General features: G+C 45.9%; 2 protein-coding genes across 4 annotated transcripts in view; one reads left to right on the top strand and one right to left on the bottom strand.

Annotated features, from left to right (window-relative positions):
- Window positions 1-15380: 15380 nt before the first annotated feature.
- Slc25a28 (solute carrier family 25 member 28) lies at window positions 15381-26776 on the bottom strand. 3 transcript variants are annotated; one of them, XM_059257770.1, is made up of 4 exons: window positions 26556-26776; window positions 18439-18667; window positions 17348-17404; window positions 15381-16225 (listed from the first exon to the last, which is right to left on the bottom strand). In XM_059257770.1, exons 2-4 carry the CDS (start codon window positions 18659-18661, stop codon window positions 15708-15710), a joined length of 798 nt encoding a protein of 265 aa, XP_059113753.1. In that variant the 5' UTR covers window positions 18662-18667; window positions 26556-26776; the 3' UTR covers window positions 15381-15707. The 3 variants fall into 3 exon arrangements, with proteins under 3 accessions (XP_059113753.1, XP_059113744.1, XP_059113760.1); XM_059257761.1 differs by lacking the exon at window positions 26556-26776 and adding an exon at window positions 25910-26469; XM_059257777.1 differs by lacking the exon at window positions 26556-26776 and adding an exon at window positions 21829-21939.
- Window positions 26777-53896: 27120 nt separating this feature from the next.
- Entpd7 (ectonucleoside triphosphate diphosphohydrolase 7) overlaps window positions 53897-71170 on the top strand; it is a 46767-nt gene continuing 29493 nt past the window's right edge. Inside the window, exons 1-5 of the mRNA XM_059257750.1 lie at window positions 53897-54091; window positions 54379-54481; window positions 55199-55381; window positions 67556-67761; window positions 68138-68288. Coding sequence (XP_059113733.1) covers window positions 54474-54481; window positions 55199-55381; window positions 67556-67761; window positions 68138-68288 — 548 coding nt within the window. The 5' untranslated portion in view covers window positions 53897-54091; window positions 54379-54473. The remainder of the gene's footprint in view (window positions 54092-54378; window positions 54482-55198; window positions 55382-67555; window positions 67762-68137; window positions 68289-71170) is intronic.

The raw sequence follows: 71170 nt of genomic DNA, 5'->3' as shown, positions 1-71170 counted from the left end.
TGCCTCAGCCTCCCGAAGAGCTGGGGTTACAGGCAGGCACCACTATGCCCAGTTGTACATGTTTCCCTCTGCACTGGACCTCTGGAGACAGAAGCACTGGCTGCTGCTCCCAGGGAAAGGCCAGGATGAAAGGATGAAGGAGGCAGGTGTCTCTTGAGAGGTGAATGATGCTAAACACATCTACTGGTGGATGTCAAGGGCAGTCCCTTTAGAATGGGTGACACAGGTCCTGTGCTATGCTCCTCAGAGGACATGACCCTGCCCTGCCCCAGGATTAAAAAGAGCTCTCCCGGGTATTGTTGGATTTCTTTCCTTTCCACAAGGAAGAACCACCTCTGGGCCACAAGACTGTAGAACATCTGAGTCAGAAGAGAAGGGTGCTGTGGGAAAGACAGGCCTGGTGTGTATGCGGACTCATATATGTGCATTTGGGACCTGGACCTGCCAGAGACTTCTCTGAGCCCAGTTCCTTATTTCTAAAACAGTAACATGCCTAATGCTTTCGTGATACTTAGCTTGCAAATTGCTGTAAAGTTTACACTGATTTTTCTCAACTAAATGCTCATTGAGTTTGTTTTCAGGCCTATTCTGTGCAGCAGACAGCAGAGGTTCTAGGCCTGGTGTTGGGGAAGAAGGCAGTGTCACAGACAATAACACACGAGAAGAAAGAGAAAGCCACATGCCCCGGACAGAGGGCAGGGAGGGCTGTGTTAAAGAGAGACTCCAGAGAGGTCCCTCTGGAGAGTTAGACCAGGAGGAAGTGAGAGGGACTTGGTGTCATCTGCAGGACAGCAAATTCAACAGGAGAAGAGCTCAGTGTGAAGAAAGACACGCGTCCCCGGCCTGTCCCCTTTGGGTACCACGTGAAAGCAGTTAGAACATCCTAGATGGCTGTCCTTTGTGGGCTCCTTGACTCTCGTGACAGTTACGGAAAGGCAAGAGTGACAGCCGACATTCCGAGAGACCCTGGGATCCCACTCCTGACAGCCAGCTCAGGAGCAGCCAGAAAGACGTTAGAACCCTCTTCACACATCCGCCAGAGCAAGGAGCTCCTGTCCTGCACGGCCTGTTTCCAGGCAGCTGCTTGCCTGTGTCCTGGCCTTCCAGCAACAGACATGCTTCCCACTGTGCAGGGGCCCCAGGGGCGAGCAGTGAGCCACACAGCCTTGGGAGTTCTTGGCTGGAATCCTGGGTCTCTGCCTGTGCTCTTTCGATGGTCACTCATGCACGTTTCTCAGTTTTCAGGTTTCTGGTTTTGTCTGTAGACAGATGTTTTCAAAGTGAATTATCAGGATGGTTGTAAGAATGAACAGGGCCCAGAATATAGTGTCTGCAAAAATTTAAGCTATAGACTTTGACCTGGGCATGGTGGTACATGCCTGTAATCCCAGCACTTGGGGAACTGAGGCAGGAGGATTGCTGTTCAAGGCTAGTCTGGACTATATAGTGAATTGTAGTCTAGACTGAGCTATACAATGAGATTCAGTCTCAGAACAAACAGACAAAACAAAAATGAAATTACATGCTTTATACGTGTGTGTGTGTGTGTGTGTGTGTGTGTGTGTGTGTGTGTTGCCATTGCCTACATTCCAGACGCCTGGAGGTAGTATGTGCTTAATACATTTTGTGTGGCAGACCTCTAGAAAATGGTCCAGAGAGCCTTTCATACTTAGAGGTACTGCTAAAACAAGGATATTCTTACCTGGAACATGCCTTGGAGGGCTAGAGCTGTCTGTCTCGGATCGCCTGTGAGACAAGCTAAATCCCTGATCTAACTCTTTGCTCCGAAGCTGTTTTAATGCCTTGTTCTCTGATGGAAGCCGTGTCAAGCCATTAACTTGATATGAACAGGTTGCCTCAAGCTAAGAAGCTTCACATCCAGCTTGGCCGCCTTCCAGCTCCTGGGAACAGGGTCTCTACAGCCCTGTGCGGCCTTTGGCTGGAAAGCCTTCTAAGAGCAAGCTGGTAGAAAGGAAAATAAGAGCCCAGTCTTCAGCCAGGTGTCAGCACGGACTGAGTGGCTGAGGAAAAGCTGTGAAAGCAGCAACTCAGAGCCCAAGAGAAGGAGGCCTCAAGAGGAAAGAGAAGAATGCGTCTGCCCGAAGAGCATGGTGGTTGTGGGGCCATTTGAGGATCCTAACAGCCAGCTTATGGCTGGAGTGGGTTGGTGAGGGGAGTCGCAGGAGTTGGCAGATGGCTACAGTGATGGGCAAGGACTAAGAAGGCTTCTCCCATTAGTCTCCTCTTTGCTTGCCCTGATTCCAAGTGCCACCAGCATTTTATCTGCTTTTCTGAGACTGGACCCCAGCATGTAGCAAAACTGTCACTATAGGTCTGCAGGATTGTTCCGCTGGGAAAGGCAAGCCTGAGGACCTGATTTGGATCCCTAGGACCCACATGGTGGAAAGAGAGAGCCAACTCCAGCAAGTTGTCCTCTGACCTCCATGTGTACACGGTGGCACATGCACTCCCAACACATACGAATAAATAAATAAATGAAATTAAATAAAAACATGAACTGTCACCTTAGAACTTGCTCTTACCGTCTCTCTGCATTTTGTATCATGGGACAAGACAAATCCTATATATCCAGAAGCTACCATCATCCTGGCTTTCTTTGAGTTGGTAGCTGAAAGGAGAGGGGTCCTGTCTTCCAAAAGGTGGAGAGCTGGCAGGAAATCAGAGCTAATGTCTACATGCCTACTTTCATTTCATGGGCACTTGGTCCAGACAGACCAGACTCAGCTGAGTGACCCTGAACAAGATGAGTTTTGAATTTTGGTGAAACATTCCCCAGAGCTCAGAGTGTAGCTGGAGTGAGCTGCAGATCAAGGCCAGGGCAGCACTGTCTGGAACCCCGAGGTCTTTGTTAGCCCTTCCCCAGTGAGAGTGAAAATCAGGGCCCCCATGTAAGGTCCAAGCTGCTGGCTGACAGCCTATGGCTATGTGACTGCCGGCGAAGGCCTTGCCTGTCTTAGTATCCAGTTTCTCACCCAGAACACGGTGATAATCACTCCTTAGCTCTCAGGAGACTCACACTGAGCAGCATTAAACTTCAGAATAATATAACATATAAAAACTCGCTGTGCTCTTGCTGGCAGGTGGGGTTAACACACAGTCCCACGTCCGTCTGTCCCAGTGTTGCAAAGTTCTTCCGACAGAACCTCAGAGATCCCCTGCGTTCCTCTTTGCCTTTGGCCACTTCCCAGTCCAGCCCTGAACAGCCTCTCCCCAAACACCGCTCCCCTCAGAGCAGGGCCCCTCTGAAGGAACACTGCATCCTGGGCACCCTGCCCTGCTCTCCGGTCTCTGCTCCTCTCCACATTTCTGTTTAATCCTGGAGTCGCCCCCACCTCCACACCCAGATGAGCATCACTGTCTCTTCCCTTTAGCCTCTCATATTTCTTATCCTTCCTTCCTTTTGGAAGTCCCTCTGACTACCCTACCCCCGAGATCGCTGGTGTTGTAGGGGCTCCCCTTGTGCTGTGTGGTCTTGCTTTGATATACAGATATCTTTCTAAACATTCTCTAAACTGTGTGGCATTGTCCTCCTGTACTTAGTAAGATGGGTTGTACAGAGGAGGTGCTCAGGGGACACGTGTGGTTGAGTGGGAGCCTCTCTTGTCTACCTGCATAGGTTGAGCAGCAGGAGTTTCCAGAGTGTACGCTGCCCTCTAACAATGGTGCCGAAGCCAAGATGGGTCCCTCCCGGATTCTGGGCAAAACTTTCAACTTGTACATGCTGGGGGCACTGCACTCCTGACTCACAGCCTCCCTGTTCAGGTATAATCTTGCCCTCCAGTTTGTCAGGGTCCTGGCAGGCGCGCGCACGCACACACACACACACACACACACACACACACACACACACACTGTAAGACAGACATGGTCAGTGTCTGCACTGTAAGCTACATATGTGTACTGTAAGCTGGACATTACCCTCTAGTGTGTGTGTGTGTGTGTGTGTGTGTGTGTGTGCGCACACACACGCTGTGGATTGGTCCTGGAGAAAGGTTTGACACTAAGTTTCTCTTTCCTCTTTTTCTAAAGATTTATTATGTATACAATGTTCTACCTGCATATATACCTGCAGGCCAGAAGAGGGCACCAGATCTCATTATAGATGGCTGTGAGCCACCCTGTGGGTACTGGGAATTGAACTCAGGACCTCTGGAAGAGCAGTCAACACTCTTAACCTCTGAGCCATGTCTCCAGCCCCTCTTCTTCTTCTTTCCTCTCCATACTAAAGCCTGTGCTGAGCCCAGCAGATACAGGCAAGATGGAGAGGCTGTTCCAGACTCTCGCTGCCCTGACTTCCCACCTCCCTGTCCTAGGGGCCCTGGATCCCGGACATCCCTCATCCTCTCAAGCTACCACTGTGAATCTTACAAAAGGTGGGAGTCTCTGCACCTCTCCCCCCACGCACTCACATCATGTCGTTTGTATGAAACTATAGGGAGGTTTACAAACCCTCAAAACCCACAGGGGAGGAACATTCCTTGTAAGGAAAGAGGCCGGTAAGGATGAGAAAACAGGGGAAACAGAAACACATGACAAATGAACCTAGCTCTGGCCCAAATAAATGATATCAGCACACTGTGGGTGGTGGTTAAAAACAAACCTAGCAAACATCGAATTCTAGCTACGAGTTTTTCTTGTGTGACATGGGCTAGCAATCTGACACACTTTCTGTGTGCTGTAGACTAAGCTAACAAATAAAAATGAGCAGGAATAGTGAGTTATAAATATGAAAAAAGGGAAAGATACGATGGAAGTATCTGAGTGTGTGTGTGTGTGTGTGTGTGTGTGTGTGTGTGTGTACAGATCAACAGATGGTGATATTCTTAGTTTTCTTTGCTGAAGGGCTTAGAAATAGACTCCATAGGAACACTAAACACACCCAGCACCCAGGTCTTATTTTTGTTTTTGTTTGCTTTTGTTTTGTTTTGATACAGGGTCTCACTGTGTAGCCTTGGCTGTCCTGGAACTCACTCTGTAGACCAGGCTGGCCTTGAACTCACAGAGATCCACCTGCCTCTGCCTTCCGAGTGCTGGGATTAAAGGTCTGTGCCACCACCCGGCCAGGCCTTGTTTTTTAAGTACCATCTCTACTAAAAGAAACCACAGTTCTTGTGAGAAATGTCCAGTCTAGGGATCAGGAGAAGGAAGTGGAGGAAACTCTCCAGCTAACAGGAAGGCAGAGTGGAAGGAGATGTCAGCCTGCCACCCAGGGAGCAGCATGTAAAGGCAACAGGTAAAGCCACGGAACATGTGGCGACGTATAGATTAACAGAAATGGGCTGAGTTTAAGTGTAAAAGCTAGTCAGTGGTAGGCCTGAGCTAATGGCCAAGCAGTTTAATTAATATAATAAGCTTCTGAGTGATTATTTTATAAGTGGTTGCAGGGTCCGTGGGACTGGGCAGGACTGGAGAAAACTTCAGCTACAAATGGTGCCCAATGGGTTGGCAAGAGTTTCCACCTAAAACCTGAGAAAAAAGATTCTAAAACGGAGCTAAAAACAGCTTCCTAGTTCTCTCTCTCAAGTTAGCGGCAGCCTACGGGTTTGAGCTACTATGGCAGGTTCCTAGCGTGTGCATTTGACTGACGGTATGGCAGGAATGAGGCGTCTACAAGTGGCACATTATGCTGCGTGGTGGATTTAGTCTTTGCTAGTACAGAGAGAGAGAGAGAGAGAGAGAGGTTTCTGGGCTACATGCTGCTTTGATAGAAGCAGAGAACCACTGTTTCTAAGAGTTGATAGCTCCCAGAGCTGGCGGTAAATGTACCACCGCCATGTTGGGAAGCTGAGGTGGGCAGAGCAACCAGCCAAAGCTGCTATTTTAGCCCTAGTAATGCTGCAGTTTAAAACAATAGATTCACAATAAAACAGATTCAGATGGAACAAGACTTTAAATGCTTTACGATGTGTGTAAAAATGTGTATAGGCTTGGAAGAGAGAGAAGAAGAAATATATAAAGTTATATAAAGAAATGATAGTTTTTAAAAATAAAGTTTTTAAAGAGACATTAAAGATAGTATAAAAAATAAGCCACGTAAAGATGGATATTACACAGAGAATCTGTGTTGTCTTTGGGATTTTTAACTGCAGAAAAACATTTGATCATAAAAGCTGTTGAATTAAGCCAATATGTATATTTTAAAGGTACCTTGACTTCAAAATTTGGATCTAAGGATATGTTGCTTTGGAAAGGAGGCTCTGTTTTTGTTTCCACAGAAATCAAGAGGCTATGGATTTTTTCCAGATTAAGATACATCAGGTTTGACCAGCCAAGACCCCCTGAAAGGTCTCCGATGACACCATGGCCCAGATGATCCAACATCTAGAATGGTTTCAAGGCAATTGGCTCAGACAATACAGCCTCACAGACTACTCCATAATCCTAAAATTTTCTTTATGTCCCCATAAGAATACAGTGCCCCCATCCAGCAGGAAGTAGTATGAGAAACTATGCCCAAAAATCCCAAATATACCAAGCTGGCTTTGGAGATGGAATTGGCTCACTCCTTCTCTAAACCCAAGAATACTGAAAAAAAAAGTTGAAAGATTCTTGTGTCCCATATCAGAAGAGCCCTTTGGTGTGGGACAGAGAAAAACCAATATTTTTATTTAAAACAGGTTAATTATAAATACAATATTTTTCTAAAAGAAGAAAGGGGGATATGATATAGATATATAGGATATAGATATGACAGGATAAAAGGGTAGATTGTTGAACCTACTTTTAAAGAGCAACAACTTGTTTAAAAATGTTTTACATTGCTATGGATTTTAGTTTATTGATACAAGTTTAAACTTAATTTTGTTATACTGTATATATATTTCTATTCTTGTTTGAGGTATTATGTGTATGTAACTCATTTAGATTGTAATGGATAATTAAGAAATACAGATTAATAATTAGTCTTCTATGATAGTCAAACTTATAGTCATGTTAAGTTTTCTAGGTATACATAGATATATTTCAGATAGATAGGTAATCTTCAAATACTTCAAAGACCTACAGATATGGCATTTAAAATGTTTAAAAAATTTTAGACTTTCTGGACAGTGAGACATGCCTGCTCCTGGCAGCACTGATTTACTTCAGAGAGGAGGATGGGCATCAAAGACACTCTGTATGGAGTTTATCTTCTTCTTGGCAAAAAAAAACCATTTGGGCAAGAAACTGTTCTTGCCTGGATTGCTTGATCCACTAGACATGCAGGACCCATAGGAAGGTGACCATTGAACTTTGCTTGGCAAAATGGTCCGTCAGGTTCCTGCTTCGCAGAGGAAACTGCCAGACATTCTACAGGACACAGAGAAAATTGACTGACAGATTCTAGACCTATGGGCTGAAGACAGATGCCCCAACTTTACAAGAGAACTTTGGATGACTGTCCAGGCTGCCAGGTGTCTCTCTCTACTCTTGCAAGACTCCCGAAAGTTGCTTGCATCCTTCTCCCATTTCTCAGGTAGTATTTATTATGTCCTTCTGAGGTCTTTGAAGTAGTTGAAGACTAGATAGTTATAATTTTCCTTAGTTATGATAAAAGATAAGTTAGATATGAAACCTTAGACTCACAAATATAGGCTAGATAGGATATCTTCTTTAATATTGTAACTGTAATTCTTGCTTGATAATTGTTTTGTTATATGTAATTTTACTATGTTAAAGTTAAAAACCTTCCTTTTTGAAAAAAAAGAAAAAGGGGAAGTGCTGTGGATGATTGATTAATAAATAAAACACTGATTGGCCAGTAGCCAGGCAGGAAGTATAGGCAAGACAAGCAGAGAAGAGAATTCTGTGAAGTGGAAGCTAAGTCAGAGAGACACTGCTAGCCGCCACCATGACAAGCAAGATGTAAGGTACCAGTAAGCCACGAGCCACGTAGCAACTTATAGACTAATAGAAATGGTTAATTTAAGATATAAGAATAGCTAGCAAGAAGCCTGCCATGGCCATACAGTTTGTAAATAATATAAGTCTCTGTGTGTTTACTTGGTTGGTTCCGAGTGACTGTGGGACTAGCGAGTAAAAGAGATTTGTCCTGACCGTGGGCCAGGGAGGACCAGAAAAACTCTAGCTACAAGGAAGGTACAAGATGAGTCTTTGTGGCAGAAAGCAAGGAACTTCTGCAAAAACCCCAAGGGTGTGTCAAAAGAATGAAAGAATTAGAGGGGTTCCCACAGGCCTAATCTGGATAATCTGAGCACCAAAATAAGTAACCATGGCAATAGTAGCACCAAATAAAATAGCCCAAGAGTGCATTTAATATAGATAAGCAAATTAAGGTCAGAGGGCCAGCTCTTCTATATCGTACACCAATGATAAGTACAAGAGCAATAGACCTGGAATATCAGCATTATGTAACCACTTCAGTAATGATTGATTTAGACAGAATAATCAATGGCGACTAACACTAGTAACTGGAAGTGCAGAGAACAGGGTGTTTGCACTCCTGGGGTCTGGAGAGATGGCTCAGTGGTTAAGAATCCACACTGTAGTTGGAGAGGATGAGAATTTGGTTCCCAGCATCTATCAAACTGCCTGAAACTCCAGCTCAATCAGGATCAATGACCTTGTCTGGCTTCCATGGGCACTTGCAGTCACGTTCACATACGTACGTGTATACACACACACACACACACACACACACACACACACACAATTTTTTTAATTAAAAAATGAGAATATGGTCAAAACACATTGCATAAATAAAAAAAATAAATAAATTTTAAAAGTTGGTCATGGTGGTGCACACCTTTAATTCCAATACTCAAGAAGCAGAGGTGGTGGATCTCTGAGCTTGAGGCCAGTCTGTTCTACATAGTGAGTTTCTGAACAGGTAGGGCTATGTAGAGAGACCCTGTCTCAACAAACAACAAACAAAAACTTATAAAAACAGTTCCTTACAATCAACTTATTAACTACAAAGGGATCAGCAGTAACTCCATAGTTGGTTACTTGGTGAAAACCATCATAACCATTAGATCAAAGTTAACAATGCTAACAAGCAGCCAGGTGTGGTGGTGTGGTGGTGTGGTGGCACATCCCTATAAACCAGCACTCAGAAGACTGACACACAATCTTGGCCTCAAGACCAACTTGTATTAAAGAACTAAACCATGTCTCGATAATAACAACAATAAAAAGAGACACACCAACCTCTTGTGTCTCTGATATGTTGCCCCTACAAGGATTCAATATCACTCCTTTGGCACACCTGCCGAAATCACACAAATGGAATCTAATTATGAAGAAATAGTAAAGAAACCAAACTGAAGAGTTTGTCCTGATACCTGGCCTGTGATCCCAAACAAACAAAAAAGGGCAAGTTTATGCAAACCAAGAGGAGGCCTAGACCTGGTTGAGATTAAAGGGGAATAAAGCAAGACAAACAGCAAGTGGAACATGTGACCCTGGAGTGGACACCGTATCAGGGGAAAGCGGTATAAAGGGCATTATTGGAGCAACTGGTAAAGTACAAATACGACCTCTGGATCAGATAAGAATTTAGTATCAAGTTTCCATTTTCTGATTTTGATAAGTATGTGTGGTTATGCAAGAGAAAGCTTTCGTTCTCAGGAAATACACACATGAAGATGTTTATGGATGGCGGGATAAATAGAGTGTGTGTGTGTGTGTGTGCGCACATACATGTATAGATGGATAAATATCAAATAACAGACTGGAGTTGGGCCTTAGTGGCATAGACCTGTAATCCCAATTACCCAAGAGCCTAAGGCAGAATCACAAATTCAATGCCTGTCTGGGCTATAGAGTGAGTTCAAAGCCAGCCTTAGCAACTTTAGTGAAAACACACACACACACACACACACACACACACACACACACACACACACACCTGCCTCCATACACACACTCTTAAAGCCTGGGGATGTAGCTTAGTGATGGAGTTACATTCCAGGTTCAATCCTGAGTTCAGAAAACAAAGACAAAAACTGGACCAAAAGGGGCAAAATAGAGGCGATTTGTTGGGAGGCTAAAAATGTGGCTTCTATGGCCCAGCAAGGAGCTTTTCTACACTCACCCAACTGAAAAGAATGCCTCTGTCCACTAAGGACAGATACAAAAGTGTTTATAGTAGTAAAAACTAGAACAATGAAAATACTGGGAGCAACTTGTGATAGTTAACTTTATGTTAACTTGGCTAAACGACCTGGTAGTCATTTGATTAAACATTGTCTAGATGCTGTTGTGAAAGGATTTTGTAGATACATTTATCATCAACATTTATCAATTTTAAATGAAGTTTACTGTATATAATGTAGAGGGCCTGTGCAATCACTTAAGGGCCTTAAAACCAAAACTCAGAGGTTTCCCAGAGGAGGAACCCACCCTGCCTAAGTTTCCAGGCTGCTCCCAGGCAGACTTCAGGCTCAAGACCCCAACAGCATCAGGAATGTCCTGTCCAGGACAGCCTGGCAAAACTTGAATGTGATAGACCCGAGATCATGTCAGTGACTTCCTTTCTAAAAATCTCTCTTAGAAGCTTAGATAAGGTGCTGGGACGTTGAGGGCCTTAAATAGGAAGGTCAGTCTTATTTTAAAGCCTGTCATAGTGGTGCACACCTTTAATCCCAGCACTTGGGAGGCAGAGGCAGGTGGATCTCTGTGAGTTCGAGGCCAGCCTGGTCTACAGAGTGAGTTCCAGGACAGCCAGGGCTACACAGAAAAACTCTATCTCAAAAAAAAAAAAAAAAAAAAAAAAATGCGGTCTCCAAAATTGGAAAGCTGTCTAGCAATCCCCCTTCTCTGTAACCTGAGTACACCAGCCGCCACACTCAGCTGAATCCTACAGTCCCAGTACTGTCCCTTTTTGCCGTCACTCTGTTCACTTAGGTGTTTATATTTCTACTTGGGCCGCATCATTTCCTGAGTGTTGTCACTTTGAATAACTGGAGCCCACAGCCTCACATGGTCACAACAGTGACACAGAGCATAGCCATCCCACAAGTCCAATGTCTGGTGCTGCACCCTTGTCTGCTCCGTCCTGGGCCGAAGGGGAAACGGCCCATCTTTAGGGCAAGAGCAGCACGTCGGCTCATAAATCTTGGTATCTGACCACAACTATTCCAGTCAAGTAGGTCTAGTCTGGGTGCAGAAAGTCAAAAGACTATGACACCATCTTGGGACCTGTCTATGTGAGACACAGAGTCAAGAGTACAAGACAACCCGGCACAGGTTCCCACCCGAGTGTCCAACCACAACCCTGTGACAATTTTCCTGTTGCATCTCTGTCGAGGTGATGGCCTAGACTCCCTCAGCCAGAGCCTCTGCTTCTGTGTTGTTCTGTGTCTGGCTTCACACACTTCTTCGGTCAAGTCCTATTAGCTGCTAAGTCCAAGCCCCTCGAACCGACGTCCAGACTCTGGGCTCCAACCCTCCCTGGATGACATGACAGCTATCTCAGTATTTTTGAAGGACTGTCAGAGAAGAGAGGGATCAGCGGCTTCTGTGCTGCCCCAGCAGGCAGAAGGAGCCAGCAGAGGTGGAAATTACAGGGAGACTTAAATGCCTCAATTTCTAAAGAAATTGTCTAGAGTGTATGAAGCCAATGTGGGTGGTAAGGGTGCTGATGGGGTGGGGTGTTCCAGGTTGTTTACAGAGCTCTATTGTGGAACCCCCAGGACTCTACCTCTGGCCACCAGTCTAACACATTATTGCACATCCAGCCTCGACAATGGCCGTGTTGCATTTCTGACAGTGTACACAGACTGCCCATCAAGCCTTTCAAAGTAATGAGGGCAGACCCAGGAGGAGCACTTTAGGTTTGGAAGAAACTGCAGTTTGTGGTAGTGCCCCACCTTCTGGAGGCAGTCGGGGTTAGAGAGGCTGGGCCAAGCGATGTAAAATCCTATTGGCCATGATGAAGAATCTGGCTTTTATTCTAAAGGCAACAAGAACAGGCATGTGACAGGATCCCTGAGGGGAAGCAGGAGACCATGGATTTTGTCTTAGAAGGAGCTTTGGAGCAATGGTCCTGATGGCCCCACACAGCAGCAAGCTCCCGAACACAAGAGCAGGGCCAGGGCAACCAGACAAGATGCTGTAGAGTACATTAAGGCTCCTGGAGAGATGCAAAGCAAGATGGGTTCTAAGGAACGTCCGGGCCCTGACGTTCCTGTAGCCCGGCTCCCTCGGCTCCACCATCTCACCTTCACTGTGGTGTTACTCTGCTCCCGTCCTCCTCTTTCCACCTAGCTATTCTGCCTGTGCTCATTCAGAGTCTAACTGCCGCCGCTATGCTGGTCTCTGGTAAAGCTATACCAGAGGACAGACTGGACTTGCACATTTATAGAGCAGAGTGCTGTGCGACCATTCACATTGAAGATGTAGAAGGAATTTAATGATGTGGAAAAATGGATCCTATATTCTATTATATAAAAGGAGCTGGTTACAGGGAAATCTCACTCTCAAAAATGAATAAAAACTATTTGTGGATGTACCTCAGTGGCAGCCTTGCCTAGTATGTGCACAAGGGCCCGGGTTCAACCCCCATCAACCCCCCCACACACAAATATAAACTTATACATTGAAAAATGACATCAAAGCATCATATTCTAGTCTAGGTTGGTGGTACATGCCTATATTCTGAGTATTGGGAAGGCCGAGGCAGGAAGATTGTGAGTTTGAGGCCGGCCTGGGCTACAAAGTGAGACCTTCTCTCTCTCTCTCTCTCTCTCTCTCTCTCTCTCTCTCTCTCTCTCTCTCTCTCTCTCTCTCACACACACACACACACACACACACACACACACACACACACAGTAGTGCAGCACTTGCCTAGCATGCACAATGCACTGGGCTGTCTCCAGAACTGCAAAATAAATCAACAACAACAAAGCCATATTCTCTAGGATCAGAGGCATTTCCTTGTTAAACTGTTTTCTAAATTCTACAAAATTAGCATGATTTGGCTGTTACAGAAGTATTTTTATTTGCTAGTCACCTTTCTGTCAACTGATCTACACTTTTTCTGCCCTGCCACTGTGAACCAAGTGCCCTTTGTCATTTCAGGATTACTTATTTACATTGGCCGGATCTCTCCAATTCAGGGTTTTCTCTGGCCAAATTGCGGCTTATTTTTTTCATCTTCCCTGGTGTATAGCAGTGTGATGAAACTGCTTGGAATGGGGTCAAGGTATGTCACAAACATACTTATTCAAAAGGCTCTGAATCTTCTGTGCCAACAAATACCCGTTGGTCTCTTGGGTGTAGTGAGCTCTACAGAGATGACCCAGGCACCTGGTCACTGGCATCTTAGACCTTGGCCCTATTACTTCATTCTGTCTCCAGTGGTTAGGCTGAGACCCACCCTCCTCCCAGAACCAAATACCAAGTGAACCATCCTCTAGAAGCCAGACCACAACTGGAAGTTGGAAGGTCGCTTTTGTCATTTCTATTTGTGAACGGCATTAGAGCCAAGGGGGTCTCTAGGGGCCACCATTTCTTTAGAAAATACCCCTCATCCCCTTCTTGAAAAATGAGCCTCACTGTCCCTGTGCCTACTGCACGTCAGCTATTACATCAACAGTATTTCCATATAGCTGCCTGGTCCAGAGAGCTGCTCCTGTTTTGGGGGGGGGGGCTCGGTGCATGCTGGGAAGCAGCTCCTCACTCATGTTTTCCCCAGTAACCCGCCTGATATGACCTCTGCGGCAACAGCATGGCAGCGATCGTATCCAGAGGCAACCCTAGCTCCTTTGGCCACCACTCAGCACCCCTGGCATCTCTCCTTGCCCGCCCTACAGGAGAGGTGGCCGCTTACTTAAGCAGAGCACAGGGACCCCTGCTGTCAGCTTGACAGTTGTTTTCAAGTGCATTCAGACACAATTCTCCACAGAAGCTTGAAGAGCTGTCAGGTGAAGGACGACGAGATTTATTCCGTAACTAAGTCTCTTGCTCCTATAACCCTGACATGACTCCAGCCTCCTCGTCGGTCCGGGTGCAGACCACCGTGCAGCTGTCTGTCTCTAACAGCTTCTACATGGTCTGCCTGCCTGTCCGGTCATGCTCCCCCTAATCCTTCTCCAGGAGCCCAAGTGATCTGTTTAAATGCTGAATCTCATCATGCCCGCCTCGTTTAAAGCCCATAATGCTTTGCTTCGCCTCAGGATAAACTCTGAACCCCTGAGCACGGCTTTAAGTCCCAGCCCTTGCTCCCCTTCCCAGCTGCAGCCTCACCCGTTTCATTCCTGCCAAATACTCTTCTACCTCAAGCTTTGGACTCAAACAGCTCCCCTCCCTTGTCTCCTACTTAGCTGATCTGTCCAGGTGCCACTTGGATGCCATTTCTTCTGCTCCTACTCCAGTCCTCTTAGGTTAAACTAGGATTCATACATCCTCTACGAGTGTTCTAGATTTAAACTACTCTCTTGTCACTTTGTCTTCTAATTGTCTGTTTACATACAATTGCTCCAGACAATAAGCTCCTTGAAGGCTAAAACTTTTTGATTTATCATCATTTCTCTAACCCCAGTCAGGGATGCCCGAGATACTCCATTGCTTCTGAATGGTGAATGACAAGATGACAGGTCCGCACCTTGCTAATACTGACCCACTCAACCCAGTAAAAGCCCTGCCTGAGTCTCCAGACAGCATCCTCTCAGACAACAGGTGGAGTGTCCCAGTCACAGTGCCTCATGCTACTCAACTCATTTCCTGTGTGCAGTCAGATTCACTCATGGGCTAACTATCCTGGTCAGTCCTGGCTCGCACTTCTCGTGAGGTCTCGGGTAAGTCACAGCCTCCCTGAGCCCATCAGTCAATCAGAGGCACTAACTGCATTGCCTGCTTCACTCCTTCGTCAGAACTAAATGAGACCGTACCTGCCAAGTATCTTGTAAAATGTGCAAGCAGGCTGTTGACGACTCTCCACGGTAAAACACATGTGTGGCACTCACAAGGCCCTGGGCTCAATCCCCAGGATCACAAAACAAATATTAAAACATTACAAGTCAAATGAAGTCTTGTACTCCAATCTGTGGGACTTGCAGTTTCAATGAATAATTTTAATTCCGCAACTGCATAAGGAAGTAAGTGCCACATGTAAACTTTCACTGCTCAGGCAGAACCTAGAACCGGACCAAGAGATGAGCAGCTCTGTGCCCCGCTGATTAACGGAAAAGGCACTGGTGGGATGAGGTGCACCTGCTGTGTTCCTGCATCTGGGAGACGCCTTAAGTTGACTATTTAGACAAGGGAAGCCGGGCCTTATACTCCTAAATCATCTCAAGTCAGCAGAAACGAAAACCAGACATACGCAGCCCTTCCTTTGACTTATGCTCCAAGTCGGGAACGGCTGACAATATTGCATGCCACGCCCCCCTTGACAAGACAAACCCAACACAACATTTAAAGACTCTTTTCTTTTTAATTAGGAACCAGGGGAATGTGCTGCGTATCTCTCTGCAACGGTCTGGAGCAGGTCACCTGGTCCAGGATGTAGGTCACCAGAGGTACTGCGGTGGGCTTTGCCGAACTTGCTGAGGGCCCAGAAGGACAGACGGTGGTGGCAACAGACGTTGGCAAGAACTAGTGTTAGCCAACTAGAGCCTGGAGCGAGCTCTCTCCCTCTCGTCCAACTCCACTCGCGACTGGATGGTGCCGTGAGCAGAGAATGTGCTGGAGGGGCAGGATGCAGCGGTGCTGTCGGACCCTGGTCCACTCAGTGTCCTTCCTCACTTGGCTGCCCTCCACTCTTCCTGTCGTTTTGTGATTAGGTATTTGAAGAATTCATACACAGACCACGCAATGGCCGTGGAGGGGATCTGGTAAATTACTCTGGCCTGCACCCCTCGGAAGTAGGCAGTCACCCCGCCTACTTGATAAACCGTCCTGAAGGCACTAGCCATGCCTGTGATGTGTCCTGTAATGTTTGAGTTCAAAGCCAGGGATTCCTGGGTGTTGAGCAGTGTTTTGCAGACGTCCAGTGGGGTTGTAGCAGCGGCAGCTACGGCTCCTGCACAGGCTCCGGAGAGAACGTGGGAGCTGGGGTTGTACCGTCTCTGGGGGTTAAAGTGCTCTTGCAGGAACTCATAGGTCATGAAGTGAATGGCTTGGAAGGGGACATTCATGGTCAGCTGGGTGGTGTAGCTGCGGTAAAAGGCCCCGGCCCCTTCATTTTGCCACACTGCCCGTACACAGTCTGTCACCCGGTGGTACGGTGAGTTGTACATCTGCATCCTCTGCTTGACCACTGGACATGCCATCGAGGAGCAAGAGGAGGAGAGTGGAACAGCAGCCAGCCAGTGACAGAGAGTATCCCGATCCAGGGTTCCCAGACGGCAGGTCAGAGCCAACGGAATGGAAGGAGAAAAGGATGAGTAAGATTCCTGTTAAGAGTTTGTGTTTCTCTTATTTTAGGGGAAGGGTAGCCAGAGGGTTAGTATGAAGGAAAAAAAAAAAAAAAGAGCCTGTTCCCAGTAGGATTTCTTTAAAGCCAGGCAATTAATACTCAGTATATCTATAGTTTAGTAAACCCAGAGAGTCTCTGGGAAATTAAGACCTGGCCTGTCTATTATTATTATTTTAACCTTTCCAAAGAACAGATGACTCAGTGGAAGTGAACACAGTAATGAACTGAGTAGCAATTCCATTCCTCGGATATGAACTCTTAAAATTGAGAAGGGAGGAAATACAAATGCTACCAAGAAGAAACTACAATCCTTATTCAAAAAGTGTAGGCTTCAGTTTCTAAGTATTTCCCGTCCCATTAGGCAGACACCATGGTTTAAGTTCTGTGCACCTCTAGCTGACTTTAGCCCTCTCCACCCTATGTGGAGAAACTGAACTGGAGGAATGTGCCAGCTACATTGACCCCTCACATTTGGTGATCACCTCAATTCTCAGAGAATGTTTTTGGAGAATTTCTCCCCACCTAAAAAGCTAATAAACTAGTAGCAAAGAAAGGGTTAAACTACACAATTTAATCTTTCACTTTTGTTTACATTCCAGTAAGAAATGCAATACTTTAACTTTTAAAATGTTAACATCTACCTTGAGAAACACAAAATAATTTTATACAAATTAGAGATCAAATATACTACAAAGGGGACTTCTAGGAAAGTGCAGGACTAAGCCAACAGAGCCATCCCTTTTCCCAGGAACACCTCAAAGATAAATTAAATCCCAAAGACTCTACTGCTTCAACAAGTCCTCTCAAGCACCCAACATATGGAGGGAGCGCCCTCTAGTGGTATACCAAGATAAATGCGAGGATTCCCCACAAAAATTGTGCTTTGGTTTTCTTTGCAAGGTAGAAATAGAACCAAGGCATGAAGATGTAGCTGCCCAGAAGAACGGGCTAAAGAATCTTTACCTTCCGCTGGATTCATGGCTGCATCATGAAGTAATGTTGCCACACATCCGGCCGCACCTGCAAATGAGAAAACAACTGCCACATGTAAGGCCAAGAGGGTGAGCATGTCACTGAGGCCCCAGGTAAAAGTGAGTGGCTGTGACACAGTGAGGAAAGGCATGGTAAGAGGCAGTCCAAGAGGTGGTTTCAGAACCCACTGCTCCTGAGCTCCCGCTCCCAGAAAGGAAGACACACCCCCAACTTAAAAAGGCCATCACTGCACATTCTACATCTGATAGGAAGGCCCAAAAGGGGCAAGGAAAAGATCGCAAACATCTTCTAAGAATAAAAGCAGTCATGCCCTGGCAGGAAGCAGATACACTTCTGGCAGGGCATGCCACACAGCAATGGCCACCACCGCAGGGAGAATGAAGCCAGGTAGATAGAGCCTTGGTCTAACCTGCTTCCTTCCTGGGGCCTGGAAAACACCTTCTCTTTTGGTTCTGACCCACTATACCCCACTCTCCACACTCAACGTGGCTTTCAATCTTCAAAGCCTGGGTTGCTATTTTTTCCCTTTATTTCCACCCAACCTCTAAAGCATCTGGATTCTCCAAACAGTCCCTTGACGCCACCCCCAGTCATTTGTCAGGGCTGTCATGTCCTCATCAACACCAACTGCCTCTGATCACATGGGATCCTGAGAAGGTGAGGTGAAGAGCTGGGGCTCCATTAAGTCTTCCTTGAGTGGCTGGGTCACCTCCAACCCTGCCTTGAGACGCAGGATACCACCCAGCTAAGAAACACATGGTGGGGGTATGAGTGTGTCTCCACATTACCAGGCATTAGAAGCTGATGCCAAGGAGATGAGAGCAAAGTCAAGCTGGTAGGTAAGGGAGAATACTGTGACCTTTGTTGAGGCGCCCCAAAGGAGGAGTGGGGTTGAAGCAGCCCGCTGTCCGAGCACATCAGGTTTGGAAGTCCCTCCCCTATAATCTGGCCTACCCCAGCCCAAAGCTGCAGCTCCAAACCATGCTGAGACTGGGAAGCACTGACAGCAGCAAAGCCCAGAGAGTTGGGGAAGTGGGGACCAGCACAGGAAGGCTCAATACCATTGGCAATATGGCTATTGCCCCCTGGATGGATTACATCACTCAATGTCTTTTTTAACTTTTCGTAGCAGGCAAAATAGAGGGCGTGGGCAGGCCCCGCGCCTGTTGCTGTGACATTCAGCCCCCGCATGGGCCTCCACAGGCCCTCTGTTCTTATAATTCTCCAGAGGGCCTCCAACACGTTTCGATAGCGGGCGGCTGGGTCAGGCTGTAGACTCTGCATCCGGGTCTGAAATTACAGCAAAAAAGGCAAAGTCAGTGATTCCAACTTCTCATCCGCCCCATCACACAGGCCCTGGACACCGGATAAGCCTGTGGGAGTGATCCTTCGTATCCAGCTTTTACTTCTTCCCAAATCTATGACTCATCTTGCCAAGCCTTGGACCTTTCTTCATCTAGTCCTCCACAGCCAAAAAGCAGAACACCCTTGAGAACATCCTTTGAGAACACTGCCTCTTGGCAACATCCTCAAACTCCAAAATGATCCACTATCTCAGCAATAAATACCAGGCGTGAGATCCAGAGCTGCTTTTTCACCTTAACAAAGTTTAGAGGTCAGGGCTGGATAGAAGGTACAGCAGTTAAGAGCATGCATTACTCTTGCAGAGGGCCTGAGTTCAGTTCCTGCGTTGGGTGGTTTAACTGCCTGTAATTCCAGCTCCAGGGGATCCAACACTCTTCTCTGGCCTCTCTGGTTACTTGCACTCACATGCACATACCCCTAACCCAGGCACACACACATAATGAAATATAAAAATAAACCTTTAAGTTCAAATATGTACTGTCTACTGCACACTTGGTGCTTTAGTTCTAAAGATAAGCCCTGGCCCTACTTCCTGACCACATAATACTGACTAAATAGGGTGGCTCACCTTTTGATACCTTTTCAGAGCATTTGGCTTTGGCAGCTGGGTCTGCATGTTAAAGTCTTGACAGAAATAGCATTCCCAACAGATGCTGCTCCTAGGAAAGAAGCCTGGCCCCAAACTGTGGAGACGAGGAAACCAAGCTAACCTTTCAAACTCAAGGACCACTCAGACTCTTATCTAAGTGGACTGGATTCTCCAAATGGCCTTGGCAAAGAAAACCAGTCTCTAGGAAATAGAACCTTCAAAGATTATTGACTGGCATCAGAGTGTGGGTAGTAGACACTTGGAGAACAGCCACAAAGTTCACAGAAACTTGGGAGTCTGAGCCAGTGAGATGTCTCTGTGAGTAAAGTCATTGGCCACCAACCCTGACAACCTGAGTTTGATTCCTACAAGTGGTCCTCTGACCTCCACAGGTGTGCTACAGAAACACACACACACACACACACACACACACACACACACACACACACACAATGTTAAAAAAAAAAAAAAAAAAGGAGGGCTGGAGAGATGACCGAGTGGTTACAAAGGCATACTGCCCTTTCAGAGGACCCGAATTCAGTTCCCAGTTACCCATGTTGGGTGGTTCATAACTGTAACTCCAGTTCTAGGGAATCCAATGCCTTTCTTCTGGAATCCATGTGTACATACTCTCCCCTGACACAAACACATATTATATACAATTTTTAAAGTAGTAAGATAAATCTTTACAAGAAAATTGGAAATCCATCTCATCAGACCTTCTTTGAAGTATGTCTTTACACAAAAATCCTAATATATTCAGAGCTAAGGTAGCATGGAGCACGGCAGTTTAGAAGCAAAGCCCGGCTACTGGTCCACAGGAGCCTATAGGGTTTGTTTGCTGAGTGGAAGAATGAATCTTCTGTCACACACACACACGTCTACACCAGTTCAGAAAATAACACATACGGCCACTGGTGAGTCAATGGGGGCAGCTGATGACCAGTGACAGTTTAAACTCCTGCTTCATACCAATCACTAGATTCAGTTTAGGTTTGAAAGCCTGAATCCTCCTGGTTCAAGTTAGCCAACTGGGATCCAAGAATAAGGCCTTTTCTCAAGAGCATGGACGAACTAACTAGATGAACAGGTCCTGGTTAGCCGCAAGCAATCCACATTCCTCTGGGGTTATTCTCTCCTGCCTGCTACTAAGAAAATGCGGCATGCTTAAATGTTAATTACCGGCCTTTCAATCAGAAATATCACATATCACCGTATCACAATGGACATTCGGTTTCCAGTTCTCAAAAGCACCCAGATACACCATGTGCTTTGCTTTAAGGGTGTGATTTTAATCTGGACCTGGTGGCTTAACAACACACACTTCCGAGAGTCTGTCTGAAACTGGTCTTCCACAGAAGGATTCAGAAACCACAGCACTCTGCTGGAGTCAAGGGCACATTTGGCAACCAGTGATGAAAGAGTCTGGCCTCAGAGAACTCTTCATCCCCAAGAGGAAACTGGACTATGCGGAACATTTTATCTATCCCAACATTTTACAAAGACATCTAAATCTAATTCAATGACAGTGCATACCTATGTAGAGGACCCAGGACCCAGGCAGAAAATAGCCCGAATATAAAAATGAATATGGATGCCCATATTTTTGAGCCAATAAATCTTCTTTCTGCAGAATGATGAAATCTCTAAGAACATATGAAAAGCTGTAGTATGAAAAAACAAACACCACTACCTAACACTGAAGAAAAGCTACGTAAGTCTTGTGGTACACACCTTTAATCCCAGCACTTGGGAGGCAGAGGCAGGCAGATCTCTGTGAGTTTGAGGTCAGCCTGGTCTACAGAGTGAGTTCCAGGACAGCCAGGACTACAGATTACACAGAGAAACCCTGTCTCAAAAAAAAAAAAGGGGGGGGGGTTAGGTGCTTTGGTGAGGTCTGAGTCAGGAAGCCTGGCAGACATGCTCAATCTTAGCTACATCACTCAACTTCTCGAATCGTGAATCTCAAGCAGGGCTAGAAAGACGGCCCAGCAGTTATTAGCACTTGTCCTTGCAGAGGGAATGGGTTCAATTCCCAGCACCAACATGGCAGCTCACAACCATCCATAACTCCAGTCCCAGGGACTCCAATGCCCTTCTTCTCATCTCCATGCACACCAGGCATTCATGTGGTGCTCAGATATATATGCAGGTAAAACACCCATACACATAAAATAAAATAATCTAAAAAATAATCATAGAAAAAGAAAATCACCATGCTATGTGGATTAAAAGAAACAAAGCATGTAAAAACCATAATTTGCAAAGTACTATAAATGTAAGAGTTTTGACTATTAAAACATGATTCTAAATGTTCATATCCAAGAATTGACAGGTCATGGCAGCATGGTATACATCACTCACATGGGCAACTCATCAGTCCTTAGCCACTAATGAATCCAGTTTCATTCTAAAGGTGTGTTTACTGAGAGGTTTTTCTGATCTACAGTAATTTATATTGCACATTCAGATGTTAGTCTCAAGGTTATACACTCACAGGTGAACTCTGTCATTCTTTAGCTGGCTTGGCTCTTGAAACCTGATTTTGGGAAGCTATAAGGAAAGTTGATGAGTCACAGACTGAATTCAAATCACGACTGCCACTTAGACTCTGTGACCTTTGACAAGTTACCTAACTGCTCTCCAAGCCTTTCTTCACCTGTGAAATAATGAGCGGTGGTAAGCACTTTACACAGTGCTGGTAACGAAAGAACAGCTGGCATTTACTGATTAGTTATCGTTATGAGGTGTGAGAAAATAAAATACAAGTCAGAGATGACATTTCCTAACCTTTCACTGGTGGATGTACAGAGATAACCCTTTACACTCGAAGTTCAAGAAAGGTTTCCCTCTGCTCCTTCCTTCTGCGAAGTACTACGTGGTACCCGCTTCGCCGCTGCAGAGCCCCACGGTCCTTTGCGCAGGGGAAGCAGCCAGTAGACTCTGAGAATTGGGTTTCAGAGCCTGTCCCTACAGATAGAGTCTGCCGCTTGCCTCTGAGGCCCAGAAAAGAAACTGTGACTTATCTGGATTTCCAAAGCTCCCTATTATGATCATTATGATCATTATGATCACGGAAATAGCAGGCTGAATAACCATGGCCTAGCAAGGCTATGCTGGCTTTCCATGGTCCTTCCCAAGGATATTTTAAGTCAACTTGACCCTGATTAAGTGGCTAGGGATACACAGGCCTGCATGCCAAGAGATAACATCAGCATTCATTTGCAAGCACTGTGGTGTCTCTTTAGGCTCCTGACACCTGTCTCCAGGATAGTCTTAGGGTCTGGTTGGGCGGGTTTTCCTCTTCACCACCCTTGGAAAAGCCGCTAGGGTACAAATGAACCAGGAAGCCCTTTCTAAGAGAAGGGATTTGAGTTACATTCATGTCTGCACAAAAACATTAAAAACGGTGGGACACTAACTCATACCAGGCTACCTTCTCATTATCTAATTCCTAGCATTAAGAGCAAGGAGAAATGATTCTTCTAAGATAAACCTTTGCATTTTTGAAGATTCTTAGGCATTTGTCCTTCAAATCAAATAACCAATTCTTCAGTGTAGGGTTTAGAGGTAAGTCTGCAATACTGTACTGTCAATTCTTTAAAAATACAAGTCCTAAGATATATTCAGGTGATGAGGAACTGTTAATCAAAATAGTTAACCTTGGTAGGCTAGACAGAACTTCCTGGTTATGCAACACACCTTTGGGACTCTCTTCTGTGTCCCCTCAATTTACAGGCCTTAGAAGTCACTCAGGGATTTTGTTTGCCAGCCCCTCCCTGTGTTTAAGAGAGCAGGCAGTGTGGCCCAGTTTGATGTGCCATATTTGACTCTTGGTGGTCTCTGTTGATTGAGTCTTGTCATAGGACAAAGATGTGCCCCTATTAAGGATATTTTAGAAGTATTTCTTTTGTTTGTTTGTTTTTCTGTAACAGGGTTTCTCTGTGTAGCCTTGGCTGTCCTGGAACTCACTCTGTAGACTTAGGCTTGCCTCAGACTCAGAGATCCTTTTGCTTCTGCCTCCCGAGTGCTGGGATTAAAGGAGTTGGTCACACCAGCCAGCTCTAGAAGCATGTCTAACAAAGAAATTTACAAAAATGTTTACGCTATACAGCATACAGAGTAAGGGACTAGTGTCCCAATATCTTGTAACACAATGCAACTGTCAAACTGATAGGTGGTAGTAACGTTTTTCCTTCTCTTTCTGTGTGGCGCTCGTACATGTTTAAGTGGATATGTGTAAGTTTGTGTATGTGGGGGTGAGGGGCAGAGACCCATCTTGGGTATCTTCCTTAACCACTTTCCACCTTGTTTATTTATTGAGGTGGTCCTACTACATAAACCAGGCTGGCCTCAAACACACAGATCTGCCTCCTCTGCCTCCTGAGTGCTGGAATTAAAGATGGGGCCACCATACCAAGCCACCTTATTATCTTTTGAGACAGGATCTCTTACAGCCTGGAACTCATGGATTTAGCTGCATGGGCTACTTGGTGAGCTCCAAGGATCTGCTTGTCTCTACTTTCCCAACACTGGGGTTACAGATGTGCACCACCATGCCCAGATGTGTATGTGGGTGCAGCAGGCTAACAGAGCCACCTCCCCAATCCCAGCAGTAACATTTTTAAGTTGGTCATATTATCACAATGTATTTTCCATCCCATTAAATAATTTTCATGGCTTTCTCTGGTGTGTCTTCCATCTGATACTTGTCCTGAAACACAGCACCCTAGACTCTGTGCTGTACTTGCAGTTAAGAGGGAGAGGTTGCCGGTCAGTGGTGGTGCACATCTTTGATCCCGGCACTCGGGAGGTGAGGCAGGAAGATCTCTGAGTTAGAGGCCAACCTGGTCTACAGATTCAGGACAGGCTCCAAAGCTTCACAGAAAAACCCTGTCTTGAAGAGACTAAGATATATAGATATAGATACGTTAGTTTCTATATAGATATAGTTTACGTTAGTAAAACGTTATTAACTCAAGACATCCAACCTAAAGTCTATTTCCTAGAAGTCTGAATCACTGTCATATATTTATTTTATAATTATTATTTCATTAGTTATTTCTCTCACACAGGCTTTATTATTTCTTTTAAGGGAAGACACAGCAAGTTGTCTGGCAAAAGCTCCTACCCAAAGAACAAGCCACGAGTCCAGTTCACGGTCTAATTCTCTCTGTTGACAAAGACATTTAAAATGCTAATGCTCACCTCAGTCAGGTGCACTGGACCACGTTTTTCAGTGGGTATGGCTCTAGCTAGGAGTTATCCTGTAATGTGCTGAGACACACTGGCCAACTCAACATCATTCACAAAGTGTCAGGAGCACTTTCACATTTCCTCACCACAACTCAATTCCATTCACAAAGTGTCAGGAGCACTTGCCTTATTTCCTCATCCACTTTACTAGTGAAATTGTAAAATAGTACTGAAACCAGAAGCAAGTAGAAGAAACTGATTTTTCCAGGGCTGAAGTCAATGTTCTCCTCATCTGAGAAAACATACGTCAGGAGCCGACAGGGTATTGCCTATATTAATTGGTGTCAAGAAAACACCGTTCTTACCAGTAATTGCAACAACCCCCTCGAAGTTACTTCTCCTTCAGTTTAGACTTCACCTTTAGTAGCTGGCGCCTCTACTAAAGTACAACCGTGAGGAAAAATACGTTTCCATCTTCATTCAGGCTGCTTTGGACCTGGATGTCCACCACCATCCTACTTGGTTGTGGATGTAATTGGTTTTACGTTCAACACTGATCATACCCTGATAATCTCATTTTATTTTTTTCCACGTTTACACCTACTTTCTAATATTATGACACTTTTCCCTTTTTGTCAAGTTCAGGTGCCCAAAGAGACTGTTAGTTTCAGCTCTGTTGTGTAGGGGCTGATTCGATCACACAGTCTTAACCCCAGCGCAATTTTTACGGTCAGGAAATAGATGGGCTGGCTATCAGTCAGTCTTGCTTCACAGAGAAACCGAAACCTTTTCCTTAACATGCCCTTTCCCATATCCATTCCAGCCTGGAGCTCTCACTTTTGACTGCACAAATTATTTTCAACCACTCATGGGTTAGGATTGAATACGTACTTTCATCTAGCTGAGAGATCCCAGATTCCGGTTCCTGCCCAGTCACTTTTAAGGGAAGACGCAGCAAGGAGCTTGTAAAAGCACCGACCCGAAGCACATCTCAAGCCAAGCCATCAGATCGAGTTCACGATCTGACTTCATGCCGGCTGGCTTTACCTTAATCGAGTTGTAGACTTACCTGTGCTTCGTGATCCCCCATCCCACCCCATTCCTGCTTAGTCCCAGGCGGTATCAGGTCTTTGGCTGACAAGATTTTTGCTCCGAGTCTCGATTCAGATCTCACTGACCGTTAGAAACAAGTCCTGGTTCCTGACTGAGCTCAACTCCGAGCCAGGACTTTGCTTGCACGGAGTATCGGTTCAAATCGTGCGTAGAGGTAGAAGCCAGGAAGGAACCCATCGGCTCCGGGTCTCAGTCGGGATTCTGGCTCTAAACAAGGCTCAGGGTCGGGTCAGCCCCAGGTCGGGTTCGCAGCCCGGTCCAGGTCTCACCTTGACGCAGTCGACCGGGTACATCACGCAATGCTCCAGGATCCCTGCCACGGCGCCCGCCACCATGTGCGTGGTGACAGTGGCTCCAGCCGGCAGCGCCTCGTATTCCGGGCCGGATTCTGGATCCTGCCGTACTGGGGGCTGACAGGCCCCCGCCTCCCCGCCGCCGGCCCCCCGGCCCACGCCCCGCTGCAGCCACCCGTCCAGCAGCGCCGACTCCCCGGGGCTCCGCCCGGGCCCAGCAGCTGGTCCTCCCGCCACACCGCCTGCACTTCGCCCCTCCAACTCCATCCACTCGGGCCAGCCGCGGCGCCCAGCCGCGCCACAGCCGCCGCCACTACTGCCGCCGCCCCCCGGCCCCGTTGCGTCCGCCTCAGGCGCGGCCCAGAGAGCCCGGGGCCTCCGGCTCCCGCTTGGCCCCGCGGGCACGCCCCCCAGACAGCCATTGGTGCAGGCCTTAACGTGTCCCCACCCCCATTTTACGGAGCGAAGTTCTATCTGCGGTATTCGCCAGACAGCTTGTCATTCCTCACGTAAGTCCCACCCCTTCCCCTTTGATCTTGGAAGCTTCTTGTTTATTGGCCACCGATTGGCGGACTTGGGCAATCGGCCCGCCCCTGGCGTCTCGGGGGCGGGAGAAACGTACAGCTGAACTTTGATAGGCTCAACCGCTCTGGCTACTTTGGCGGCGGCCATTGGCCCGGGCTACTTCGTCCTTCCATTGGCTGTGGAGAGAAGCGCCGGGAGGACAGGGATCGGCTCCCGGCTGCAGCCGGGCTCCGCGGCGGGACGGCGTGCGTGGCTGCCCGGATTGCCGGGGAGAGGGGGCGGCGCCAGGCCTTCAAGGTCAAACCGCTGTCGGTTGCCGTTATGACTCGTGCTCCGGCGTGCACCGAGCGCCGGGTAGCACGGCTCCCACTGTTCCCGCGGGATCTCAGGCGGGGGCGGAGCCGGCCGGGACCCTGCGTCCCCTGGCACGGCCCGACCCGCCGCTAGGGGAGGGCGGCGGCGAGCCTCCGGTCGCTCCGGAGTGGTGGATGCTCCGGGAGGCGTCGGTCGCTCGCCTAGGACCGCCCACCCAAAGCCTCCTCGTGAACCCTGCAGTGGGTGGGCTCTGCGCTGGGAACGGAGATGGCGAAATGGGGCGGGATGAGTCAGAGGCGACGACAGGTGGTCAGGGGCTTGGAGCAGCATCCCAAGAGCAGCGGCGCAACTCCGGATGCTTCCAAGTTCAGCTTGTCCCGACTTTCAGAATATTGAGCATCTTCTCCCCGAGCCGACTCGCCGACGAACCCCCCTGGCCGTGGTGACTGTCTTGTGATACGAGTCTGCTGAGCTGGATGTTGAGAACCGCTCCTTTGGGACCACCACAGGGCCACCACATTGAGCGGAAGCAGGCCCTGGAGCGACTCTAGAGCCTCAGCCTCTGCTGAGGAGCGCGGGCTCCTTGGCTGGTGCTGCCGGCTTCCTCAAGTTCCCCTTCCCAGCGGCGTGTTTGCACACGCTTCCCCAGTTTCCAGCCCTGCCTTTGCAACCTATTTTAATGAGATGATGACGCAATTGCAAACTTTTCCATCTTTTCATAGCGTTTCCTTAGGATGGTAGGAGGGTTTCCCATTTCCTCTCTAAAACTTAACCCTTCTGTGGGCCTCAACTCATCTTTGGCAGTGGTTACTAACATCTGGATCGTGATCTTTTAGAAAATAAAAGTCCCCATCCCCAGCCACACATAAAATGGCATTTCATTTCGTATTTCAGCGAGATTTTCCTACACCTTGTTCAGTCTTGATGAAAAGGTCTCACAAAAGGATCCCTCAATCCTGTTATACTATCACTTATTTCCTGTCAAATTGCCCCAATGATGATTAATACCTACTGTGCCCTCTCCTTATGCTCTACATATTTACTTATTTTATGATCATAAAACGATCTTTCCAAATTCAGTGGCTTCTCATGGTGAGGGACAACACTTGTTCTCCATTGACCTACACCTCACTAAAACATACTCCTCCCCCAAGAACCTTTTAGATTTCTAAGTCTCTTTCACTGCTCTGGCCACTAAAGATGAACATTACTGCAGATTCAATGTTTCTTCCCGGTCTTTAATACATGATAGAATTTTGCCACTCCAAACCTGTTTTCCTGTTGCATGCTTATTTTGTTTTTGTGGTACTGGAGAACATTCTAGGGAAGTGCTCTACATCTCCAGCCCCTTATGCAGTGTGGCTGAGAGGTTCTGTCAGCATGGCCAGGGAAGCCCTTTGAGACGACACGGTGAGTTCTGAGTGGCAAGCAGAGGTCAGTGATGACAGATTTGGAGAAGAGCATTCTAGAAGGAGAACAGGTTAAAGAAAAGGTTTGTTTATTACCCAATTGGGGTTAATCTGAGTATTTGTTACACAGCTGAATTATATATGGAGATATGCACGCCCAAGAATGCATTTTCTCTCTCCCCCCTTTTAAAAATCAAAATATTCATTCTTGAAAGTCCAAAATTTAACACACACACCCAAGCTGGCATTGTACCTGGCATATCAGTGGAGAATAAAATGAGACTGATTACTGTTAGAAAAATAAGACTTCTAAGTGATGGTCTGACCATGAGAACTGTGGCAGTCAACAAAGTGGATGAGGTGATTGTTTTCAATCTGAAACTGTAGAGGAAGACTTCCTGAAGGATATGTGGGAAAGAGTTTCAAGAGAATCTGTCTGCTGTTCTTCTCTTCGTGGACTTTTTCCTAAAACTTCATGGAGGAGCTGGAGAGATGGCTCAGCGGTTAAGAATGCTCGTGGCAGCCAGGGGTGGTGGTGCAGGCCTTTAATCTCAGTGCTCTGGAGGCAGAGGCAGGTGGTGGATCTCAGCCAAGGCTACAAAGAGAAACTGTCTCAAAAAACCAAAACCAAAACACAGCCAAACAAAAAGATTTGTTGCAGAGGACCGGGTTCACTAACCAGCATCCATATGGTGGTTCTCAACCTCCCGTAATCCCAGTTCTAGGGGATCCAATACCCTTCTCTGACTTCCTTGAACAGTAAGCATGCATGTGGTGCACATACATACGTAATATGAGTAAGTCTAATTAAACAACCAGCCTTTTCCTGGAAAAGCAGTTCTGAAGCAAGGCAGTTCTTTCTCTTGTTTCTCAACCAGTTTTTTTACCTTTACAAAAGAAAGGGGTGACCTCACCCATCCTTCACCTTGCTGATTCACTTACAGGCGTAAAAAAACCTCCCACTTGTCAAGGGATCCTAATGTTGGCAAGTTTCCCTCTTTTACAATTGTAGACTTCATGTCTTTCCTGGTTTAAATATATTCCTGCTAAGAACATATGTCCTTTGGCCCTATTAGACCGTGTGTGTGTGTGTGTGTGTGTGTTATAGTGGAGCAGTGGGTTTTAAGTCTTATGTCACCTATTCCAACATCCAACTGCTTCCAAAGGATATGCTACTGTATTCCCTGAGATCAAAGCCAAAAAAAAAAATGCAATATGAAACATGAGGGTAATGTCTAATTTCATTCAGGTAAGAGCTATGTCTTACCTATTTATTCTGGGATAGGATATTAGAGATTTACACTTTTCATTTTTGTGCTGGGAGCTAAGAATGTGCTGCAAAGGCAGTGCCCTGCTACTCAAATAAAAAGCTGAATGATACTCACTTTGGGGAATGGCTCTAGTAGGTCTTAATTTTATATATTTTGTGTTATTTCTATGATTCCAACCCCCCCCCAATAGATAGTATTGGGGATGGAACCTGGAGCTTCATACACACAAGACAAATGCTGTACCACTGAACTATAACCCCAGCTTCATTATGGTATTTTTAGAAGTCTGGAGAAAGTATATTCTTACATATTTTCACAAGTGAGCATTATGACTTCAATAAAAGATGTAGGGGCTGGAGAGAAGGCTCAGTGGTTAAGAGCTCTGGCTGCTCTTCCAAGGACCTGGGTTCAATTCCCAGCACCCACGTGGTGACTTACAACCATCTATAATACCAGTCCTAGGAGAGCCAATCCCCATCCTGGCTTTGATAGGCACCAGAATGCATGTGGTGCACAAACATACATGCATGCAAAGCACTAACACACATTAAAATTTTTTGAAAAAAGCCAAAGTGAACTTGTGTCTTACGTTGTTTAATATCTAAGTAGTGACAACATTTTCATTTCTTTTTGTCAAAAGATTATGTGCCACTTTATACCCAATACAATGGCTTTAATAAAAATACAACCACCAAGCCATGGCATAAATCTGTATTTCTAGTACTTAGGAGGCCAAGGCAGGAGGATCTCCAGTTTCAGGCCAACCTGAACCCACATAGACTCAGCCTCCAAAATCAAACAGAAAACCTTAATCATGGCTGAAAAACAACAACCATTGTTGAGGGTGTGGAGAAATGGAAATTCTCACCCATTGATGATGGGAATGTGCAAGCCACTGTTTCAGTTTGGTGAGCCCTCAAAAGTTTAAGCTGGGGCTGGTGAGATGGCTCCGAGAGTAAAGGCACTTGCTGCTCAAGCCTGACAACCTGAATTTGATCCTGGAACCCCTGTTGATGGAATGAGAGAACCTGTAGCTAGAGTTTTCCTGCCTGGCCCACAGTCAGGACAAATCTGTCACCCGCCAGTCCTACAGCCACTCAGACCCAACCAAGTAAACACAGAGACTTATATTGCTTACAAACTGTATGGCTGTGGCAGGCTTCTTGCTAACTGTTCTTATAACTTAAATTAACCCATTTCTATAAATCTATACTAAGCCACGTGGCTCGTGGCTTACCGGCATCTTCACATGCTGCTTGTCATGGCGGCTGGCAGTGTCTCCTTCTACCTTCCTGTTCTTTCTTTTCTCCTCTCTGTTAGTCCCGCCTATACTTCCTGCCTGGCCACTGGCCAATCAGTGTTTTATTTATTGACCAATCAGAGCAATTTGACATACAGACCATCCCACAGCAAGAACCGGCTCCTAAGTTATCCCCGACCTTCATACACAGTTAAAAGGAACTGCTGTGTGACCCAGCAATTTCACTCCTAGGTACAGTTCCAGAAGAAAAGTAGGAGATAAGTGCTCATGGGTTAATAGTGGACCTTTCCACAGCAGGCAAAAGGTAGAAACATTGCAAATGTCCATCAGTGGAAGAACAGGTAAATTCTGTGGATATGCAGTATATAAACACAGTAACTATCATTTAGCTTTGAAAGGAACCTGATACCTACTGATACTTGCTACATTATGAATGAACCTTGAAAACTTTGTTTAATGAAGGAAGGCAGAAGCACATGGAATTCCACTAATGCGAAATGTTTGGAGTAGGCAGCTATATCTCGGGCTCAAACAAACTGATTGGAAAACTCTTCTCTTCTCCCCCCCCCCCCCAACTAAGCTGGAACAGACACAGAAAATTTGGCATGGAAAATGTTCTTTTTTTGTTTCGCACAAATCTTACTGCCACCCTCTTTGCTGACATTTCTAATAGCTGCATTGCATTGACAGAATGTTATAAATTCTGTAAATAAGTCTCCCCAAACAATTGCAGGATTTTCTAAGTCCTAACAGTCCTACAAGTCCTTTTGGCTGTTCATTTCTACAAAGAAGATGAACGGTGTTTTGGATTTTGTGGTGCTGGAGATTGAAGCTAGAGCTCTATGCATTTAGATAAGTTCTCGCAGCGTGAGGCCCTCCCCTCCTCAAACCCATCTTGTAGTCGAGGCAGGCTTTGGATTTGTGGTCCTCTTCCTGCTGCAGTGCCCCGAGTAGTTGTGGTTATAGGGCTGTGAGACCAGGCCTGGCCATTCCATAGTTTATTACACAGTATCAACACAGCCTACTTCCTCTCTAGATCAAGTGTGTAACAAACCGACAACTGAATTAGAACGAGGAAGGAAGGAAGAGAGAAGGAAGGAAGAGCTTTATCTAACTCATTGCATCCTGGTTTCACCTTGACTCGCCAGCAGGAAATGAGAGCAAGGAAGACAGCACAAGGTTCTCTTCCTAGACCTCAGCTTCACTTTCTTCTTCTGCAACGTGGTGATAATTAGAACGACAGCGGTACTTGTGTGACTAAACTTACCCGGGAAGATGCAACACATAGATCTACTGATCCCAGATAAGGAGCCCTTGACAGATCAAAGCACAGATAACACCAAAGTCCAACTTGGTGAACCATGAGTTTTAACTGAGATTACTTATGGGAATATGAATATCTACAGGAGCAGAAATGACTCAAAGACATCTGCGTCACCAAAGCGCATCTCAGCATGGGTGACAGCTCACAAAGCTTGGAACCTGGAGCAAAGTGAGCCTGCAGGCAGGTCAACAGATTAGATGCCACATTTGGTCTCAACTTCTTCCAGGCAGCTCAGAGGGTTTCTGCTCTTCCAGAAGCTGGTGGTCTCGGAGTCTAAGAAAGTTGTCTAAAACTCTTCTTTGCAGCTCGGCTTCACTTAGGCTGGGAGGCACTCTCAGCTTTTCTTGTTGACTCTGTTATGGAGGGGCCTAGTGAATCTGGTCAGTTTCAGGGACTTCCTAAAGCTTTTTTTTTGAGTTGTTTACCTTTCTGCTTAAGGAGCTTTAGGAGCTTTCTGCAGGCTAGAATGTTTCAATACTCAGAGGAAACTGTTACACAACAGGTATGATTGAGAGTTAAATTAGAAAAAGAATGTTAACCTGAAGTGGGGGCCCACGCCTTTAATGCCAGTACTTGGGAGGCAGAAGCAGGAGAATCTGTGAGTTCAAGGCCAGCTTGGTCTATAAAGTGAGTTCTAAAGTGGCCAGGGCTACACAGAGAAACCCTGTCTGGAAAAAACAACTGGGTGGTGGTGGCGCGTGCCTTTAATCCCAGCACTCGGGAGGCAGAGCCAGGTGGATCTCTGTAAGTACAAGGCCAGCCTGGTCTACACAGAGCGAGATCCAGAACAGGCATCAAAACTACATGGAGAAACCCTGTCGGGGTGGGGGTGGGGTGGGGTAGAGGGGGGTGGGGGGAGAAAAAGAAAAAACAACAAACAAGAAAAGAAAAAGAACGTTACATGCTTAGTACTCTATTAGGCATAAAGTCAGAGCTCAACAAATGTTGGTTGCTATTAATACTGTTACTAGCTTCATGTGGTGGCTCACACCTTTTTAATCCCAGCACACAAGAGGCAGAAGCAGGAGGATCTCTGAATTCGAGGCTGGCCTTGTCTACAGAGCAAGTTCTGGGACAGCCAAGGCTACACAGAGAAACCCTGTCTCAAAAAAACAAAACAAAAATGCTATTGGTATTATTATTCACTTTTCCTCTATAAATGTTTGTGAACCATTGCAGAAATCCATGCCATCATATTATCCCCTCCCAAGCAACTAACTAAAATGACCAAGTCACACTGTCCTTTGTTTGTTGTCCTGTTTTTTTTTGTTTGTGTTTTTTTTTTGTGTGTGTGTGTGTGTGTGTGTGTTTTTTCTGTCAATTTGGGAGGAAGGTGTCTCCATTGAGGAACTGCCCAGCTCAGATTGGCCTGTGGCTATGTCTGTTGGGAACTGTCTTGATTTTTGAATGATGTGGGAAAGTCCAACCCAAAGTGGTCAGCACCATCGCTAGGCAAACGAGCCTAGACTATACAAGAAAGCTAGATGACAGCCATTGAGTGGCCTGCTGTGGGATGGTTCTTCTGTATGCTGTGAATAGGTGTTGCTGTGATTGGCCTGTGGCGAGTCAGGTTATAGCCGGGCAGGAAATCCAGGACAGAGACAGGAAGAAGAAAGGCAGAGGCGAAGAAACAACATGCGAGCAGACCAGTGACACCACAGCCACTTGGCAGCATACAGATCAATAGAAATGTGTCGATTAAGTTGAAATAGTTAACATAAGCTGACCCACAGGCCACACAGTGTAGTTAATATAAGCCTCTGGGTGATGATTTTATAGGTGGCTGCAGGACCGTGGGTGGGAGAGATTTGTCCTGACTGCAGGGCCGGGCAGGACTGGAGAAACTTCCAGCTACAGTGGCCTTCCTCTGAGGTTTCTGCTTCAGTTCCTGCTTGAATTCCTGCTCTGACTTCTCTCTGTGATGGACTGTGACCTGGAAGTATAAGCCAAATAAACTCCTTCCTTCCCAAGCTTCTTTTTCCCAGTGTTTGATCAAAGCAACAGAATGCATATCAGGACACTTGTTTATGCAATCATCTTGTTGCTAGATTACAGAAGTAAATTTGACATTATCTCACAAATAACCTTTTTCTTCTCACAACAGCATCAGTGAACTCCAGGCCCAGGTCATATGTGCTCTTAATCATTGTATGAACTTAACTTTCATGAAGACTAGATAAAACCCTTACATACAATGGCTAGCATTAGGACATTGTCCTCAGCTGCCCATAGTGGTCACTTGCTTGTAAGCTGAGCACTTGGAAGGATCAGAAGTTGAAGGTCAATCCTCAGCTACATAGTAGTTTAAAGCTAAGCTGGCCTGTATGAGTAGAGCTTATCTCAATTAAAAAAAAAAAGCTTTCTTGAGTGTTACCAAATAAAGTAATGGTCTGTTGTCCTTGACATACAAAGAACATAGGCTATCAGCAGGAATGAGGTTTGGATTGGTTGTATTTTTTTTTTATGCTTTGTAATATAAATATGAGACACATTATCAAAGCAACCAAACATGGTTCTGGAGTTAGCAAACATCAACATAATAGCTTCATCATTAATAAATGACTTAGGGCAGCATATGTGGGCCTCCAACACATAGACCTCCTGAGCTATCTGCATGTGGTTTTCCTGGCTGTTCTCTATGTTGCATTTTTATATACTCCATTCATTCATTCATTCATATTCTCCCCCTCTCTCTCTTTGTCTCTCCCTCTCTCCCCCCCTTCCCCAGCTGATGAACAAATCCAGTGCCATGCACATGCTACTACTGAGCCCCCAGACCTGCTTACATTTTTATTGAAGCCACATCTATGTGCAGCTGGAGTTTTCTCTCCAAGTCCCACCAAGCCCCAGCATTCCCTTAGCCCACTTATAAAATAAACATGCAGATGCTTATATTATTTAAACTGCTTGGCCATTAGCTCATTGTCTAGCTCTTACTCTTATATTTAGCCCATTTCTATTAATCTATACTTTGCCATGCCACGTGGCTCGTGGCTTACTAGTACCTTACATCTTCCTTGTCCTGGCGGCGGCTCTAGGCAGTCTCCCTCCCTCTGCCTTCCTGTTCCCTCAATTCTCCTCTCTGTTAGTCCCGCCTATACTTCCTGTCTGGCTACTGGCCAGTCAGTGCTTGTTTATACAGAGCGATATCCACAGCATCTATGCTTCTACTTATCCAATATCCTTTTTCTTTTAATTCTTTTTTTTTTCTTTGTGTAGCCCTGTGTGTCCTGGAACTAGCTTTGTTGACCAGGCTAGCCTTGAACTCATAGAGATTGGCCTGCCTCTGCCTTCCAAGTGCTGGGATTAAAGGCATGCTCCTCCACCACCTGGCTCTTTTAATTCTTTTAATTGGTCAACTCTTGACCTGTTAAACTTCCTTGTTTTTACAGCTTACCCATTACAAACTAGCACCTACAGGGCAGATATTCTAGGTGCAATAGTGTAAATTTATAATTTTTGCACTTTGGAGGCTGAGGTAGAGGATCTGAGTTCTAGGGCAGCCTAAACTAATAACAAGAGCCTGTGGGGATGAGTGGATCAGGGTGGTGGTGGTAGTAGTGGGGGGGAAAAATTTAGACTTCTATATCATCAACTACCTTAGAACAGGTGAGACAGGAAGTTATCCCCATAGTTACAAACTCTCCAAAACTACTCTTGGATTTGATTGGCTCAACTCAGGAGTTATCTGTTGGACTTTAGTTATGCATATGCTCAGGCCTGTCCTAAGTGGCAGAAAGATGAAGAGAGGCAGAGGGGCCAGGGAGGAGGCTTGAGCAGCAATCTGGTGAAAAATAGACATTCATACATTACACAACAATGATAATACCTATTATGAAGGGCTTACAAGGTATACCCAACGTATACATTTATTTTAAGCCTGTGTAGTTGTATATTGGTTATCTGCTGTTCAGTGACAAGTTACCACACACTTTAGTGGCTTAAAACAATAAACATTTATTATCTCTGTGGCTGGGGTGTTGCTGGAGAATTTCTCTCCAGCTCCCACCACCAAGTCCCGCCAGTCTCAGAGCCCACTTATAAAATAAACACACAGACTCTTACATTATTTAAACTGCTTGGCCATTAGCTCAGGCCTCTTATTGTCTAGCTCTTACTCTTATATTTAGCCCATTTCTATTAATCTTTACTTTGCCACATGGCTCATGGCTTACTGGTACCTTACATCTTCCTTCTCCTGATGGCGGCTGGCAGTGTCCCCCTGACTCAGCCTTCCACTTCCCAGAATTCTTTTCCTTGTCCCGCCTATACTTCCTGCCTAGCCAATGGCCAATCAGTGATTTATTTACTGACCAGTCAGCAACACACTTGACATACAGACCATCCCACAGCACTTCCCCTTTTCTTTTCTTAAAAAGGAAGGTTTTAACTTTAACATAGTAAAATTACATATAACAAAACAATTATCAAGCAAGAATTACAGTTACAATATTAAAGAAGAGATCCTATCTATCTTATATTTGTAAGTTTAAGGTTTTATATCTAACTTATCTTTTATTATAACTAAGGAAAATTGTAAGTATCTAGTCTTTAACCACATCAAAGACCTCAGAAGGATATATTATTACCTGAGAAATGGAGAAGGATATAAGCAACTTTTAGGAGTCTTGTAGGGTAGACAGAAACAGCTGGCAGCCTGGACAGTCATTCAAAGTTCTCTTGTAAAGTTGGGGCATCTGTCTTCAGCCCACAGGCCTAGAGTCTCTTATTCACTTTTCTCTGTGTCCTGTAGAATGTCTGGCAGTTTTCTCTGCAAAGCAGGAACCTGAAGGACCATTTTGTCAAGCAAAGTTCAGTGGTCACCTTTGTATGGGTCCTGCATGTCCAGTTGATCAGACAGTCCAGGCAAGAACAGTTTCTTGCCCAAATGGCTATTTTTGTCAAGGTGAAGATAAACTCCATATAGAGTGTCTTCGATGCCCATCCTCCTTTCTGAAGTAAATCGGTGCTGCCAGGAGCAGACATGTCTCACTGTCCAGAAAGTCTAAATTTTTAAAACATTTTAAATGCCATATTCTGTAGGTCTTTGAAGTGTTTGAAGACTACCTATCTATCTGAAATATATCTATGTATACCTAGAAGACTTAACTAACATGGCTACAAATATTATCATAGATGACTAACTATTAATCTATTTTTTAATTATCCATTACAATTTTAAATGAGTTACATAAACATAATACCTCAAACAAGAATAGAAATATATATATAGTATAACAAAATTAAGTTTAAATTTGTATCAATAAACTAAAATCTATAGCGATGTAAAACATTTTAAACAAGTTGTTACTCTTTAACAGTAGGTTCATTAATCTACCCTTTCATCCTATCATATCTAAACTATCCCCTTTTTTTCTTTAGAAAGAGATTGTATTTATAATCAACCTGTTTTAAATAAAAATATTGGTTTTTGTCTGTCCCACACCAGAGGGCTCTTCTGATTTGGGACATAAGAATCTCTTAACCATTTTTTTTTTTTTTTGAGCAATATGTCTGGGTTTAGAGGGGGAGTGAGCCAATTCCATCTCTAAAGCCAGCTTGGTATATTTGGGATTTTGGGCGTAGCTTCTCTTACTACTTCCTGCTGGAGGGGGGCGCTGTATCTTATGGAGACAGAAAGAAAATTTTAGGATCATGGAGTAGTCCGTGAGGCTGTATATCTGAGCCAGTTGACTTGAAACCATTCTGGATGTTGAATCATCTGGGCCATGGTGTCATTGGAGACCTTTCAGGGGGTCTTGGCTGGTCAAACCTGATGTATCTTAATCTGGAACAAATCCATAGTCTCTGGCTTTCTGTGGAAACAAAAGAGACTCTTTTCCAAAGCAACATATCCTTATATCCAAATTTTGAAGTCAAGGTATCTTTAAAGTATACATATTGGTTTAACTCAGCTTCCTTTACAATAAAATATTTCTCTGTAGTTAAGAATCCCAAAGACAACACAATCCAGATTCTCTGTGTAATATCCATTTTTACGTGGCTTATTTTTTATACTACCTTTACTGTCTCTTTAATGACTTTATTTTTTAAAACTATGTACTTGTTTCTATAACTCTATATATCACCTTTTTTGTCTCTTTCAAGCCTACGTATCTTTTACACATATTGTAAACTATTACATCTGAATCTGTCTTATTGTGAATCTCTTGCCTTAAACTGCAGCAGCTGTGGCTGCTGGCTCCGCCCACTTTAGCTTCCCAACATGGCGGTAGTCCGCTTTCCGCCAGCTCTGGGAGCCGTAACTCTCAGAAATAGTGGGTCTATGCTTTTACCAAAGTAGCGTGTAGCCCAGAAACCTCTTTTTTTGTTTTGTACTAGCAAAGGCTAAATTCACCACACAGTTTAATGTGCTACTTGCAGAGGCCTCATTCCCACCATACTGCAGGTCGAGAGCGCACGCTAGGAACCCGCCAGTAGCTCAAACCGGCAGCTGCCGCTTATTTGAGAGAGACAATTAGGAAGCTGTTTTTAGGTCCGTTTTAGAATCTTTTTTCTAAGTTTTTAGGTGGAAACTCTTGCCACCACGTTGGACGCCATTTGTTGCTGGAGAATTTCTCTCCAGCTCCCACCACCAAGTCCCGCCAGTCTCAGAGCCCACTTATAAAATAAACACACAGACTCTTACATTATTTAAACTGCTTGGCCATTAGCTCAGGCCTCTTATTGTCTAGCTCTTACTCTTATATTTAGCCCATTTCTATTAATCTTTACTTTGCCACATGGCTCATGGCTTACTGGTACCTTACATCTTCCTTCTCCTGATGGCGGCTGGCAGTGTCCCCCTGACTCAGCCTTCCACTTCCCAGAATTCTTTTCCTTGTCCCGCCTATACTTCCTGCCTAGCCAATGGCCAATCAGTGATTTATTTACTGACCAATCAGCAACACACTTGACATACAGACCATCCCACAGCACTGGGGAATCTGATACAGTTGGCTGGGACTGCAGATACCTGAAGGCTATCCAGGATGGTGAATGTACCTTTCCAATGGCTGACTCCCCTGACTGGCCAGCTGATGGTGGTTACCAGAAGGTGGCCTCAGTTCCTTTCCACACTGGCCTCTCCAGAGGGCTGCTTAAGTGTCTTTGTGACATAGTAGTGCATGGTACCACATTCTTCGCAAATTACTGTGTCATCCTCGGCTACATAGTAAGTTCCAGGCCAACCTGGACTACATCACCATCGAGTATTATCAAACATGTAGGTCCCTGTTAGTTTTAGTCGATGCTAACAAGGACCTGGGAGTTTCCATACAACATTTCTATTCTGTTATTCCCAGGCTTGTGCTGCAGCAGCACCAGGCATCTTAGCCTTAAGGTTATGACCAAAGATTGGGTCTCACTAGCTGAGGCTGGCCTCAAAGTCTCTGTGTACCCCAGGCTGGCCTTAAACTCTTGTTACTACTATTTCTGCTTCCCAAGTGCTAGGATTATAGGTGTATTCCAAAATGTCTGATTTATCATATTTTTGAACTATAGCCATTCTAGATGATATATATTATGGTAATATTTCATTGTAGTTTTAGTTTGAATTTTATCAATGATTAATGTTGAAATTGACTTCTTGTGTTATTTGCTGTGGGTGAGTCTTGTCTAGTGTGGTGTTTGACTATTTTTCATTTATATTTGGGAATTTTTCTTCTTTAGTTTTAAGAATTCTTTTTTATATCTCTATACAAGTCCTTTATTAAATACATGATTTACAAATATCCCCCCTGCAGTGTGTGGCTTATCTTTTATTTTCCTAATAAAACATTTTTAAAGAGTAGGCCTTATTTTTAATAAAGACTGTAGTGGTTTGAATAGGTATGGGCCCCATAGACTCATGTGTTTGAATGCTTTGCCCATAGGGAGTGGCACTATTAGGAGGTGTGGCCTTGTTGGAGGAAGTGTGTCACTGTGGAGGTGGGTTTTGAAGTCTCATATATGCTCAAGCTATGCCCATTGTGGCACACAGTCTCCTTCTGGTGCCTACAGGTCAAGATGTAGAACTCTCAGCTCCTTCTCCAGCACCATGTCTACCTACATGCTTCCATGTTTCCTGCCATGATGATAATGAACTAAACCTCTGAAACTGTAAGCCAGCCCCAATTAAATGTCTTCCTTTATAAGAATTACTGTGGCACACACCTTTAATCCCATCACTCAGGAGGCAGAACCAGGCAGATCTCTGTGAGTTCAAGGCCAGCCTGGTCTATAGAGCAAGATCCAAGACATGCACCAAAACTACACAGAGAAACCCTGTCTTGAAAAACCAAAAAAGAAAAGAGAAAAAAAAAAGAGTTGCTGTGGTCATAGTATCTTTTCACAGCAGCAGAAATCTTAACTAAGACAAAGACCACATCTTAAAGTCTCTGTTGTGGAACTTGCTTTTATTGTCAAGTGTTAAGGAGTTTTCCAGGCCCAAGGCCACTATGTAATGAGTCTTTCTCTGTACCACCAGCCAGCTCTCAAATAATGTCATGGAGACTTCTTATTAATTATGAAAGCTTGATCTGTGGCTTAGGCTTGTTCCTAACTAGCTCTTATAACTTCAATTAATCCTTTACGTTAATTTACATTCTGTCATGTGGCATTACCTCTCTTTTACCTTGCACCTCCAGTTCCCTCTCTGTGTCTCCTGACTAATCCTGCGTGCCTAGACTCCTCCTCCTCTTCCTTTCTCTCCCTGGAAATCCCACCTATATCTCCTGCCTAGCTATTGGCTGTTCAGCTTTTTATTACACCAATCACAGTACACCTTCACACAGGGTACAACTATCCTACAACATTACTAAGGTATTCTCATTTTTTTTCTCTTACAAGTGTTAGAGTTTTACCCATTGTATCTAACACTAGGATTTACTTTAAATTAGTTTTTATGTATATGGTGTGTATGGTGGCCATTCTTGCTTGTCGACTTGACTACATCTGGAATTAATAAAACCTGAGTGACTGCATATACCTGTGAGAGATTTTCTTTATTACGTCATTTGAAGTGGGAAGACCCACCTTTAATCCAGATCTTTTGAGGTGGGAAGTGTTTAGTTGGAACCTCCAGCTCGCTCCTGCATGGTCTGAGAAGCCCCATCTCTGACTCTCCAACCCCGCCCTGTCAAAGAATCTCCAACAAAGAAAAGGCACCAAAAAGCCCAGTTCTTCGTTCTTGGCGGCTACGGCAGCTCCTCCCCTGAAGTTGTCAGAAGCCCAAGTCCCCACCTAAAGCGTTCAGTTTTTGACCATACTTGGGCACAAACCCAGCTTGTGGTGGACACATCATCACTCCTCGCCTACAGGGTATATATTCTCCCTGCTTTAATTCAGGAGCATAACTTTTTCTGCCTCAATCTCTGGGACTGGAGAACTCACCTGGGAGTTGCTTTGCTCAAATAAACCTGTTCTTTTACTTTTTCAGTTCGTCTTGATCTGGTTTATTGTGTCAGTGGAGAAACCTATTATCGGGCTACAGAAAACCTCATAGGAAGATCCACCTTTAATCTGGGCCACACTTTCTGCTGGCAGACTATTTAAAGAACATGGAAGGAGGAAGCTAGCTCTTGTTGCCTGCTTGCTAGCAAGTGTATTCCTTCACAGGCAATAGAGCCGACTTCTTCAGGATTCCAGCATATACTGAAGACCAGCTGAGACGTCCAACCCCATGGAGTAAACAACTACTGGATTCTTGGACCTTCTGTTTGTAGACAACCATTGTTGGACAAGCTGGACCACAGCCTGTAAGTCGATCTAATAAATTCCTTTCATATATATGGATGTTACATGTTCATTATATCAGTTCTGTTCCTCTGGCTAGGGGTTTTTTATTGCTGTCAGCTGTCAGTGTTTGGTTTGTTCTTTTCAGTTTTTGGGACAAGGTCTAGCTATATAACCTTGATTGACATCAAACCTTCCATTCTCCTGCCCTAGTTCCACAAGGGCTAGGATTACAGATGCACATCACTGCTGTGGGATAGCTGTACACCGTGTGAAGGTGTACTTCTGTGATTGGTGTAATAAAAAGCTGAATCGCCAATAGCTAGACAGGAGGTATAGGTGGGACTTTTGGACAGAGAGAGAACTCTGAGAAGAAGAAAGGTGAAGTCTCCAGCCAGACATGGAGAGGAAACAAGAGGTGCAAGACGGACGAGAGGTAACGCCACATGGCAGAACGTAGATTAATATGAATGGGTTAATTTAGGTTATAAAAGCTAGTTGAGACAAGCCCAAGCTAAAGGCCAAGCTTTCATAATTATTAAGTCTCTGTGTCATTTTACCGGCTGGCAGTCTCAACAAAAACGTACTACTATACATCATCATGTCTACTTTTATCAGTGTTTTTATTTAACAATATTTCTTTGAGATCTTCTTCTATATGTACACAACGAGCTTTCTTTTTCATTTTTGCTTTGATGGAATTATTATTCTAGTTGTAGGAAGACAGTAAACCAGTCAGTAAGACTGGGGATGTTGCTCAATGGAATAGTGTTTGCCCAGCACTCAAGCAGCTCTAGGCTCACTACCCAGTACTGAAAAACAAAATAACTGCTGAATGAGTAAAATACTTTTTAGTAAAACAACGCTATAGGAAATACGGGCAATTGGAAGTGAGTGGGAAGAGTTACAATTTTAAATAAACTGGTTAAGAGCATTTACTGCTCTTGCAGAGGACCTGGGTTCTGTTCCCAGCACCCACCTAGTTGCTCACAATCATCTGAAACTCTAGTTCCAGGGGATCCAATTCCCTCTTCTGGCCTTCACAGACATTGCACACATATGGTGCACATATATACATGAAGGCAAATACCCATACACACAAAATAAAAAATAAATTGTTAAAGAATTTCAAGTCAGGAAGAAGCATGATTAAATTTCACAATAATCAGGTTGGAGTGGTGTCCTGGAGGGCACACAGTCTAGAGTAGAGGTAGGGTTAATAGTCAGAAAACTTCTCAGAAGGTACCGGGGAGGATTTTAAGTCCTTATGTAATAGGGCCCCAGACCTTAGTAGGCACTGAGACCTTAGCACAACTGACTCCATGATGGAAGTACCATCCAGGCCCTAAAACTCAGTATGCAGACAGCACCACCTGCCAAAACTAAAACAAAGACCTAATCCATCAAAGTTCATAGTTCTGGGAAAGTCTCTAAATGTATTGATCTTTCTTTTTGGCTTCTGTAGTTCTTCTTCTGGCTAACTGTTCTTGTGAACTGAAGACTTTTTTTTTTGTGTGTGTGTGTTTAAAAGCTCACCCTGAGAAAGGCTCAGGGGTACACTGGGATCCTGAATACCCAGTGTAGTTACCAGCTGGCTAATAAAGACTTTCCATTGGCTTAAACCCATGTCTGAGCAGTCTTCTCTGGTGAATACCCCACAACACTTAAGAACACAGATTGGATGGAAATGAGGAAAGAAAGTAGAGAGGAGAGATTCTAGAATGACTCCTGCATAGGTTCCCACACGGGTAGGAACCCCTGGGGTAATCACTTTTGTCCAAGATGAGCATTTGGATGGCGGATGTTGGGGGGTGCATACAATGAGAAGAGAGACTGCAGGTTTGGTTTTGATCAGTGAGATGCCTGAAAGGCACACAAAGAGGGATGATTAAACACGGGAGAGAAACCTCTGGAAGTTAGACAAGTGAGGGTGTGAAAGATGGAGAATTGATTAAGGGGAAATGATGCATCAGGACACCAGTGTTGAGGTGGGGTAGGGGTGGTGGGGGCAGGGGGAAGAGGGAGAGCATGTTCAGGGTTGAGCATTGAGGGCATATCAATAAAATAAAATTTTTAATGTCAGTGTAGACAAACCTTTCAGGAGCAGTTCAAAACCTGTTTTGAAATGTGGCTTTCTATCATTTGTTTCAACATGTCTTGGCCTACAGCAAATGAGGAAGAGAGGATCTCAACCTTTTGTGATTTGGCCTGCTGACTGGAAACCTCAGAACCCAACCTGGTGAACTGCTAATCAGATAAGCATGGCAGGGCTTTGTAGGGAATCATGCTGAGCACATGCCTGCGGGCAGGCGGGTTTATTAGAGGAAGTACTGTCCAAGCAAGTCAAAGAGAAATTGGCAAGGAAAGTGTAATGAGCAACTCTTTGGATTAAAATACAGTTTTCTGTTTTATGATAGTAGTTATACCCTCTAACTTCAGAGGATGCTTCAACGCCCCTTTGGATTGTAAAGTCAATGTAGCTTATAAACCCTATGAATTAGACATTGTTTCCAAACAGGTAGGAACCCTGTTTATACTCTAAAACACCTATTTAGTGGAGTACTGGAGTTTGAAATATACATATTTTAGACTTAGAATTCAAAGAACAAAGGTTCAAGAAGTTTAAAAAAAAGTATTCCAAAACAGCCTTTGAATTATTTCCATGTCTTCCTTTCTTTAGGCACTGAACTGTTCCCTGGAATAATAAAATTATCTGATATTTATATAATTTTGTGTTTAATACCGACTTTATGCAATGTGCATGCATATGTGGGTGTGTGTGTTTGCATGTGTGTGTGCGTGTGTTTGAAAGTGTGTGTGTGTGCATGTGTGTTCATGTGTTTGAAAGTGTGTGTGAGTTTGCATGTGTGTGTGCATGTGTGTTCATGTGTTTGAAAGTGTGTGTGTTTGCATGTGTGTGTGCATGTGTGTTCATGTGTTTGAAAGTGTGTGTGTGTTCACATGAGTGTGTGCATGAGTGTGTGTATTTGCATGAGGAGTGTGTGTGTGAGTGAGTGTGTGTGAGTGAGTGTATGTGTGTGTGTGTGTGTGTATGTGTGTGTGTGTGTGTGTGTGTGTGTGTGTGTGTTTAGGGTAAGCTCTCACCAAGTAGTCCAGACTGCCTCACTGCAATCTTCCCACTTCAGTTTCCTAGTGGAGTGCTCGGGTTAGAGGACTGAGCCATCAAGCCCAGTCCCATCTTTTCTTTTTCAAGACAGGGTCTCATGTAGTTCAGGCTGGCCTCAAACTTGCTATGTATCAGAGGATGACTGTGATAGTTTGAATGAAAATGGTCCCATAGGTCCATAGAGACTGGAGCTATTGAGAGATGTGGCCTTGTTGAAGTAAGTGTGGCCTTGCTGGAGGAGTGTGTCACTGGGGGCAGGCTTTGAGGTTTCAGAAGCTCAAGCCTGGCCTAGTGTGGCACACAGTCTCCTCTTCTTGCCTTCTAATTCAGATGTAGAACTCTCATCTACCTCTGCAGGACCATGTCTGCCTGTGGGCCACCATGCTTCCTACCATGATGATAATGGACTAAACCTCTGAACTGTAAGCCAGCCCCAATTAAATGCTCTCCTTTATAAGAGTTGCTGCGGCCATGGTGTCTCTTCACAGCAATGGAGACCTTAAGACAATGGCCTTGAACTGCTGATCCTCTGCCTCTACCTCTGACTGCAGGAATTACAGTCATGCACCATCATGCTCAGATTTATTTATTTATTTATTTATTTATTTATTTATTTATTTATTTTGATTTTTCAGTGTGATGCTGGGGGTCAAGCACAGGGTTTCATGGTCTCTCCCACCGACCTACATTCCCAGGCCCCACACTTGCCTGTATACTTTTTTCTCAGTCTGGTTTCAGTGTCCCAGGTTAAGTAGAACACTAAAGCAGCGTGGTGCTTAAGGGGGAAGCAAGTTGAGAGTTGAGACTTCAAGGGGAAGGACAAGTTAAGACGGCAACCTGACAGACGGAGCAGCAGACGGTCAGATCACAGATGACAGAACGCTGGTCAGCAGCAGAATGAGCAGGACCCCGTCAGTTGTAGCTGCTGCTTCTCCTCCCGCTCCCCCATCCCCTCCTCCTTTTTGACCTCCCCTCTCCTCTTCTCCTCCTTCTTCAACAGGGTCTTTCTGCTTAGTCCTGCCTCTCCTGGAACTTGCTACTGAAAGACCCCCAGCCTCCCCGCCTAACATAGCTTAGCTCAGCTGTTTTTGAATAAAGCCTGAGAGGTACTGAGGAGTTCAGTTAACGAACATGGAATAAACAGAACATTTGTGGTTAGCCACCTGGCCCCAGAGCGAGGAACTAAAAGGTCAGAAAAACACCCTGTACCCTAGACAAAAGCTAGGCGTGGCGAGTTCGGGGAGAAACCACGAACTGTCCTGGGTTTGAACCTGGCCTCATTTGAATCATCCAATCAAAACCCTGTAACCAGGCTTCTTGCTTCTGTACCCGAGCTTCGGCTGCCCGACCCTATAAAAACCCTCTGCTCCAGCCCGTGGGCGCGCCAGTCCCTTGAGCTTCTTGAGAGACTGTGTCGCCCCGGGTACCCGTGTTCCCGAATAAAGCCTCTTGCTGTTTGCATCTGATTCGTGGTCTCGGTGTGATCCTTGGGCGAGGGTCTCTCCTGAGGGAAGACTGCCTTCAGGGGGTCTTTCATTTGGGGGCTCGTCCGGGATTAGAGACCCCCTGCCTCAGGACCACCGACCCACTGTCAGGAGGTAAGTTGGCCGGCCACTATCTGTCTTGTCCCAGTCTGTCTACTTGTCTTCCGTTTTCGTCGGGCGCCCTAATTCAGGTCTGAGTCGGTGGGGGCTGAAGGAGCTGACGAGCTCGGACTTCGCCCACCGAAACCCTGGAAGACGTTCCACGGGTCACTGAAGTCCCCTCTGGGGCACGGTTTTTCGGGGCCTCTCCCATGTCAGAAGGATACGTGGTATTGGCAGGGGACGGAGATCGAGGTTCCTCCACATCCCCGTCTGAGTTTCTGCTTTCGGTTTTACGCCGAAGCCGCGCAGCACGAATTTCTGTCGTCTGTCTTGTCTTTTTGTTTATCGTTACTTGTCTAACACTTCTTTATCTAGAGACCACCATGGGACAGACCGTCACCACCCCACTGAGCCTAACCACGGACCACTGGTCCGATGTTAAGGCCCGAGGAAACAATGAAGGTGTCATTGTCAAAAAGAAAAAATGGATCACCCTCTGCGAGGCCGAATGGGTCATGATGAATGTTGGCTGGCCGCGAGAAGGATCCTTTAACCTCTCTCTTATTTCACAGGTGGAGGGCAAGGTTTTTGCCCCTAATCCTTATGGACACCCCGACCAGGTCCCATACATCGCCATCTGGAGATCTCTGGTCGAAAATCCATTTTCATGGGTCAAGCCTTTCCTTCCACAGCCCCCTCCAGTCTCTGGGCCCTCTGCACCCCTCAACCCAGACTCTTCCCTTTACCCTGTGCTCCCTCACAAGGAGACTCCCAAGCCCCCTGTCCTTCCCCCGGACTCTAACTCTCCTCTCATAGACCTCCTGACAGACGAGCCACCGCCCTATCAGCCACCCCCACCGGCACCGACCGCCCCTCCGGCAGCTGAGCCCGTGGCGGCCCCAGCTCCGGCATCGGCCGCCTCCGCGGCGGCGGCGGCGGCGGCGGCCTCTGCTGCGGCACCAGCCATGACCGGCAGCGCGCCCCCTATGATGACCTCGCTCGCTGAAGACTCGGAGGACGAAGAAGAAGCAGTCCAGTCTCCCGTCGCAGGTCGCCTCAGAGGCCGACGGGCCGCCTCTCCTCCTCCTGCATCCAAAGCCTTTCCGCTCCGGGAAGGGCCCAACCAACAAATGCAATATTGGCCCTTTTCTGCCTCAGACCTTTATAATTGGAAACAACATAACCCCCCTTTTTCCAGGGACCCCGTTGCTTTAACTAACCTAATTGAGTCCATCCTAATGACTCACAGGCCGACTTGGGACGACTGTCAGCAGCTCCTGCAGACCCTCTTAACAGTAGAGGAAAAGCAGAGAGTTTTCCTGGAGGCCCGGAAGCAGGTTCCGGGCGACGATGGGAGGCCAACCCAACTTCCGAACATCATCGATGCAGCTTTTCCTTTGACCCGCCCTAACTGGGACTTCAGTACACCTGAAGGTAGGGAGCATCTACGTCTCTATCGCCAGTTGCTCTTAGCGGGTCTCCGAGCGGCCGCTAGAAGGCCTACCAATTTGGCTCAGGTAAGGAATGTGATACAGGGAAAGGAAGAGACACCCGCTGCATTTCTAGAAAGGTTGAAGGAAGCTTATAGGATGTACACTCCGTATGATCCAGAAGACCCAGGTCAAGCACCAGGTGTCATCCTATCATTTATCTATCAGTCTAGTTCAGACATCAGAGCCAAATTGCAGCGGTTGGAGGGTTTACAGGCGTTAGAGTTGCCAGACCTATTGAAGGAAGCAGAGAAAGTATTCAATAAGAGAGAAACTCCTGAGGAGCGTGAGGAAAGGAGATGGCAGAAACAAGAGGAAAGGGATAAGAAACAACATAGAGAGATAAAGAAAGTTTTGGCCGCCGTTGTATCCCAGGGACAGCGGAGAGAGGGAGATAGGCCGGGAGGACGAAGGAGGCCACCCCTAGATAAAGATCAATGTGCTTACTGCAAGGAGAAGGGACACTGGGCCCGAGAATGCCCCAAGAAGCCACAAGGACCCCGCCGGCCCAAGCCCAAGACCTTGGACCTCCTTAGTCTGGAGGACTAGGGGGGTCGAGGCCAGGAGCCCCCCCCTGAGCCTAGGATAACCCTCAAGATCGGGGGGCAGCCCGTGACCTTCCTGGTTGATACTGGTGCCGAACATTCAGTCCTAACTCATGCCGGAGTGCCTCTTAGCCGGCATTCTGCACTGGTGCAGGGGGCAACTGGAAACAAGAGATATTATTGGACTATCGAGAGAAAAGTCCAACTGGCTTCAGGGCAAGTAACTCACTCCTTTCTGCACATACCTGAATGCCCCCATCCGCTGTTAGGACGGGACCTACTAACCAAATTAAAAGCGCAAATCTATTTTGATGAGAGGGGACCGAGGGTCACGGGTCCTAAAGGAGACCCTCTACAGTCTGAGAGAGACCCCATGCCCTATAGCCCAGAAGACCATGAGCTAGCAAAGAAAATGGGGGCGGGCTGGGAACAACGGAGGCAAGCCTATATATTAGGAGAGCGGGTGGTCATGCCAACCTCCCATACCCGATATATGCTGAGATTCCTCCATGCGTTAACCCATTTGAGCAGAAACAAAATAAAGGCCCTATTAGACAGAGAAAACACCGGGACAGTACTACTGAACCAGGACCGGGTGCTTCAGCAGGTAACTTCTACCTGCCCAGCCTGTGCCCAGGTCAACGCAGGAAAAATTCATCTAAACAAAGGGGCCCGCCAAAGAGGCCATCGTCCTGGTGTACATTGGAAAATAGACTTTACAGAAATAAAACCCGGACTCTATGGGTACCGGTACCTCCTGGTCTTCGTGGACACCTTTTCAGGATGGATTGAGGCATTTCCAACCAAGAATGAAACGGCTAACGTGGTAACAAAGAAACTGTTGGAAGAGATCTTCCCCAGGTATGGGATGCCTCATATATTGGGGTCGGACAACGGGCCTGCCTTCGTCTCTCTGGTAAGTCAGAAAGTGGCCAAATTATTGGGGGTTAATTGGAAACTCCATTGCGCATACCGCCCCCAGAGTTCAGGACAGGTAGAGCGAGCTAATAGGACAATTAAGGAGACTTTAACCAAATTAACGCTTGCAACTGGCACTAGAGATTGGGTGCTCCTACTTCCCTTGGCTCTTTACCGAGCCCGGAATACTCCTGGGCCGCACGGCCTAACCCCTTTTGAAATTCTATATGGGGCCCCACCTCCAGTCGTGAAATTTCTCCATCCTGATATCTCATCTTTTGCCACCAGCCCCACTTTAGAGGCACATCTACAGGCCCTCCAGCTGGTGCAGAAGGAGATCTGGAAACCCTTGGCTAAAGCCTACCGAGAGCAGCTGGACAAGCCGGTGGTCCCCCACCCTTTCCAGATTGGGGACTCCGTTTGGGTCCGGCGCCACCAGACTAAGAATCTAGAGTCATGGTGGAAGGGGCCCTACACTGTCTTGCTGACCACCCCCACTGCACTCAAGGTCGACGGGATTGCTGCATGGATCCACGCCTCTCATGTGAAGGCTGCCGGGGAGACCGACCCAGCAGGATCCAGAGAATCAACATGGACAGTGTACCGCACACAGAACCCCCTAAAAATAAGGTTGGCCCGCGGCTCCTCTTCCTCCCCCTCTTCTTGCTCTCTGTCTACCACCAGGGGACTAGGGCGGCAGAGAGCCCACACCTAGTCAAGAAACTCACTTGGCAGGTCATCTCACAAACTGGGAAATGGTCTGGCAGACGACCGCCCTTCATACCCCCTTTACATGGTGGCCCCCCCTAACCCCTGACTTCTGTCAGTTGGCATTGAATTCGGGACTCTGGGAGGTTGAGGGCATTAAGCTTGATGCCTTAAACTCCTCCACCCACCCGGGGGGGGGGGTGCATTGGCCGGATCCGGGATGCCGTCACCCTCAAGCAAGATGTAGATTCGCCCAGTCGGACTTTTATGTCTGTCCGGGGGGATGGGAGGGGCTGGGCCCTCGCCAAGAAATGCGGGGGGGGGGGGGGAAGGAGATTTCTTCTGCGCCCAATGGGGCTGCGAGACCACTGGCGCAGCATATTGGAGTCCTAGCTCTAGCTGGGACCTGATCCAGACCAATAGAGGATTCAGGAAGGCTACAGGCGGGGGGTCTTGCTCAGCTGGGTCCACCGAGGTCAGCCGATTCGAGCCCGGGCTCTCACTCCCCCTAAATATAACTTTCACTGGCCCGGGGAAGGCTGATAGAAACTGGCAACGGGGGCGCACTTGGGGGCTCAGGTTATATGAAACCGGATATGATCGGGGCGTAAGATTCACTATCAAACTTAAGATTGAGGAGGCCTCCGCCCCTATAGGCCCCAATCAGGTTCTCTCTGACCAGAAGCGCCCCTCCTTACCTGTTCCAGCACCCCCGAAGATTACCCCTCGACCCGGTTCGATTACCAGCCCAGGTTTAACTCCGGCCACTACCAAACCGCCCCGGCCAGGAACCGGAGACCGGCTCTTGGGTCTGCTAGCAGGGGCTTACCAGGCCTTAAATGTAACCTACCCAAATAGAACGCAAGAATGTTGGCTATGTCTGGTTTCCCAACCTCCCTACTACGAGGGGATAGCAACCCAGGGTAATTATACTAACACTCACAGTCCCCCTCCGAGCCAATGTCTAGGGACAGCCCAACATAAGCTCACAATCTCAGAGGTGTCAGGACAAGGACTATGTCTAGGGAGCGTCCCCCGCACCCACCAACACCTGTGTAACCGCACCCTATCCATAAGCGCTGTCCCTGGTTATGTCACCGGCCCTAATGGTACCTATTGGGCATGTAATACTGGGCTCACCCCCTGCGTTTCAGCCTCAGCCCTCGATCTACCTCTGATTTTTGTGTGCTCATCGAGTTGTATCCAAAGATTGTTTACCATACACCAGAGGAGATTTACCCACACTTTGAGATGAGACCCTATCGGTATAAGAGAGAGCCGGCGTCTCTCACTCTGGCCCTATTATTGGGGGGGCTGACTATGGGAGGAATAGCAGCCGGGGTAGGGACAGGCACCACCGCCCTAATGGAAACCCAACAATTCAGACAGCTCCAAGCGGCCATGAATCAGGACATTCGGGACCTAGAGGAATCAGTAAGCGCCTTAGAAAAATCCCTGACCTCCCTCTCTGAAGTAGTGCTCCAGAACAGAAGGGGACTCAACATTCTATTCTTACAGGAGGGAGGGTTGTGTGCCGCCCTTAAAGAGGAATGTTGCTTCTATGCGGATCATACTGGGGTGGTAAGAGATAGCATGGCTAAGTTGAGAAAACGATTAGAACAGAGACAAAAATTCTTTGAAGAGCAACAGGGATGGTTTGAAGGATGGTTCAGAAGGTCCCCCTGGCTCACCACCCTCATTTCCACCCTTCTGGGACCCCTTCTGATTCTATTACTCCTCCTGACGTTTGGGCCCTGTATCCTAAGTAGACTTGTCCAATTTATCAGGGAACGCGTCTCTATTGTTCAGACTTTGGTATTAACCCAGCAATACCAAAGGCTCAACCAGATGGAACTCGAGTCACGTCACCAATCTTCCCCATGAATGGAGGATTCCATTCCTGAGATAAGAAAATGGGGGAATGAAAGACCCCCAGCCTCCCCGCCTAACATAGCTTAGCCCAGTTGTTTTTGAATAAAGCCTGAGAGGTACTGAGGAGTTCAGTTAACGGACATGGAATAAACAGAACATTTGTGGTTAGCCACCTGGCCCCAGAGCGAGGAACTAAAAGGTCAGAAAAACACCCTGTACCCTAGACAAAAGCTAGGCGTGGCGAGTTCGGGGAGAAACCACGAACTGTCCTGGGTTTGAACCTGGCCTCATTTGAATCATCCAATCAAAACCCTGTAACCAGGCTTCTTGCTTCTGTACCCGAGCTTCGGCTGCCCGACCCTATAAAAACCCTCTGCTCCAGCCCGTGGGCGCGCCAGTCCCTTGAGCTTCTTGAGAGACTGTGTCGCCCCGGGTACCCGTGTTCCCGAATAAAGCCTCTTGCTGTTTGCATCTGATTCGTGGTCTCGGTGTGATCCTTGGGCGAGGGTCTCTCCTGAGGGAAGACTGCCTTCAGGGGGTCTTTCACTACGCAAACCAGGCTGGCCTCAAACTGACAGATCTGCCTGCCTCTGCCTCCCAAGTGGTAGAATTAAAGGCATGCGCACCCCCATCCCCACCCTCAGCTAACTTCTTTTTTATCTGCTCCTTTCCTTTCCAACTCAGGCCCAGCCAGAGAGCGCTGAACATGCAACTCTGACCCAGTCACCCAGCCTTCAGCCTCTCTGCTATTAATAATACCCTGATGTCAGAGCTATATGGACCCTCGTCCCTTTCGTTATTAAGCTGTTTACTCCTCTGACAGCATTGATAGTCAAATGCAGTGACAGTGACTGTCACTGGTTACAGCTAGCTTTGAATGAAATAGCCGCTATTGATCTCATCCTGGTCTTCATCCCTGTCCCAGGGTTCATGTATATCCTAAGCTAGCAGTGTTTTATGTGTGAAAGGGTGGCCTGGCTTTGGGAATGTGGAAAAGCAGATAGTCCTGCCCTCAAGGATCTTCCAGCTAGTGGAGCAGACAGGCACATGATTGTAATTCAAGGGGTAACTGGAACAGAGGTGTTTATAAAGAGATGTGTGGGTCGAATAAGATTTTTGGAGGAAGACGACCCTTAAGCCAAAGGTAACATATGAGCAGGGGCTGATAGTCAAAGCAGGTAGAAGAAGGACCAGAATGAACAAAAACTATCAGGTCCAAACCCGCAAGGGTTCGTGCAGAACTTAACCAAGAGGCCAGGGCACGCCGCGGGTGCACCGTGTACAGTGGTGGAAGAGACACTTGAGAAAACCTTAGACTTCTGCCATTCAAGAGGCTTCTTTATGCAAATGAGACACGGGCTGGTGTCAGCAAGAATAAAGCACCAAACGACCATTGCTTTTGTGTATATCGCCGTAAGGTCCAGGACAATGACACAAATGTTCATGATCCGCACAAGTAGACAATCAACGTTGAAGGAATGGACATAAGCGCTCTGATTATGTCTCCAATTTTTTTTCCCACAATGTTTCTATCACGAGAGATGACGATGAGCCCAGGACATCAATTTGTGGGCAAAAGGAACGGGACGGAGGAACTGCCATTGTGGGAAGAAAGGTTGCGGGCAAGGGGTGTACTGCTGTGGTGAATACCCCGAGACCCACCCACGGGAACCGTTCAACTGTGGGAGCAGCAGCAGAGGAGGAGGCCACCCGCAGGGAGCTGGCGACCCAGCTGTGGGTAGCCTCTTACCTGTGCGGGCCACTGCCCGCCCTCCAGGCGGAGCTTGGGTGCGACGCCTTTTCGATTGGCCGCGGCACTAAGTCCGGGGCGGGCATTCGGGGCCGGGCGCCCTTGGGGATTGGCCGGGTTGTGAACAGACTCTCAGTTTGTGGACGCCGCGGGTTCGTCCACAGCTCCGGCTGCGCGCAGGGCGGGCTTCTCACGGTCCCCTGTAGTCATTGGCTCGGTGCGGTTTCCTTGGGGACGTGGCGCCGCTGGCGGCCAGGCCTCCTTCCGGCTGTGCCGGGAGCCACGGGGAACCGCTGGGGACCAGGCTGGGCTGTGCAGAGGGACGAGCGGGCCTCGGGATCCCGTGAGTGAGATCGCGGGAGAGCTGCGGGGAGGAGAGGGACGGGAAGAGCAAGCGGGGTCCCCCATCCCTACCACCTGGGGTGGCGTGCTCCACGATCACGGAGCCGGCCGGCAGGAAAGCCTTGCGTCCGGGATGCGCCTTAGGGTCCTCCCGGCCCGGGGGGAGGAGAGAGACCCGACCCGGAGTTGGGGATCAGTACAGTGGGAGGGAAGTGTGCAGTCATTGCGGGGATCTGGTCCTGTGGGCACTGCTGGAGGTATGTCTGAAAGCCAGCCAACCCTTTCCAGGCTTCAGCCTTAGGAGATGCCGGGGACAAGGAGGCCACCTTCTCAGGGCAAAAGGAAAAGAAGGTGACAGACGTTGAGTCTACTGAAGGGAACCCATGGCTAGGTAAGGTTTGCACCCGTTATCTCTGGCAAAGGGGCTCAGTGGTGGGTGGTAAGCGGGTTGAGTGGGTGGGTGGGGGGCGGTGGGTGAGGTTTGCCCTGAGGCTTCTTCACCTGAACTTTGCATCCTGGTCAGGTGTATGCAAAGACGTCAAAGTGATTTTCTTTTGAAAGGCCAGTGCAATAATTTCCTGCCCATAGCCTGGGGTCGTGGGAGTAGCAGTGGTTGCCTCTGAAAGGTGGTGGTGGAGTCAGAGCCAGATTCACATTTTACTGTGTATCAGTTAAAGCTGAAGTTGAAAAAGAGTCTCTCTCTGTGTATAATTTGTTAAAGCATTAAAAACAATCAGTTAAATAACTTTTCTAGGTATGTACTTCTCCAGCATTGCTAGTGGGCATGTCGCAGTTTCTCTGATTCACCGGTGTTTAGGAGGTGGTCCCCGGGAGACTCATGATCTTTCCATTAACACGAGATGAAATCTTTGAATTACACTCGAGCCCAGAGTTTGGAAACAGCAGATGAGGTCTTTCTGAACTGCATAATAGAAATACTATGAGCCAGAAAGGTGTTTTTCTCTCATATGAGAATGGGGGATAAAAAACATTTAGCCTTCTTTTGTCATGAATTTTTGCCTTGAGGGCTTTCATCTAGTTTTAAAACATTTTAAAGCAGTCACTTACAGAGAGTTTTAAGGCTTAACAAATGTTTGTCTCATTCCAGGATCAGTTTTTCCTACCTCTGCCCAGCCTCCTGGTACTTCACTGTGCCCACAGTGAGCCCATTTCTCCGTCAGCGGGTGGCATTCCTGGGACTCTTTTTTATACCCTGTCTCCTTTTGCTTCTATTAATCATGGACTTAGGACATCGGGGCGCTTCGTCACCACGAGATAGGCAGTATGAGAGGTGAGTCAGCTTTACATCACTTTGACCAGCCTGGTGTTGAAGTTATAAACTTACTTTTGCGGCTAGGGGCTGCACTAGGGTCTTCACATGTTGGTAAGCACTCTATCACTGAGTTATGGCCTCACTCTCCTTTTTATTTTGGTTGTTGAGACAGGGTTCTCACTAAGTTTCCCAGACCCAGAATGATCTGGAACTCACTCTGTGGGCTGATCTTGGAACTTGCAGTCAGCATACAGCTCAGCCTCTTGATTAGTGGGCTAGCAGTCTGTGTCACCAGACTTTGCTATCTTTTTTTTTTTTTTTTAAATCTTTAATGCATACCTTTGACTCATGAGAGATATGATACTTTTATTAGTAAAAATGCATGCCATTTATTACATAGGAAGGTCCTAAGTCCCATTTTGGCTCTGTTCAGTTTTGGTTCAAGAATGCTGACGCTGTATTTTAACCATGAAAGATGGCTTTCTATTTTCTTGTCTGGGGGATTGAGGCTCACTGGGAACATACATGTTTAGGATTGCTGTATGCTTTTGATGAGTTGATGACTTCTCTGTCTTTGCTAAAGAGTCTCTAGCCTTGATTTTATTCTTTGTTCTGGTTTACTAGTGTGATATTAATATAACTATTTCAGATTTCTTCTGAATCATGTTAATGTGATACTTTTCTGGTCTTTTAAGCTTGTCTTTAAAATATTTATTATTAGCTGAGTGTGGTGATACATGCTTTTAATCCCAGCACTTGGTAGGCAGGGGCAGGTGGATTTCTGTGAGTTTAACCTGTGAGGACAGCCTGGTCTATAAAGCAAGTTCCAGGACAGCCTGGGCTACACAGAGAAACCCTGTCTTGAAGAAAAAAAAAAAAAAGAAAGAAAGAAAAGAAAAAAGAAAAATGTTTTTAGAGAGAGAAAAAGACGGTGTGTGTGTGTGTGTCTGTCTGTCCTCGTACTGTGTGAGTTTATGTGCACCACATACCTGAAGAGGCCAGAGGGTATTTGATCCCCAGGAACTGGAGTTACAGATGGTTGTGAGCCACCATGTGGGTGCTGGGAACCAAACCTGGGTCCTCTAGAAGAGCAGTCAGTGCTCTAAATGGCTGAGATACCTCTGCAGTCCCCATTTTTGTCTTATGTTCAAGGTGAGTTTTTTGTGGATCATTAGTTCAGCCTTGCTTTTTATCCATTTTGGCCGTCCATGTCTTCCTTTTAAGCGGGGTGGTCAAGCCATTTGCATTTTGTCTATTAATTAGGTCGAGGCCTGGTCTGTCTCATTGTTTGTGTTTGTCCCACCCCTTGTCCTTTCTTTGGAATTGAGCACATTTTCTATTTTATCCCTCTTGTTGGATCATCAGATATAATTTAATTTCCTTTAATGGTGGCTTTAGGATTTATAGTGCACAGCTTTATCACATTGCTTGTACTTGAAGTAATGTGTTGTAACAGAGTTTAACAGCAGTAACCCTTTGGTCCTCCTTCCCCCATAGTCTTTAAGCTATTGTCATACATTTTATTTCTGCAAATGGTGTCAGTTCCATGATATACTGCTATTGAACAGTCAGTTACCTTTTCAAGGATTTTTAAAACTGAAGAAAGTATTGTATGTTCACTCGTATAGTCTACAGGGGGTGAATTATTTCAATTTTTTTTTTCAAGACAGATTTCTCTGTGTAGCCCAGGCTGTCCTGGAATTTACTCTGTAGACCAGGCTGGCTTCGAACTCAGATATCTGCCTATCTCTGCCTCCCAAGTGCTGAGATTAGAGGTGTGTGCCACCACTGCCTGGCATTTCAACTTTTATGCAACAGAGAACGTCCTTACTTTGCTTTCATTTTGGGAAAAAGATCCATCGTTAAGGAACTCTGTGTTGATCACTTTCTTCTTGGCTTGAATGCTTTCTGAGAAGTCTGCTGTCACGTGTATCTTGGTTCTCCCTGTACACCTGTGTCCTTTCCTCCTGGGCGCTGTTTTGAGCAGTTTGATTGGGATGTGCTTTGTGAGAGTTTGCTACATGATTCAGGAGCAGCATTTTCGGAGCGCTCAGTCCGCACGATACTGAGCTACAGAGCCGAGTACAGCCTGGCCCTTGGATTTTTAGATCCATAAGGCTAGGCTTTAAAAACCAAATTTGGACAAAAGTTGATTATCATTTCTTTGTATATTTTTCTGTTTTCCCCTTCTCCTTTGAGGACCCTAGTTACATGTGTAATGAGCCCGGGATGCTTTCCCCAAATTAACTGATGATCTGTTGTTGTTGTTGTTGTTTTTCTCTCTGTGTGTTTTATTCTGAATGTTTTATTTCTATTTATTTTTTGATAGAGTCTCACTATGTAGCCCTGCTAGCCTCAAACTCTTTGTAGACCAGGCTGGCCTCAAAGCAGAGGTCTGTCTGCCTCTGCTTCCCGTGTGCTGGGATTAAAGGCATACCATTACCTGGCTCATTAATATTGTCTTCTGCAATGCTTCATCTACTGTTAATTTTATTCAGTGAATGTAGAATATCCTTTTCTCCTAGAAAATTCTCCTAAATGATTTACTATGCTTTCAATGCCCTGCCAACTGCACATGAAGGCCTATATTCTTTTATAGAAAACTCATGTTGCTATATTTTTTAGATTAATTCTGCTGAGGCCACAGAATTAAATGATGTCATGTTATATTCATCATTTTCAACATTTCAACATTTCAAATGATTGTCTTCTTTCTTTTTTTTAAAATTGCTACTCAGACATGTGTTAGGAGACTTTATGCTCCAAGTAAAAACTCAGACTGACTTAAATGATAATAATTACAAACAAAACAAAACAAAACCCTTACTGGCTCATATAACTTGATATCCAGAGACAGAGAGACCATGGGCGCCACATTCGCCAGCAGGATGGAAGTTGCTGTCTCCAGGGTTAGCTTATTTAATGGTTGTAAAGTAGCAGCCGATAGCACCCAGGGCCATAGGCACCCTCAGGTCCTTCGAGAGAGAAATAGGCTCTGCGTGGCCTTCTCATGAGGATGGAGGGGGATCTTGCCAGAATCCTCTAGCAACATGTTCCTTGAAGCTTCTGTGGTCTGAATTGTGACAGATGCCTATTCTTAGTTTTCAATGGTTCTGTCCCCAGAATTTCTCATTTCATATTTCATTTTGTTGTTAGTCAGCTAAAAATGTGTTGAAAGCCATGATACGCAGGTACCGCTGGGACACAGATGATTTGGTACCTTTCCTCAAGCTGCTTGTATGGTCAACCTTCCTTCTGTTAGAACTCCTGTTTATTTGTAGTTTGGAGTCGTCCTCTCCAGGAGAGAACATACTGTTTGGGTGACCATAGTAGCCAGCAGTTGATCTTAAGAAATTTGTTAATTAAAACCCTAAGTTTAAGATCCAAATTCATAAATTGAATTTCTTTGCTGCCGAATGGGATTTTCTTGACAGATCTTAACACAGTCCGTCCCCCCCCCCCCCCCCCCCCCGGAAGACAGACGGCATGGTCTGACGATGGTATTCCACAAGCATGGTCTGACTATGGTGTTCCACAAGCATGGTCTGACGATGGTATTCCACAAGCATGGTCTGACGATGGTATTCCACAAGCATGGTCTGACGATGGTGTTCCACATGGATGAGCTAACATGGTGAGGGTAGACTGTCAGAAGTGAGTAGTGAGCTATATGGTAGAGAGGTCGATTAGGGCCTGGCTTGTTAAGCTGTTGGATCACGAGTGGGGATAGGAGTGGGAGCGGGGGATAGGTGGGAGTGTTCAGAGTTCACCAGGGTAGAGAAAAGGCTTGGAAGGTTTTGAAGAGCTGCGTGTTACAATTTGCTCTTTAAAAAGCTCAGCAGTGGTGGTGGGGGGAGTGAGGGGGGTGGGTGACGGTGGCGGTGGCGGTGGTGACAGTGGCGGCGGCGGCGGCGGCGGCGGCGGCGGCGGCGGCGGCGGCGGCGGCGGTGGCAGTGGTAGCTGCACACGCCTTTAATCCTCAGGAGGCAGAGGCAGGTGGATCCGAGTTTGAGGCCAGCCTGGTCTACAGAATGAATTTCAGGACAGTCAGGGCTACACAGAGAAACCCTGTCTCAAAAAACAAACAAACAAACAAAAGCTCACTTTGATGGCATTGTGGAGAATGAATTGGAAGGAAATAAGGAAGCAGAGAGACTTACTGTAGTACTTGAGTACAGATGAGGGGTAGCCTGAAGTTGGGTGGCAGCGGCACAGGTAGTGGGTGGAAACAGTGGTCTGTAGGAGGTAGAGTGACCGTAGTTCTTACTAACCACTGTATCCTAAGTGACTAGCTCCAATAACTAACTACTCGTTAGGTTGATTTAAGTGAAAGAAGGTCTCTGGGACTGTGGAGCACACAACTGTTTGCTGTAAGGACATGATTAAAGTCCTCACACCTTGAAACGCTGTGGTCAAGCTGCCAGCAGCCTTGTACCCTACAGCTTATTGTTGCTTAATTAGTGGCTGTGTACACACTGCCACAAACAGCTTGTACGTTATAAATTCCACGGTGGCAGCCTCCGCGAGACTGTGTGTTCATATCGTGTCAGACACTGAGGTACAAAGATGAATAAAACGTGGCCCCTGAACACAGAGTTCATAACCTCATTAGAGAGCAGACCTGAGGGAATAATTGAGATAATCATTTCAGATCAGGAACAAAGTTAATCATAAATGAATCCAAAGAGACCCATGAGTAACTGACCACATGTCCCGTAAGTTCATGTACTTTACTGATAAGATAGGCTGTCATATACAGCTTTCTTTTCTTCCTCCCCCTACTCCTCTTCCTCCTCTTCCGTCTCCTCCTTGTTTTGTTTTTGCTTTTGCTTGTTCTCACTCATAGGTCAGGATGGCCTGAGGATGCCCCAGGGCAGCCTCAAAGGTTAGCACTCTTCCAGCCTCTGACCCTCCTACACTGCGATTCCGGTCAGGAGCCGCCACGAGCCGCCACGCCATTCCTGACCTTTCCCAGTGTTTTCATGTGCGTGGCTCCTGCTTGTCTCACAAAACCAAAGTTACAGCAAATTAGAACGGTGGCTCCTGGGAGCTCAGGTTCCCTAACTGCAGTGATAACCGGCATGTGACAGTGGGGCAAAGGAGGAATTTGTTAAAGACAGACGGAAGCCATGTTGTATGGCATGCCTGTAATCCAAGCCTAGGGATGTAAGGCCGACTGGGCTGCATAATAAGATCCTGTCTCAAAAGTATTGGGGAAAATATACACTGAATAATTCAAAATTTCTACAGTGTCTATCATGGTAAACAGCTCTGTGTATTTTGTTAAAACTTTTATTATACAGTCTGATAATTTAGTTAATGATGATCTTGGATAATTGCTTGTAGTCTTTTATCTTTAAATCACTTAGGGACCTGTAGCAAATGTAAGTGACAAGGTCTCTGAAGTACAGAGGCTTCCAGTATTCGGCCTAGGTGAGAACCTTAAGGCTGGTTATAGTTCCTTGGGGCGGTATTGTGATTTTAGGGTTAATTAGCCCTAATCATTTGCTATGCGGGTGATCGTGGGGAGGCTTCTTAATATTCTAGAATCCTATTCATTTTAATGCATAAAGTGGGAGTGAAAATGATTTCTTATCTTGTGATTTGAATAGGAATAAAGCATCTAGCCGGCTGGAGTGGTGCATGCCTGTAATCCCAGCACTTGAGAGGCAGAGGTGCTGAGATCCTGTCTTGGAAAAACAAAGCCAGCAACAAATAAAGAAATAAAATGTCTAGACTTCCCAACACATTGATTGACTTAAGCAGATGTTAGCCCTAGGATATTATTTGAAATAATGTTGATTTTTCTATTCTTTAATTCCCTTCTCTGCCCTGAAGTGTGTTCTGAAGACGATGGCCAACACTGTCTCCATTAAAAGTTCTGCTTTTTCTTTGTTTCTTTCTCTCTCTCTTTTTCTTTCTTTTCTTTCCTTTTTTCTATAGCAGCTGCTGCTGCTTGAGTACCAGGAAGCACTAGCCACCAATAGAGTGTCAAATCAGGTAACTAGGAATCATGGGGAGAGCTTTATCAACAGTTCTGAAAGATTGAAGGCAAGTCTATGTGCTTGTGACTTTGATATTACATACAGTTATAATATAGTTACACTTGTCCTACTTGAGTTCTTCCTAAGTCACGTGCTGAAGTTTGAATCCATGTTCTGTGGTGTTCCACAGAGGGGGCCATGCTGCTGGGAACTGACCACAGGTGTCCTCACAGGAATGTGGAGACCTTTGCTCCAGGAGAATGTGCCAAGGAATACTGCAGCATTCTGTGGTCTCAGTAAATACGGCTTAAGCTTATGGTGATCTGCATCTTTGTGTTTCAATACGTGTGGAAGTGATGTTTTGTAATATTTTAACTATTTTCTGTTAGGGACCTTTAATTTACATTTTATTCATCTCTTAGTGATGTACCATTTCTAAGGTAATACGACTGGAAATGTTAGAAGCTCCTGTGTGGATTTTCTGAAGGCGATTTCAAAACAAAAGAGTTGTCTTTCCTTTTTTATTGTGAGCACATACCCATATTGTTTCTGGAGGTCACAAAGAAGTATTGCATTAAATTAAAATAAAAATGGTTCACTTCTGGATATACATTTGAAGTTAGGTTTTCTTTATAAGAGTTTGAAAGAAGTGCTGGAGGGATAGCTCAGAGGTTAAGAGTACTGGCTGCTCTTCCAGAGGTCCTGAGTTCAATTCCTGGCAACCATCTGTAATGAGATCTGGTGCTCTCTTCTTGCCTGCAGGTGAACGTGCAGGCAGAACACTGTATATATAATAAATAAAAATCTAGAAAAAAGTTTGAATGAGCCCTTTTCTGGTGAAATTGAAGACACCTCTCCACATGCATTCATTTGCTTATCTTAATGCCATTTATTCCACTTAAAAGCAGGGGTTTAAGTTATAAATGTTCTTGTCTGCTTTGGTTAATCTTGTTAGGCGGTAAGCAGTAACCTTTCAAACTGTTTTTCTGGGTATGTATTGCTGTCAATCATGGACAGCTACTGTAATGCCCCTGTGTTTGATTTTGAGTTATGAGTCGGGTCATAAAATACCATGACATTCAGCAAAGAGCTGGTAGGTCCATAACGATGGAGGCCTCACTTATTGACTTTTGGCACATTGCTGAGTTCTATTTGAACTCTGAAAGGGGTTTAATTGGTGTTGATCAAGCAAGCTGGGTAATAGTTTGGTCACTTATAGCTATAATGCTGTTAATCTTTTCAGGATAATGGTAGTGCAAAGCCCTCGTCTTTCATTTCTACTTGAGGGGATGTGTTTGTGGTTAGCTTTCATTGACTCAGCAGTGACTAGAGGAAGGTCTTGTTAGAGAGAGAGGAGGTGGGAAGAGGAGGATTGGGGGAGATGGAGGAGATGAGCTGTAAGAGAGAGGGGAAGGTCAGCAAGGTGTGTGTTGGAAAACTGGCTCTTTCTTGGGAAGGTGGCTGAAGAATTCCGAAGCTTTTAGATACTTTCCCTTAGGCTTTGGGTCCTTTCTAGAAATTGTTTTGTGTGGTGTCAGCCAAGGAGATGGGTCCAATGGTGCACGTGATTCACCGTGATGCGAGGCTAGGTCTGCAAATCGTAAATGAAGCCATTCAGGAGACTGGAAAGTGTAAGCGGGTGGATGAGGTTATCCAAGGTTAGCACTCCAGAAAGTGGGACTTCTGCTACTTCCTGAGGGAAAGCTCTTCTTCAGTTACCTGTCTGCATACAAGATAAGAAAAGGAGACTTCCTACTGCCTGCAGTGATTGCTCAAAGACTGAACTAGGGAGCGGAAAATAAATGCCATCTGGTCCTTCCTTTCTGCCCTGTGGTCTAAAGCCAGCTGACATTTTTTTCTTTTCGCTGTTTCTGTCATGGTGAAGTCTAAAGGAAGAGAAAGCTAAGTTGAGATGCACCAGAATTAGAACTGGGAAATTGCTTATTCCAGCAAGAATCAGGAAGGATAACAGGACATTCTGCAAAGTCATCAAGACTGTCTGAGAGGCCGGTTGATTTTGAGGATTGCAGAAGGAAGACATGGAAGAATTGTGAGCAAACTAATAGCTCCACGCTGTGTGCTCCGGTAGCAGTGAGTACCGAGTGACCCAGTCTTAGGCACAGGAATGTAGGGACCATTGACAAGTCCTGCAAGTAGTTGGCCTGCTCTTGAGAAAGGCCTAAGCTGTCTACGGCCATACCACCTTGAGTGTGCCCGATCTCGTCTGGTCTCGGAAGCTAAGCAGGGTTGGGCCTGGCTAGTACTTGGATGGGAGAATGGCCTAAGCAAATGGAGAAAAACCTTAAGGGTTCATGCTGAAATGTACACGAGCTACTACTCAAAGGGCATAATGGCACTCTTAGAACAGAAGGCATTTTCAGTGGCCCTAGAGATGGTGCTGTGGTTAAGAGTGTATATTGACCTTGCAGAGGACTTGAGTATGGTTCCCAGCTCCAGGAGATCTAGGCTCCTGGCCCCTTAAGGGCACTTGGGCCAGGTTATTGGCGCACATCTTTAGTTTCAGCACTCGGGAGGCAGAGGCAGGTGGATCTCTGTGAGTGTGAGGCCAACCTGGTCCACAGAGTGAGTTCCAGGTGAATTGAAGCTACGTAGTGAGACCCTGTCAAAAATAAACAAATGAAAATAAAGGCTTTTGAAAGCACTGTGGGCATTATCAGAGCCCCCCATTGCTGCACAGTGGCTTCTTCTGAGAGAGCAGGCTGGGCAGTCGTTAGCCCAGGTTTGATCCCTAATACCGCATTAACCAAGTAACCCCAGGACTTGGGAAGTGGAGGGCGAGCGAGATACAAGAGACCCTGCCTCAAAAAAAAAAAAAAAAAAAAAAAAAAAAGAGGCTGGGAAACCATTCCAAAGGCAATGAGAAAGAATAAGTAGAAACCAGGGTGAGAGGGCGGATGCTTGGGAGGAACAGGGTAGCATTGCAGCATTGGCTGCCAAAATGTGAGTCCTTGGGGTCCCCGGGACCACGCTGAGAGCCGTGAGTTCAAAACTGTTGTAATGATACTGAGATGTTAGGCACCCTTTTCATTCTAGTAATTCACATAGAGTTCAAGTGTGCAGTTCAGTGGTGTTCCGCGTGCTTCCATTGTTACCAAGCAGATCTCCAGAACTTTGCCATCTCGCAAGTCTGAAGCTCTCTGCCCATCAAATGACAACTCCCCTTTATTCCTCCTGCCAGCCAGTGGCCCCCAGCTATCTCACTTTTGTTTCTGTGACTGACTCTTTCACACACCTCATGCAAGTGGAATAAAGAGAGCGTTTATCTTGTTGTGGCCAGCTTATTTCTCTTGGCGTCATGTCCCGCGGTGGCTTGTAAGGAGCGCCTCCTTTGTCAAAGCTGAATAGTGTTTCTTTGTATGCATTGGCCCCGCGTGGCTTCCACTTCCTGACTGCCGTCATTGCTGTTTGCCGTTTTCAGCAGGTTGACGACATTTGCCGCCATGATGTAAGAGGACATACAGTTGTGATGGCTTAGCACAAACCAAGACAGCGGTGCTAAACTGTATGTGTAGTTCCTGCATTTCGCTTTGCGATACAGTTGTCATGCGTGGGGATCTAATGCACTTGATGGCGTTTTGTGTACTGTGTAATGAGATGAGAAGTAGGCATGAAAAGTAGGCATTCGACACTCCTGCACCCCAAAGCTGTCCGAGGGAGAATCCTTGGGCAGGTAAGCGGTGAAACACTATTTTTACTGTGAGAAAAACCGTAGTTTTCAGATTTACGTATTTCATAGATATTTTATTTATTTCTAAAGATTCTATCTTAAATCTGGGTGTGGTGGTCTATCCCTTTAATCTCAGCACTCAGGAGGCAGAGGGGGTAGTTCTAGTGAGTTCTAGATCAACCTGGTGTACTTAATGAATTCTAGGTCAGCCAGAGCTACATACTCTGTAGTGAAACTCTCAAAAAAAAGGAGAGTATGTGGGTGGAGAAATGGCTCAGTGGTTAAGACGGAGGATGCAAGTCTGATCCCAGTACCCACAAGGCGTCTCACAAAGGCCTGTAACTGCAGTTCTAAGGTATCCTACACCTTCTGGACTCTTTGTGTGCCAGCCCTGCACATGGTATGAATGCGTGCATGTGTGTGTGTGTGTGTGTGTGTGTGTGTGTGTGTGTGTGTGTGTGTGTGTGTTTGCAAAAACTCAGACACATAAAATAATATATATATCTTCAAAATTTAAAATTTGGTATACAAAGGTTTAAACCTTAGGCCTTGTACATGCTAGGCAAGCAGTCTACCACTAAGTTACACTTCTAACCTGTAGACCTTCTCTTGAAAATGAATGATAAACCTGTTACTTATAAAGGAAACTAATGGCAGTATTTAAATAGAAAATAGTTGAGCTTCCAAGTGGGAAGTAGAATTTCAAGTTCATCTTTGCAGCTGTGAATTTGGCACTTCCCAGGGCCTTAAAGATTTTTATGAGAAACACTGGTGCTGATATTAGTGAATTTTTAAACTCTAGAATGAAATATGTCAGCGTTAGGAAGGTTTGATAATTAATTGAATCAAGTTTTTCCAGTAATGATGTTACAGAATCATGCCTTGTTACAAAAAGGTATCCTTTCTGTAGCGCATGATAAACCAATAGATTTTAAGGTAGCAGAATACAATTTTTTCTTTAGTAGGGCTTTTGTGTTGGTTTAGGTTTTGGTAGTTTGTTTGTTTTTGCTTTGTTTTGAGACAGGGTCTCTTTATGTAGCTTTGGCTGGCCTGGAGCTTACTATGTAGACCAAACTGGCCTCCAGCTTACAGAGATCTGCCTGCCTCTGCCTCTGAGTGTTGAGATTAAAGGCCTGAGCCACAATACCTAGCTTGTTAGTTTTTTTGTCAATTTGACACAAGCTGGGTTCTTCTGGGAAGAAGGACACCTCAACTGTGAAAATGCCTCCCTAAGTCTCGATTAATGAGCCATGACAGAGGGCACAGACCACTCTGAGTGGTACCATCCTTGGGCAGGTGGTACTGGGTGGCATTAGAAACCAGGCTGAGCAAACCACGAGGAGCAAGCCAGTGAGCAGCACTCCTCCATGGCTTCTACGTCAGTTCCTGCCTCCAGATTCCTGCCTTGTGTTCCTCCTGCTCTAACTTCTGACAGTGATGGAGTGTGACCTGAAGTGTAAGATGAAATAAACTCTTTCCTTCCCAAAGTGCTTTTGGTCATGGTGTTTATCACAGAGTACAAACCTGAACTAAGACAATTTAGGTTCCAGTTGTAGCAAATCTCTAAGAAACTCTCCTTATTTCAGGTTATAGTATAGAAGCAGAGGGTCTCCAGCATCCTGAAGGCCTGTCAAAACTACTTCTTGGTCTGGGGCTGTAACTCGGTGGGAGAATGCTTGCCTAGCATGTGTGAGGTTCAGTCCTTACATTATTCAACCAATGAATAAATAAAAATAAATTTTAAAAAGAAAGAAAACCTCTTCCCTTTTGCAGCAGGTGTGGAAGGTTAGACTATCACACACTCAACTAAAGCTGTGTCTGTAGCACATTGAATACCGAAGAAAATGTGAGAACGTTGATCAAGGCGCCAAAGACATTTGTGAAATTATGAACCAAAACCACTTGTTTCAGCAAGTGTGGCATAGATATGTACGTATATATGTATATATAAATATGTTGTGTTAATATGGAAGGAATTTATCATTATCTAAGTGATTAATATTTAAACATTTGCTGGGTCTAGTGGCTCACACCTTTAATCCTAGCACTCAGGAGACCGAGGCAGGTAGATCTTTGTGAGTTCAAGGCCAGCCTGGTCTATGTAATGAGCTCCAGGCTAGCCAAAGGCTACATAGTGAAATCCTGTCTCAAAAAAACAAAAACAAACAAAAAACCATTTTTCACTTTATTTTGTAAGATACCAAGTGTTCATAGATACAGCCCAAGTACACAAAAGCTTGGGGGCCCAATAGGACTTGAGGACGTTAGTGAAGACCCATGATCCGCTGAAGTGAGTGCTAGTCCTCTTCATAGATCCAGCTCCTTTCTGTTTTATCCATCTTAGGTATCTGGTTAGTGAAGACCCATGATCCGCTGAAGTGAGTGCTAGTCCTCTTCATAGATCCAGCTCCTTTCTGTTTTATCCATCTTAGGTATCTGGTTAGTGAAGACCCATGATCAGCTGAAGTGAGTGCTAGTCCTCTTCATAGATCCAGCTCCTTTCTGTTTTATTCATCTTAGGTATCTGGCTCGGGTAGGAGACCTTGAAGCCACCAACACCGAAGACCCAACTCTGAATTATGGACTTGTGGTGGACTGTGGTAGCAGTGGCTCCCGGATTTTTGTTTACTTCTGGCCAAGACACAATGGGAACCCACATGACTTACTGGACATCAAACAGATGAGAGACCGAAACAGCCAGCCTGTGGTTAAAAAAATCAAGCCAGGTACTTACTCATCAGAGTACAGTTTGTTACTAATCTTACACCTACTGTAGGTGTAAGAAGAGAAAGGGGAGGAAGGGAGCTCCCCTTGTTTTTGTGGGGATCTGGGCAGTGGGAGGAATCTCTCACTTAACTGTCATCCTACACTTCTTTCAAAAACATAAATGTAGGTCTTTGGACAGAATCTTATGAGTGTTTGTTTTCTGAGTCTTATGTGATGTTTCTCTCTCTCTCTCTCTCTCTCTCTCTCTCTCTCTCTCTCTCTCTCTCTCTTTCTCATACATACACACATACACACACACACACACACACACACACACATGCACGCTCATGCACACACACACACACATGTATGTATAAATGTTTGATTTTTCTTAAGGAATCTCCGCAATGGCAGACACTCCAGAACATGCCAGCGATTACCTGCGACCTCTGCTGAGCTTTGCCGCTGCTCATGTGCCCGTGAAGAAGCACAAGGAGACCCCCCTTTACATCCTCTGCACAGCGGGCATGAGGTTGCTCCCTGAGAGGTGAGATTCAGGACTTTAGGGGACTTAGGGAAGCGAGTCCCATGCAGCCAGGATGGAGGCAGGTGAGGGGACACCACACAGAGTTCACAGGTGGCGAAGGCCTCTTGCTCAGAAACAGAGTGGAGCCATCCCTGTACCCAGTTACTGCACGGCCAGGCAGGCACGTCTTCCTGTCCTTTGTTGCTCTGGCATCAGTATCTATCTGAGGTGACAAAGGGGTTCTGAGTTTGGATTGAGGGTGTGGTGGCAATTGGGAGTGGTGGCAGGGGTGACTGGGTCATGAAGCGAGTGTGGTGAGACCGTGTTTGCACAAAGGCAGTAGAAGACTCACCTGAGGAACAGGGTTCATACTGAGCGCTCTGGGGAGACTAGGGCAGCAATTTGACTTTCTCTGTAACTCCGCCTGGGTCCCGTGATGACTGGTGAGTCCCCCCTCTCCCTCTTACACAAACCTCTGCTGTGGGATGTTTTGTATGTTAAATGTGTTGTTCTGATTGGTTAATAAATAAAACACTGATTGGCCAGTAGCCAGGTAGGAAGTATAGGCGGGACTAGCAGAGAGGAGAATTGAGAGAACAAAAGGGCTAAGAGGAGACGCCAGCCTGCCGTCCAGGGAGCATCGTATAGAGGCAGCAGGTAAAGCCACGGAACACGTGGCAACATATAGATTAACAAAAATGGGCTGAGTATAAGAGTAAGAGCTAGACAATGGTAGGCCTGAGCTAATGGCCGAGCAGTTTAAATAATATAAGCATCTGTATGTTTATTTTATAAGTGGGCTAAGGGACTGCCGGGCCTTGGTGGGACCTGGAGAGAAACTCTAGCTACAAACCTCAGTCTCTGTTGCTTTAGATAGCTTTCTCAGACCTAACCAGTTCGATCTTTCTCACCTGAACCCTGAATTCAGCCTGATATCTTTGTTGTTATTTTTTCAAGACAGGGTTTCTCTGTGTAGCCCTGGCTGTCCTGGAACTTTCTTTGTAGACCAGGCTGGCCTCGAACTCACAGAGATTTGCCAGCTTCTGTCTCCTGAGTGCTAGGATCAAAGGTGTGCACCATCACTTCAAGAAAAGATGCTAGGGCTGAATATAGAGCCAAGCTAGGGAGGTGATCCACCACTAAGACTTCACCCCCAGCTGCCTATATACATTTTTAAAAAAGGTTTGTTTTTATTTCATGTGTATGACTGTTTGCCTCCATGTATGTATTGCACCACATGCGTGTAGAGCCCACAGATGCTAGAAGAAGGCATTGGGTCCCCTGGATCTAGAGGTTACAGATGGTTGTGCGCTGCCATGTGGATACCAAGAACCAAACCTGGGTCCTCTGCAAGAGCAGCCAGTGTTCTTAAACACTGAGCCACCTCTCCAGCCATCCCTATGTACTTTTAAAGGTTTTTTTCTTTTAACACTTTGTGTGTGTGTGTGTGTGTGTGTGTGTGTGTGTTCCAACAGAGGTCAGAGAACAACTTGCAGGAGTTGATTCTCTCCTTCCAACATGTAGGCTCCAGGGATTGAAGTTTGCTTGTCAGGGTTGGCAGCAAGCGCCCTTCCCTGCAGAGGCACTCGACTTTTATTTTTCTGGTAATAGGAACCCCAGCAGGTGTGAAGTAGTCTTTGCCTGCAATGTTGATTTGCGTTTCCCTCCTGCAGACCTTAGGGAATTTTCATAGACCAGTTGGCCATTTGTTTGTCTGTAGAGGAATATCTGATCAAGTCCATAGTCCCATTTTAAAATCAGGTTGTGGGTTTCTTTCTATTAAGCTGTAGGAGTTTCTCCTGTTTTGTTTAGTTTTGAGGACTAGCCCCTCATCAGATGTGCAGGTTGCAAATACGTCATCACGAAGCTTGCCTTTTCCTTCGGTTGCTTGTTCCAGAGGCTTCTTGGCTTGGTGTGGTCCCACTGGCTGACTTTGGTTTTTGTTGCCTGGTCCTTTGGTGCCATATTAATGAGCTCAGTGCCAACGTCAACATTGGAATTGAGCCTCCAGGAGTGAGCATAAGTCTCATGAGCATTGGGCATTTCTTACTAATGGAAATATTTTTCCTTGATAAATAGCAGTTTTCTTTTCCACACATTTACATTTTCTCACTGGGTGTTTCCTAAAACTGCAATAATAAAAACCGTAGCTGTTGATGTAGAGCTTTGATCTGGTGTGCCGAGCAGGGTAATAACCCCCAGTTCTCTGCTCAGCGGACTTCTTGCCTCCCTGTAGACTCCTTGAGTCATTTGCCTGCTGGCTTTCTGGTGAGAGGCAGGTCGTTTATGTTGTCACGAGAGGCCTTCTAGTTCTCTGTTGACAAACTTTCGTTTCGATTTTACCAGCCACACTTTAAATGTTACAGCTATAACCTTACATCATTACAGGAAGTCCTAAAAGTGCATGCACCAAGCCAAACAAAACTGTTCATTCTGCCTCCCAGCCTTGTCATTTTGTGTTGGTGCCTTTTCTTTGTGTATCTGTATGTAATTTCTATGACGTTATAATCATCCTATAATTTATATTATTTATTTATTTTAGACAGGATCTCACTGTATAGCCTCAAATTCAGAGAGATCCACTTGCCTCTGCCCCCCAAGTGCTGAGATTAAAGGCATGAACTACTGTGTAGCTGAGGATGACCTTGAATTAGAGATCTTTCTGCCTCTACCTCCAAGCACTGAGATTAGTGGTACGCATGCTCTATCATGCCTGGTTGTTTTTTAGTGTGGTCCTAGGGCTGAACCTAGGGCTTTGTTCATGCGAGGCAAGCACTCTGCTAATCAAGCTACATCCTCCACTCCTAGAATTTTCTTTTAGGTTTATTTTTTTTTTTTATTTTATTTGTATGAATGTTTTGGCTACATGTATGTATGTGCACCACATGTGTGCCTGGTGTCCA

The sequence above is a fragment of the Peromyscus eremicus genome, chromosome 1 (genome assembly GCF_949786415.1).
Source record: "Peromyscus eremicus chromosome 1, PerEre_H2_v1, whole genome shotgun sequence".
NCBI lineage: Eukaryota > Metazoa > Chordata > Mammalia > Rodentia > Cricetidae > Peromyscus > Peromyscus eremicus.
This window is presented reverse-complemented; position numbering and strand designations above follow the sequence as displayed.

Bases quoted from the DNA above. Each gene is read 5' to 3' on its own strand.
- Slc25a28 (XM_059257761.1), bottom strand. From the start codon at position 26,200: ATGGAGTTGGAGGGGCGAAGTGCAGGCGGTGTGGCGGGAGGACCAGCT. The intron at 18,668-25,909 runs GTGAGACCTGGA...CTGTAATTTCAG, and splicing joins ACCCGGTCGACTGCGTCAAG to ACCCGGATGCAGAGTCTACA. The intron at 17,405-18,438 runs GTATTGAGCCTT...TCTCATTTGCAG, and splicing joins CAATAGCCATATTGCCAATG to GTGCGGCCGGATGTGTGGCA.